The following is a 70,833-nucleotide window of genomic DNA, read 5'->3' as shown; positions in this document are numbered from 1 at the left end:
TGGAATGTGTTTAACTTAAAGAAGTATTATGCATAATAGATGTAATTGTTTGATGGAAGAAATCAATAAAAAATATATTTTCTCAGAGTATTGCGTTTGTTATCATATCTCGGGAGCTGCTATGACCTTGGTTCTTAAAAAGCCCAGGGCACTACACCCTGGCTCGGGGCACCACACCTCGACCATTCCCAAGTCCCGGGACATGATCTCCGGCCCAAGGCTCCGTACCTTGGTTCTTAAAAAGCCCAGGGCACTACACCCTGGCTCGGGGCACCACACCTTGACCATTCCCAAGTCCCGGGACATGATCCCCGGCCCAAGGCTCCGTACCTTGGTTCTTAAAAAGCCCAGGGCACTACACCCTGGCTCGGGGCACCACACCTCGACCATTCCCAAGTCCCGGGACATGATCCCCGGCCCAAGGCTCCGTACCTTGGTTCTTAAAAAGCCCAGGGCACTACACCCTGGCTCGGGGCATCACACCTCGACCATTCCCAAGTCCCGGGACATGATCTCCGGCCCAAGGCTCCGTACCTTGGTTCTTAAAAAGCCCAGGGCACTACACCCTGGCTCAGGGCATCACACCTCGACCATTCCCAAGTCCCGGGACATGATCCCCGGCCCAAGGCTCCGTACCTTGGTTCTTAAAAAACCCAGGACACTACACCCTGGCTCGGGACATCACACCTCGACCATGCCCAAGTCCCGGGACATGATCCCCGGCCCAAGGCTCTGAACCTCGTTTCTTAAAAGCTCAGGGCACTACACCCTGGTTTGTGGAATCCAAGAAATACTCCTTTTGAGTTCAGGTTTAAATATCTACATCTGGAGTATTAGTTAAGCTACTTATTTAACGTATGGACCGGGATCCCGGGTATTTGATTGAAATTACCGTTTTCTCATACTAAGAAATATTCATAAGTTATTGCATTACCCGGGTTGCGGAAAAATTGTCAAAAACCATATTGAAAAAGGCACAGCGATGGAAAGAAATCAACATTTCCTTACAAAGTTCAAAGGCAAGAAATACAAAGGAAAAAATACAGAATAAATTACAAGCCTATTCTAAAGTCTGCTGCCCTGATGGTTCTCTGGATTCCCCGGGAGTCTTCTCAGCCTCTTTCTCGATAGCATCATCTTTGGGAAGGGAAGCAATGGCCTTATCAATATCGGGAAAGCCCTCCTTATCTGTTGGAATCAGACCTATCTCCTCAAATTGCTCCTGGCATTTCTCAAAGCCAATCGTAAAGTATTTGTATGCCCTATCTTCAACAGCTGCTTGGAATTCCGCTGATTAAAGGAAAATAGTCCTCCATTCTTCATGGGTCAGCTGAAGAAGTCTAAGCTTATCCTCAGCAATTTCGGCTCGATGTTGCTGGGCACTGGCCTAATCCTCGAGATAGCTAATCCGAGATGCCAGGAACGCAGTTTGCCTCTGAGAAGCCTCCTCCCGGGATATGCTCTCATCACGAGAAAGTTGAGCCGCGGCCAGCTCTTGATTAGCTGCTTCCAAGGAAGCTTGGAGACTGGCAGTTGTCTCCTTGTGAAGCTTCTGAGCCCGGGCCATCTCTCCTTGGAGATGGTCATGGATATCCTGAGCCGCCCGGGCTTGCTTACCCTTCTTGGTTGCCACCGCTGCAACCTCTTCAAAGGCCGAAACTAGCATCTGGGCAGCCTGGACAAGAAGGAACCTTAAAAAAGAAAAAAGGGGGAGGGAGAGAGAGGGAAAAGAAATAAAAGAATAAAGCTTACAGACAAAAGACGGTTGGACCCCTCCAAAAACCTCACACTAGAAGGAGTGCTTTTCAGGATAGCTATCTCAGCAAGGCTGAGCACCTTCTTGAAGCGCTTAACACCAACGGCGGAAGCTCCCTCGAAGAAGATGTTAGCCAGAGAAAGCTGGTCGGTTGGAGGGAGCTCTTGACAAGGTTCTTCATTGGACTGGGGGGGGGGGGGGGGAGGAGGTGGAGCAGATCGGAAGGCGCCTTGGTCACCCTCGGGAGGGTCTTCGAGAATAACCAGCTCGGGTTCTGCAGTAGCTTTTCGTTTTCTCTGACTGAGGGGAATGAGATCTTCAGATTCCTCCGAGTTCTCAGTCATCGCCCGGGAAGCGCCATCCTGGGGAGGTTCTTCCCGGGACACCTCAGCTCTCAAGGCTGCCGCTTCTGCATCCCATTGTTTCTTTTCTTCCGCAGCTGCCCGGCGAGCCGCCATTTCCTTCTCTCGGGCTACCTTCTCAGCTGCACGCCTTTTAGCAAAAGCTGCTTGCATCTCAAAGTTGTCTGCGTAGAGGAGTGACAGGGTTATGATACATTAAATAAACAGGATAAAGGAATAAGGAAGCACGGAAGATAAAGTATGTACCGGGTTGAGAACCCGAGCCAGCCACCTCATCAATTACCCGGTCTATGGGGTCCTCAGCCCGGGAACTCAACCCGTAGGCCACTAAGTTCTCTTCTGAGATAAGGATGGAAGAGGAGTACTTGTGTCCCTCCACGAGGGTTTGACTCATGAGGAAAGGCTCCTCAAATTTGTAGGATGGAGGAATGGAAGGTTGTTGGGGAAAGGAAGGGAGAAACCGGGTTAGACAAGGTAGAGGACCCGGGAGTTGGATGTAAAAAAATCTTCCTTTCCATCCCTTTTGAGAGGAAGGGATGTCATCAAGGAATCGGGTGTTTAGCCGAGATTTAAGGGAAAATGCATTATCCCCGAAATGGCAAGAAAAATAATAGTGAAGGATGAGGGGGGTGATGAGAAGATTATTCATTTTAAAAAGGACATAGGCCGAGGCCATAATCCTGAAAGAATTGGGATGAAATTGATTGACAGGTACACCAAAAAATTTGGCAACATCAATATAAAAGGGATGAACAGGAAAACGAAGACCATTCCTAACCTGGTCCGGATAGAAAGTTGTGTACCTGGGAGGAGGGTTATCGGCCCTATCAGAAGGCCCAGGTATCAAGATAGAAATGGAAGAAGGAATATTGCCCAGCGCTCGGAGTTCTTCATCTGCCCCCGAGCGTAAGGCGCTTCGCATAGAGGAGAACCAGGGAGTTCCCGGGATCTCGATCGCCCGAGGACTCGAGACCTTGGCTTTACCCTTACCCTTGTTCTTCGCAAGAGCTCGGGCCCGGGAGGGGCCAGAAGATGAAGGTTTAGAAAAGAGAGTTTGATTGGAAGTGCCGCTGGTTTTTTAGAAGGTTGGGTGATGGAGCAACGTGGGGGAGAGGGGGGAGAATCGGAACGAAGTGCGGAAGACTCAGCGCTAGGAGAGCCTCGCGCATTCGCTCCTGAGGTGGAAGAAGTGGAGTGAGACATTTTAAGAAAAGAAAACTTACGACGGTATATGCGGTGGAAGATTGCCAGAAATGATTTCGCACAAATAGAGTCTCGAGAAGAGAATTCGCAAGAGCTTCGCTGCAATTTCGAATTTGAGAGTAATTTTTGGAAAACCTGTTAGTTAGTATATATAGGCGGTGGGGGAAGATCTCAGCCGTTTATCTAAAAAGCATGCGTGGACGACCACGATTTGCCTAGAAAATTGTACCAGGCTTACGATGGGACACACGCAATAATTAAAAATGTCAGACTTATCGGCTCCTTGAAATACGAAACGTTCCTGATCGTTTTAAGAAAGGGCACGCATTATCATGGCACCCCGTGGGTTACCCAAGGTCTCATTATAGCCCGGGAGGTTTGAGGCCCCGGCATCTTATCTTAAGCCCGGGAGGTTTGAGGCCCCGGCATCTTATCTTAAGCCCGAGAGGTTTGAGGCCCTGGCATCTTATCTTAATCCCGGGAGGCGTAAGGCCCCAGTACTTCATTTTGAGCATGGGGAATTTTAGGGCCCGGTTTTTTCAGTTGATCACTTATCAGTTCTGGATATTTATTCTGATTCATTTTATGGTACATATATCATGCGGTGTCAATGAAATACGGGCAATAAAAGTAACTAGATAAGCATTTTTTTATTATTATTATTATTCGGGGAATTCTTTACCCGTTACATTAAAAAATTCCTCTTCTACAGAGGCTATCCACTTAATCACAAAACTCTTTACAGAGCTACCAGTGAACGCCTTCATAAAGCTAGCGGAGTCGGCAATCTTCTGCAGCGTCCTCCTCTCTTTATGACGCAATAGTTGGAGGATGAAGTCGTCCCCAAAGAGGTCCTCCGTATCAGAAATCTGCAAGCGTTCCCGATACTTTGCAAGCTTGGCCACCAGCTCAGGAGTGATAGCCTCCTCCCACTCGTGAAGAAGCTGAAGTCCTTGCAGCTCCTCCCAGTAATGGAGGATCTTTTGGAAGACTTCATCTTCCAATTCAGATTTCCGTTTCTCAAAAGCTGCTTGCATGAACTCTGCTGCCATGTCGGGAGCTTTCGAACCACTGGAACCCGCCATTGCAGTTCTTGAGGACTGAATTGATGGAATGTAGGAGAATAGGTAAGCAGGTTACTGTATATATATATAGGAAGGAATCAGTCTCCACCATCGATCCGAATCCAATCGGACGATCAGAGGGAATCTAGGAAATTGAGCAGGCAGATGAAAAGACGTGTACGGATATCGAGGAAACAGGCTCATTATTACCTCGGAAAACGAACAATTTTCGACGGTATCACTGTTAACGCATGCAGCATAATGACATTCATTGGATTTCCCGAGAGTACTAAACGATGAAAGTTCAAAACCTGAGAGATATGGAAGCCTGACACCTCATCACTTCTGCAGGATATTTAGAGACCCAATGCTCTTATTCATTCTGTGATATGTTTTGGAGTAAACATGCATGACTGATCGGGACAGCGAGTCAAGCTCTTGCCCGACTATTTTTAGGATGTGTGGTGATACCCCTGTAAAGGTCCGGGTTAATGGTGACCCATTTTCGGGTTAATGATGACCCGGGTTATCGGTTGAATAGCCCGGATCAGAAGCCAACTGCCCGGGTACTTTTCCTCCACCCGGTTTCTCATATAGGTACCCAGGTAACCAACTACCCAGGCCACCTCGAGAATTGCACCACACTCGAGTGTGATCGATAAAGGCAGTCTAATCCGTCAGAACCACTTGAGTTTGGAGTGTCCGAGAAGTCATCAGAAGCTAGTATGATAAACCGACTTAGTAGGTGGTGTGATAATCGAGGTAACTACCCATTCTTCCACTATAAATAGCAGTTATTAAAGTCATTTAATGATTCTGAGATCTTTGAACTAAAAGAACTTACATATTTCCCCTCAAATATTGCTTGTGTTCATCTAAAAACCTGCTGACTTAAGCATCGGAGTGGCCACGTCGGACATCCCTCCGGCGCCCATTCACAAGTTACTTTCTTGTTTGCAGGTGTTGATCCAAGCCATTATCTTCACTCAAATTCCCAAACATTATAAATTATTGATTTGGTCCGTTGGAGCCCCGTACCCGGCTCACCCATTTTAACGAGATCACATCATCCCTCAAGAATAACATATATTTTTTCCTTAATTTAAATATCTTAATTAAATAATAAAATAATTATCATGCAGTGGACTTTTAAATTTTGAGGTGTTACAATTATACCTTTTAAATGAATTTCGTCTTCGAAATTTTCATAGTTTTCACTATTGAAAAGCATAGGCTCATTTAATCGCTCAATACTTGGTTGACTATAAAATTTTAGGTCGATCTATCATACATTCGCTACGTACTTTAATATGACATTTTTTCTATTTTTATACATCTATAAAAAATTTCTCGACTCAAAGTAATTTAAGGATCAATTTAACTAACTCTACTTACAAAACCATAAATCCAATATCACAACCAAGTGATTTTATCCTTACAAAATTTAAGTCATTGGCCAATTTTTCTTTTATTCCTCATTATCTAAATTTAAATTTACCTCTAAAAAATATTTTATAACCACTTCAGTTGCTAAAACTCATATTGATGCATCATATAATATCCATGATTATCAGTCATTATATCACTTTAACAAATTATGTCTAACTAACACTTGCTGCTATGCAATTAAAAATATTGTTCTTTACTCTTACATAAACAATTTCTGAAATCCAAAATACTAAAAATTAAATGATTCACTTCTATAGAGCAGTGTTCTAAAAAGCCCGCTTAACCTTGAAGCTCGACAAAAACGCTCCGTTTCGGAGAAAAACGGAAAAAAATGGTTAACTGTAGTTTGACCGAATTAAACGTAATTAAGACGTTTAATTAAGTGTGTTTAATCACAATTAATCGCATATATTTATTTTTAAATTTTTTTATCTTGAAGGTGCGTCTTTGTATTTTAAAATAATAAATTATGTTTATAATTTAGATGTTTATTTTTTAATTTTAATTATAAGCATGTCTGATAATGTTTGACAAATATTTAGCATTTTTTAATGTGATGTAGTTGCAAAAACAAATAAAGATTGCAATTTTGTATTTTTATGCTTTTATAAATATGATAATTAATGCATCAGACTTAAATTTATCATATTTATGTATTATTTTATCTATTTATTGGTTTTAGATAATTACAATTACACTAGAAATAAAAAACGATTTTTCACGCTTAAGCATGTGCTAATTTCGTTTAAGTTTGAAGAGCTTGGAGCTCGACATCCGCGCTTCGGGGCGCTTCACGCTTTTTACAACCTTGCTATATGGAGTCTAATTCAAGTCACAAATTCATATCATGATTTTATCATAAACTCCATCGTCTCGAAAATTGTATACCATAAAATTTACGCTCTTAAAATGTACATAGTTAAGTCAACTAAATATATTCTTGAAATTACAATATGTTCAATCCGCAATAGTCTCAATCACATAGATAGTCATGACTTTTTTTCTAAGTACTTTTAATCTTATGATTATACTTAATAACTACTATAACTCATTAAACTCAAGTAAATTTCACGAAAGTTATTTGTCGGAGGAAAAGGTACATTTCATTAGTTTTTTTTTCGTATGTCGTGGTACTATACTTGATATAAAACATTTTTTGTTTGGGATAAAAGTATATTTTGACATTTAATTGTTTGATTTTGTGTGATATTGTTATATTATCGTTAAAAATAATATTTCATTGACAATAAATTATTGTTAAGAAAATTAAAAAACAATTGTAGTAAGGTAATTGAAGACCATCGACAAAAAAATTATGCTGCTACGAGCTTCTTCCTTGTGTATTAGTGTCCTCCGATATTCAAGCCGATGATACGTGAGACGATCTCATAAAAATTTTTATCCTAACTTTCTATCTTCGGCATAATTTGTTGTCTATTCGAATATTATTAATTGAGAGTCTTTTTTAAAACTAAATTTGGAAGGGTTTTCATATATAATCTATGTTTGTTTGTGGGTTCCGTATATGTTTATTGGGCTGCGTCTCTTAGATTTTCGAGATTATATTTGAGACATATATGTAATGGATTTTGTTTTGAATAACGTTACTACTACGTCTATTTTGGGCAAATTCTCGGTTTAGTCCCAAATCTTAAGTGTGTTTCTCGGTTTAGTCCCAAATCAATTTTTCGAACCAATTTGGTCCCAAATCTTCCCATTATTTTACCTCATCAGTCTTTCCGTCAATTTGGAGTTAAATTAACGGAAGAGAACGTTTCTGCCTTCAACAAAAAACCCAAATCACTTCACCAGCCCTAATCGATCCTTTCTCTTCCAAGCAAGTCCATAGCTGCCTGCTGCAACAACCCACTATATTCCTCAACGTCGATTCGGTCGCCGCTGCACGTTCGAGGTTTTCATATATAATCTATGTTTGTTTGTGGGTTCCGTATATGTTTATTGGGCTGCGTCTCTTATCTTTTCGAGAATATATTTGAGACATATATGTAATGGATTTTGTGTTGAATAACGTTACTACTACATCTATTTTTAAGGCCAAAGAGTCGAATAATGAATTTAATAAGAGTATTTTAAAATAATATATGGATTTTTTTTTGGTATAAAAATTTGTATATATACATGTATCTATAGGTCAAGAAATAGTTTAGTGAGGAACTCGAAAATGTGAAAAGAAAAAAAAAATAGGTGTTGTAGATTTAATAAAGTCCTAGTTTCTTGAATACATGCATGCAAAAGCGTAGGTTGTGACTTTCGTCCGATCCAAAATAATAATAAAAATAAATAAATTTGCAAATAAAATGATTAATTATTTTTTCTCAAATGGACCCCAGTTTCTTGAATTCCAAATCATAGGTTATAAAAACAATGCTAATTGTTTAAATTATCGAAATATAGGGCCATGCTTTTCAAGGGACAATCAAGGCCTACAATAATTAAACAATCCAAGAATAAAACAATTCACACTACACCCAACATCCTTGAAATTAGGGATTTATGTTAGGTTTCTAATTTTTTTTAGGAGGTATCTTATGAAATGGTCTCACAAATCTTAATTTGTGAGATGAGTCGATCCTACCGATATTCACAATAAAAAATATTACTTTTAGCATAAAAAGTATTACTTTTTCATGGGTGACCCAAATAAGAGATCCGTCTCACAAAATACGATCCGTGAGACCGTCTCACATAAGTTTTTGTCATCTTTTTTTACTCATCGAGAAAATTTTTATAAAACAGTCTAACGACTCAATTTTATGATACAAATCTTCTATTTAGGTCACTTATGAAAAAATATTATTTTTTTACGAAAAATTTTACTTATTATTGTAAATATAGATATTGTTGACTCATCTCATTGATAAAGATATGTGAGATTGTCTCATAAAAAAACTACTGCTCATATCAATCAACAAAAAAATAATTCAATTATTTATTAATAATTTTATTAATTTGTCGTTATAAGCTTTTTTTCTATATTTAAGTGTTTGATAAAAATAAACCGGCTTGGTTTTTTAAAGGGAAGAATTGTTATTATTATTATTATTATTATTATTATTATTATTAGTAATCTATCCAATAAAGTTAGGTGTCTTTTTATGCCTAATGCGAACATTATTATAAAATGATGATTTAGCACTAATTATGTGACCATGCACGTGATGCGTCAAACTAATCATATTTTAATTTAAACTTGTAAATGTATTCCTTTTTTTGCGGGACTGTTTTTATGTGTTTTAGGGAGTTGTTTGTTTTAATTGACTCTAGAATTCGATATTTCATCTCAAACTTTGAACGTTGATATTAAATGAGTTATAAATCGATATTTTCCAACGATGCTAATAATTTTGTCAAGTTAAATATTTGTATCGAAATTTCAAATATAGTACCAATAATCCACTGCTATTTCCATATAGTAATATGACTTTGATCAATAAAATACAAATAAATGGATATTGTAGATTGATGATATTAAACTCTCGATTTTGTAGACGAAATTTAACAACATAGAAAACGAAGATGATAAAATCTTTTGATAAATTATTTGAAACTTTTAATAAATCATATCTAAAATTTTAAAACCCTATTATTAGATAGGAGTAGGTCTCTTATGAGACGGTCTTACGAATCTTTATTTGTGAGACGGGTCAACCTTATCAATATTCGCAATAAAAAGTAATGCTCTTAACGTAAAAGTAATATATTTTCATGGATAACCCAAATAAGATATCTGTCTCATAAAATACGACATTCGTGAGACCGTCTCACACAAGTTTTTGTCATTAGATAGATAGAGGGTGAATGGCGATTGATATAATATTTTTTTCTAAAAAATGATTAAATTGTGATAATAGAAAAATATATATTTCCCACTAATTTAGGATGCCTTGTCTCTTCACAATTTTCGTTTGATGACGAGTCCCAAAATTTGTCGAACTTAATGACAAAAAAAAAATCTTGAAAATGGAACACAATAAATTCTCTAAATTGATTTTAGTCCCTCGATTTTATAAAATAATAATCTGGACATTGGAATATTGAGACAAGATCATGGGAAAGTGGGGCCAAATCTCGCCGTTAATGAGGACCGCCGTTAAGACGCCGTTGGCTTGCTTCAGGGAATTAATTACGGTAACGTGACAGTTAAGGCAGGCAACGGCGGGACGTTAGCTGACTGACGGAAAACGTTCTAAATTGCATGGGAATTTGGGAAACAAAGTGCCGATTTTGACTTGACGTAATAACTTCTCGCAATTAAATCGGTAATTCTTAATATTTATAATTATTCGATCACAAAAAACTCATGTAAATATTTTTACGAATTAATTTTATAAGATAAATATTTTATTTAGATCATTCATAAAAATATTTTAATTTTTATGATAAAAAATTATTTTTTATTATAAATATAAATAAATTGACATGTATCATAAATATCATAAATATATATATATATATGAGATCGTTTCGCAAATGAATGTTAGCATAATATATATAAAACTTGATCTTGTAATGAAATGAATGATTCCGGATAAATAGCATATTTAATTTTATGTGTTTTTAAAACTCAGGCACATTTATCTCATCTGCACGACTGTTTATTTTTTTTTATAAAAAACTGTTTTTTAAAGAATAGGTCTCTGGTGAAACTGTCTCACGAATCTTCATCTGTGAGACGGACCAATCTTACCGATATTCACAATAAAAATTAATACTATTAGCATAAAAAATAATATTTTTTCATGGATTACCCAAATAAGAGACTCGTCTCACAAAATACGATCAGTGAGACTGTCTCACACAAGTTTTTACCTAAGTTTACTTTATTATACATATATAGATAGGTATTATTTATCTAATAATATTGAGAGCGATTTGCATTTAATGCGAAAAACTGGAGCATGTGGAGTGAGTCCACCAAACACATTAAATGCCATTTTCAAATTTTGAATTTCCTGTTGGGTGCATTTCGATCTCATCTTCCAAAATTTTGCAACGTGTTTAGATCGAAATATTTAAAATTTATAAATTAAAATTTATTTTTTTATTTGGATATCTTGAATTTATTTTATTATAGTTCATCTATTTTATTTTTAGCTGATATATGATCCAATATGATGAATTTAATTGAGATATTTGAAATTGACTTCCTAAATTATTTTCTCAATTCCAAATAAATGTATCCAAATGTAGCATTAAAGAATTGACTATTTGACTTTACTTTTTCATAAAAAAAATTAAATTAATTGATTTTGTGACTCAATTTTTAAATTCAATACTTTGTTTTAATTCTAATTGATATGGTTTCTCACTTTACAGAAGTAAAACTAGTAAATTATCGCTTTTAATCTAATAATATATCTAAAATATAATATTTTAAAAGAAAAACTTTTTATATAAGATTGGTGTGGAGTGGACAATAAAAAGGAAGTGTAGCGCAGGCAACTTTGATATTGGGAGAAAATTATTTTTGGTTTGGTCGCTTGCATATTTCAATTTTTGATTATTAGTCAATTCACAGTTTTAATACACGTGTATTTTGCTAAACTTTTAATTACTTTCCACCAAGAAACTGACATGGTGTGAATCATTGTTGACGTGACAGAAGAAAATACTAATATAGTGATCGATATTATTGTTGTACACGATGTAAGCACTCCAATGAAAATGATTAAAATCGAAAAAATATACATGTTAATGGACTAAAATAGTGAATCGCTACCAAAAATATTATTCTCCCTTTAATATTTTACCAAAAAAATTATTTTATTCAATTAATATTTCAAGACAAATTTTAAGTTGCCCTATGTCAGCAAATGTTTTGAGAAAAATTATCAAACTCATTTCTAATTACTTTCCTATCCAAAACATATAACCAATTAACACAAAAAAGTTTGTGAGACTATTTCATCGATCAATTTTATGATATGGATCTCCGACCTGACTTATCTCACGAAAAAAATAATATTTTTTATGCAAAAAATATTATTTTTCAAGATAAATATGGATCGAATCGGCCGGTCTCAGGGATATAAATCCGCGTGACCGTCTCGTAAGACACATATTCCCAATTAATAGTTTTATCTTAAAAACTCATTCTATGATTATATCCAAAAACTCAAAATTAACAATTATATGTTGTTAAACTATGTAAAACTACACGATTTCTACGAGGTCGTCTTATGAGTCAATTTTGTGATGAAGATTTTACAACCCGACCCGATTCATAAAAAAATATAACTTTTTATGGGAAAAGTATCAATTTTCTTTGTAATATGAATCGAGTTAGCCCGTATCATAAATATAGACACGTGAAACCATGTCATATAAGACTTATTTAACTATTAATTATATCAAACTAAATTCACGTTAAATGGTATTATTAAAATCAGTTTACCAATATTTAAATTGCTTCATATAATATAAATTTATTTAGGTATTAGTTTGGTTGATTTAATTTTTATATGGCTAAAATAAATTAATTTGTATACAATAATTTCTTAAATATTTTGTAAATTATGTATGCAATTTTTTTAAATATATATTACATATATAATAATCAGAGTCATGTTAAAAATTAATTTATGGTTAATAAAATTGGATATTCATATTACAAAATTGATTTATGACACCTGATTTATGAGACCGTCTCACAAAATTTTTTATGATTAATTACATAATATTAAGTTTATTCATGTTCCAAATACATCTCAGGAATCGATATGCTTCGACGTTAATAGCAAAAAAACATAATCTTAGAACTCTAATCCAGAATTTCAAACATGGTCGAGGCTTGATTATTGTAAAAACAATTCCCTCTCCCGTAAATTTCTGAAATTATATATTTTTTAGAAGGAAATTATTTAATTTTTAAAAGAAAAAATATCAAGAAATCTATCACACAATGTACAATCAATTTCATCCAATCCATCCACCATTCCACATTAATGCCACACTGACACTATTTAATTCACTTTCTTCCCTACACAAATACTATTATTATTCACCCCAACAGTGCTAAATTCATTTATTAATGTTAATATTAATGGTAAAAACTTGTGTGAGACGGTTTCACGTATCGTATTTTGTTATACAGATCTCTTATTTGGGTCATCCATGAAAAAATATTACTTTTTATGCTAAGAATATTAATTTTTATTGTGAATACCGTTAGGTTGACCCGTCTCACATATAAAGATTCGTGAGACCGTCTCACAAGAGACATACTCAATATTAATTTAAATATTTATACCAAACATTTATTTCTACCTATTTGTGATAATTCTTTAAACACTTGAAAAAATAAAGGTAATTAATTATATTTGATTTGGACGATTCAGGCAAATTCAATTAAATAAAAGCTTGAATCTTGAAATAAGTGAGGGGAGAAAATGATGGTAATCAATAACGTAGAAGTTTTAAACATGTATAATTATATTAAAATTTATATATATAATTAATAATCAACGTGTAATTAAGATATTTAAAATCATATAACATTTTAAATAAAATGATTTCAATCATTTAACCATTTACATAATTTTAAAAAAAATTAAATTGGAATTATCACATAAACTCGGCTTTCAAAAGTTTTTGTCAATTCCGCTATATCAAAATATAAAATTTTTTGTAGAACACAAAAACTCTTGTGACCCGTATCATGAATAAATATAAATTAAGTCGTCTCACAAGAAATCTACCGTTCCTAAAATTGTGAGCGAAATATTTTAAATTATACAAATATTCAAATCTACAATTTTTCCCCCAAAGATTTATTTGAGCAAGTGAATATGTGAAATTGTCTTTATTTGGGAGTAACTGTCTTTTTCGCAATTGAATTTCATACAAACAGAAACATACTGAAATTCATTATTACATTTCTTTTTTTTTTTTTTGGGGGGGGGGGGGGGGGGGGGGGGGGGGGGGGGTGGGGGTGTGGTAAGTGGGGACAATAATTAAATGCCAAAATACTCTTCTCTCATTTAATTTCATATAACTCAAATAGCTTAAAAATTGAGATTTAATTCACAATCGATATATATTAACTTTATATTATTTTTATATACTATGTTTTCTATAATTTATAAGTTATTTCAACATTTCAAAAAAATATGATCATATAATATCATTTAAAACATTTGTGGGATAATTGACTAGATTATTTATCACTACACTCAAAAAATCGATGGAATTGATTGATTGATCACATAAAATTGTAATATTAAAAATAAAATAATGGGAGAAGTTCATATATGGTAGGTTTTTTTATTTAAGAAAATATAAAGTAGTTTTCATTAACTTGATAATCCAAGAAAGGAAGATGTGTCAGGTTGAAGAAATGTTAATAATCATGATTTGATTGTAATAAAACTTGTTAATGTGTTGTTAATATATTTCATTGATTGTGTAGTTGAAAAAACTCAAAATTTGGAGGTTTTGGGAAACTAAAACTCGAATTTAGCACAACAGGCCTCTGCTTGTTTCAACATACCTTCCCTTGATTAAGCTTAGCAGACAGAACGAGCTGTTTTTCCTGTTGATCGAGCTGATTTGACCTACTTGATCTACTGATATGTAGGAGAGTCTTAATAGATATATCAGCTGATTGAGAGTTATTCCCTTTGTAGGAGGTTATAATTTATAGAATTGCATTGTATTGAATTAATCCTCACACACAAAAAATCACTCAAAAAAAAAGAGGGATGAGTTTCATGGAATAGTTGATTGAGTGATAGTATTTATACAAAGACATTAAAGAACATGTATTTGATTGTGAGAGTTATTGTCCCAACTAGATTTGAGAATGTGCCAAGAGTTTTTCTAGGTAGTTGATAGTTTGTAAAGAAAATTTTTCTAATGGAATACTTCGAAAATTAAAAAATGAGATACATAAAAAGATTTGGCATTCGAACATTCCTGAAAAATTATGTGCATCTTTGAAGCATGTATTGTTGTTTTGGTAATTATTTTTGAATTCTATAAAATACCAAAATGTTATATACAAAATGTTTGATTAAATGTTTCTATCAAATTGTTTTAATACATTCAACTTACATATATTTTAAATATTTTAAATAATATTTATTCATTGTTTAGAGAGATTATTTTGAGTGTTTTCCGCTTGATTTGAAAACTAAGAGTTCAATATCAAAGAACCGGGCTATTATAGGTCAATAGTCAAGTGATATCAGATCATGTTATTCTTGAAAGAACAGTTAAGATGATTTTTTTATATTCGGTGTTCTAAATTAGTGATCATAACATTCTTTTACGAATTAGATTTTGAGATATATTCTAACACTTTTTGTATAGTAAGAAAATTCTGTTAGCTGACAATAAAATTGAGAAAAATGACATAACTTCTTGCTCGATTGTCCAAATAATGAACCATTTTTTGCATTGAAAAATACTCACATATAATCACATTGGTAAAAAAAATTTAGCTTGTTCATGCATGAAGAAAATAGTCTATTTGTCGAATTCGGACTATGTATGATGCGGTATGAAAGAGGCTATGGAGAAAGTTGGAGACTTGCCATAAGAACCGATGATGTTGCGTTCATCCATAGGAGGGGGCAAATATATTCAAATTTGAGTCACCTATCATCAAGAAAAGTCGGGACACTCATTCTAAAAAATTTATATTCATTTACAAGAAGTACTTGAGCTTGTGCCAATACGATATTCTACTTTGTGCTAGCATTGCTTTGAGTGTTAGCATGATTAGAATTATGTTACAATTGTGATTATGTTTAGTGATTAATAATGGAATGTCTTAAATTTTTAATGAATATTTGGTTGAAAAACATATATTAATTATGTGTTGGTAGAAATTTTGGGTTTAAGTTGTCTATTTTTAATTACTCAATTTAGATATCTATGTTTTGCATATATTTCATTAATGACATATATTTAGATTGAGTTAAAAAATTTAATGTATGTGCTATTATTTTGCATTACTTTGATTATCTCTATTTTTGTAATTTCCAAACTTTTAGAAATATAGATGAAAACTAATTATAATTTTTAGAAGGAGTTTTAATTAAATCTTGAATGGATGTAAATTGCGTGCATAATTTGTTTTAAAATTTATTCTTTTTTATTTTCACAAAAGTGAGAGAAATATGTTTAATAAAAATCATTCTTGTTATTATACACTTTTTTTATCATAAAAAAAGGATAATGTTAATTGTTGAAATGCTAACAATATTGATTTTGATGATAACACAAATTGTTATTGTGTTGTTACTATATTTAATTAAGTGTGTAGTTGATAAATATGAATTAACAGTTTTGAGAAGCTAAAACTCGAACTCAGCATAGAAGATTCATCACATCATACCTTTGCTTGATTCATCTTAACAATCATCATCAAAACCAGCATATCAGCATACCAAACAACAGATCAACATGTCAAACCAGTTGACCAATGTAGCAGACCAAATCAGCAGGTCAAACTAGTATGTTTAACAGAAATATCAGCTCACTTTCAGAAAAAAGACAATAACTCGAATATTTCGATGTAAAAAATTATACAGAAACCTTTTCAAACGACCATATTCTTGTTTCTAACATTCATATCGTTTTCGGAAGTCATAATTACAACTATTTGAAGATCATATCAGAAGAAGAAGAAAAAAAGAAAGACAAAAAAAAATACCTAGAAGAATTTATTGAAGGATTTAAATATGCAAGGGAGTCTTAATATATATATCAGCTGATTGAGATTATCCCTTTGTCTTAGGTTATAATTGAGAAAATTTTATTGTAATAGATTAAATCTTCACACATAAATCACTCACACAAAAGATATATGGGCTTGATAAAATAGTTAAGTGATAGTCTTTGAATAAAGACATTAAAAAATGTATATTTAGTTGTGAGACTCGTTCTCCAAACTAGAGCTGAGAGTGCACTAGTAGTTAACTAGCAACTGATAAGTCCAATTAAATTAAGTGTTTATAAGTTTTGTAATGCCAAAGACTTCTAGTCATAATGCCAATGTCTTAATAGATGTCAGCTGATTGAGAGCTATCCCTTAATGTTCGAACTTCCATTAAAAAAATTGTGCATATTTAGTTTGTCGCGTTTATTTATTATTGATGTTTTGGTAGGCATTGTAGAAGCATTTTATATGTTCTATAAAATACCAAAATGTTGCATACACAGTGTTGGATAAAATACTTCAATCAAATTGTTTTAATAAATTCAAACTTACATATTTTTTAAATATTTTACAAAATATTTAGTTAGTTTTAAATAGATTATTTTGAGTGTCTTTTGTTTGGTTTAAAAATTTATTTTGATATAATTTCTCGATGTTCAATATTTATAAAAATAGAGCTATTGTAAGTTGGTAACCCAATGCTTGCCCCATCTATCCTAACAATGTGAAGCTTGCACATTGGCTTAATCAAAATTTGAATTATTCGAGCTCATTAATAAATCTTTCCATAAAATTACATAAATTATTTTTAAAAAGTACTGATGGCTCGCATTAATTAATTTATAGTAAATGTTACATTACAATATCTCCCACAGGTTGTGATACTACTCGGATTCAAGTGTTTGTAAATTCATATATATTTTTATATACCAAACTATTCTTAATCGTTTCCTAAACTATGGCCTGTATTTTTACATATATATATTTTTTGTATATTATGGATGAAATGATAATGAAATATAATAAAAGGATGAACTTGAGTCTAAATTTGACAAAACAACTAATATAATCTATTAATGTTTTATCATTCGTACCAAGTGAAAGGCATTGTAGTTGTTTGCTATGTCAAACTCGTTCTATTTTGAAAAAATATGAAATTTTTTTGAATCAGAAATGACCATGGTGCGCTTTTGTTAATATATTTGAATGAATTCATTGTTTGATAAATTTCAAATTGAGTCGTTGGTTTTATATACGAATAGGTCTCTTGTGAGACGGTTTCACGAATCTTTATCTGTAAGACGGGTCAATCTTATCGATATTCACAATAAAAAGTGTGAGACGGTTTCACGAATCTTTATCTGTAAGACGGGTCAATCTTATCGATATTCACAATAAAAAGTAATACTCTTAGTATAAAAAGTAATATTTTTTTATGGATGACCCATATAAGATATCTGTATCACAAAATACGATTAATGAGACCGTCTCACACAAATTTTTGGCTTTATATACATGCAAATTGAAAAAGTAACTCGATGACAGATCCATTCCTTATATCTTGTCCTCCAAATCAATTTTTTCGATCCAAATACAAACTCAAAGTTGGTCAATTTGTTTTTCAGTCAAAGTTAACACCAAAATTTATGAAACATTATTGTAGGTAATATTTCTCGAATCTCTAATTTTATAAGTTTTGTTTCTTGTTTTTGTTTTTATTTACTAGTTTGAAAACACCAAATGTTAAGTTGAGGGCGACGTTTTCTGGAGACTGAAAATCAGCAGAAAGAGAGACAGTGCTGAAAGAAACTTCAGACCCTCATTTACATGTGCACAGATTTTTTGGGAGTATCGTCTCTTTCGATGTAAAAACGTAAACATTTCACTGTTACAAATTTGAGCGTATAATTGCTCTTTACCAAGCTGTCACCACCTCTGTATGCGCTATGCGGATGTCTGCCCTTTTCTTTTCTTTCTTTTTTGTTTTTCAAAGAATTATTATGGCGTAAAAAAACGATCTTTTCGTATTTTCTGATCTGGGTTTTGTGTATTTGATGTTATTAGGATCATATTACATCAACATGGATGTAGTTGTTGAGATTGTTCAAACATTGAAAGCTCTGTCCATGTTATATCTCAATTTCATCCACTCTCTCTTTCACACACACATTGTGAGTCATGACTTGGAAAAATGTTGTTTTGTTGAGATGTCATGTGCTTGTTATTTTGGTGTATCTTTAAATAAGTGGCAAGAAAAGAAAAAAGATGACATTGATTGATTCAAAGATAGCTAAATCACAGTATTCTCCTTTATGAATCTTGATCGCATCTGCTATACATCATGCATGTCTTATATTGTTGTCTGGGCGTTCTTCTGTTTTGTTTTGTTTTTCGTTTCTCCTTTTTTTTTGTTAATCACGCTGATTGGTTTGTGGGTTTTTGCAGGAGTGAAAATGTTGGAGATCTGGACTTTGTGAGAGAAGATTGAGAAGTTACGTCTGAAACAAAGATACTTAACTCTCCTGTCATTCAATGACTATTTTGATTCCCTTTTGTTTGTGACGTTGGATTGATGTTTTTAGCGTGAAAAGCCAAAAGTAAGAAATAAAAGCATTATCCGAGTTTGGAGTAAAAGACTTGGTTTTTGAAGGGAATCAATAGTTCCACGTTTTCCAAGCTTCCAATTATTAACATATATAATAGAGAGTCAGTGGGTTCGTTTTGGATCCATAGAACAGCCAATCTAATTAACCCAAGCCCTTCACAATTCTACCCCCGTCTTTTTACTTCTCTGCAGCCTATTGTTTGCTTGCTGGCATTTTAATGGTGCTGGTGGAGCATGGAGTTGGAAGTGTTTCTGTGTCTCGTGTGGTACTGGTACCTAATCATGTGTCCAACAGTGACTTCTCGTTCTTGAAATGAAATCTCTCTGCAGAGATCTGTGCGAATAAGCCATCTTGATACCATTTTTGGAACCTGAATTTGTAGTCGTCTCTGGTTAAATTCATCACCCTTTCTTTGATTTCAGCGCTTTGACTAAAAACTCTTTACAAATTAAATTGCAAAAGAAATTCTTGATTTTCCTCGTAAAAAATATGTTTCTTGGTTAAAAGCGTCATCTTGTTTCCGTTAAATATCCCATTCCCTTTATTTGAAAAGCTCGAGCTTGTTCTCGGTTCGTCTCTAGAGTGTCAGTAAAGTCGTAGGTGCAAGGAAAACTTTAGTAGTTGTGTGGGTGGCAAAAGGCAAAATAATGCACCTAATGTTTCTTGTTTTATCGTTGTTGCGAACAGACAGTAACATAGAGTTAGAATAAGCAGTAGACCTGTGGCATTTCGTGAAAGGAGAAACTAGTGCTGTCTTCACTTGAAATATTTTTAAAACGAAGCGTGGCATAATTTTCAAGTGGGAAAATGAGTAAAGACTTGAAAAAGGGGGGAAACCTAGAGAAGAGTTGCGATGTGGCTGAGAAAGTAGTGGTGGCTGTTAAAGCATCGAAGGAGATTCCCAAGACTGCTCTTGTTTGGGCTCTGACTCATGTTGTGCAGCCTGGGGATTGCATTACTCTTGTGGTGGTGGTCTCTTCGCATCACGCTGGTAACATTTTTGTGATCATCTTTTTGAAATCATGCCCTTTTCATGAGAATTTAGCCTTCTTTTCAATTGAAGTTTTCTGAGAAAATACAATTTGTAAATTTCTTTGTGGTGCAAGGAGATTTGATAAAGCTTTTTGATTCCATAAAGCTTGAGTATGTTTCTGAATCAAGATTAGCAGTTCAGAAGAAATAATGGTTTCAAATTTGTGGAAATTTCTTGAATTTGAATACATTGCAAATTGCAACATGTTAGCATAATCTTCTGGTTGGCATTGCTCCTTCGTGCCAGTACAGTGCCTCTTTTTGGCTGGACTACCATGGATTTTAGTCAACTAGACTGCTTAATCGATTTTGGAGCGTCGGAAGTAAATATATATAGAAAAATCTAAGCGGACACCAAGTTCATTTTCTGCTTTGCTTCTAGTGTTTTTATGTGAATCTCTTTATTTGTCAAGCTTGGTGTTTTTTGCAGCTATTCTGAAGAATAGAGCTGTCTTGTTTTTTGAGTTCATTGCTGTTTCTTTTAATTCGTGACATGAGTCAAAAGCAAATGTCATTGATGAAATTTTATATCACCAAAATCAGGTAGAAAATTATGGGGCTTCCCAAGGTTTGCTGGAGACTGTGCTAATGGTCATAGGAGGTCACACACCGGTACAAGTGCAGAACAGAAGTCTGACTTAACAGATTATTGCTCTCAAATGATTCTTCAGCTTCATGATGTTTATGACCCTAACAAAGTGAGAAAAACGTTTTTTGCTTATTTGACTAAAGGGATGGATCTGGGAATTTTGTCGAGCAGGGGCGACCTAAATATTTTACATATTTAATGCATTTTAACGTGATCTGATGTATACATTGGCATTTCAGATCAACGTGAAGATTAAAATTGTATCCGGGACACCTTGTGGAGCTGTGGCCGGCGAGGCAAAGAAGAATCAAGCTAATTGGGTTGTATTGGACAAGTAATGTCTACGGTCCCCTTAGTTAAAGTATCTAAAGTTAGTTATGAAACCTCCCTAAATTAAATTCCTGTTTTTGAATCTCTTTTAGACACCTCAAACACGAGGAAAAACGCTGCATGGAAGAGCTGCATTGCAATATTGTAGTAATGAAGCGTTCCCAAGCGAAGGTTCTTCGTCTGAACCTAGTTGGATCACCTAAAAAGAAACTCGAAGTGAATTCTGACAAAGATCAATCGTCTAAGAAACAAGAAAACAAGACCGATTCTTTGAATACAAATGATTCTTCTTCTTCGGCTCGTGGCCCAGCAGTTACACCTTCGAGTAGTCCCGAGACTTTTACTGCCACTGAAGCTGGAACTTCATCGGTTTCAAGTTCTGATCCTGGAACGTCACCTTTCTTCGTTGCTGAAATGAAGGATGGCCTGAAAAAAGCCGAGATATTAGTCACAGTAACACAAAGGGGCCATGATGAGTCCAGTTCAGATACCGAGAGTGAAAATTGGTCTGCCTCCTCGAGTTTAAGATTTCAACCATGGATGGCAGACATTGTTAGTGCACGTTGCCAGTCTTTTGAACACATTGGAGAGAGCTCCAGACGATCCAATAACTCGATTAATGCTTCGGTAGAAAAGCTCTCGAAATTAGACATTGAAGCTGGGTTCGAATCACCAAGCTATCGATCTAACCTTGATTTTGGTGGCAGTTTGAGGGAAGTGATTGCACTTAGGACTGCCCCTTCTGCTCCCCCTCCTTTGTGTTCTATATGCCAACACAAGGCTCCTGTATTTGGGAAGCCTCCAAGGTGGTTCACATATGCCGAGCTAGAGCTTGCCACTGGAGGGTTTTCACAGGCTAACTTCTTAGCTGAAGGTGGATTTGGAACTGTCCACCGAGGGATCCTTCCCGATGGCCAGGCGATTGCTGTCAAGCAACACAAATTTGCGAGCTCTCAAGGGGATCACGAGTTTTGCTCGGAAGTTGAAGTGCTGAGCTGTGCTCAGCAACGTAATGTTGTTATGCTGATTGGTTTTTGCATAGAAGATGGCAGAAGATTGCTAGTGTATGAATATATCTGCAATGGATCATTGGATTCTCATCTTAACGGTATTATATAAGCTATTTTAAGTCTCTCTTCATTAAAGGATAAACGTCAATTTATGACATTTTGCAAATGTTGGAATTTTCAGGGCGTCATCAGGACACGCTAGCATGGAATTCACGTAAAAAGATAGCGGTTGGAGCTGCACGAGGGTTACGATATCTTCATGAAGAATGCAGAGTCGGTTGCATCGTACATCGAGATATGCGACTGAATAACATTCTGATTACCCATGATTTTGAACCCTTGGTACAAACTTTGCCCACATAATTTACCTTCTTTCTTGTTGAGAGATGTTTCTGAGAAATTGGATGTGATTCTTGGTTGATCTTACTTTTATCTGCCAGGTGGGAGACTTTGGTCTTGCGAGATGGCAACCAGATGGTGAGACAGGAGTTGAAACTCGAGTCATTGGAACATTGGGGTAATTTTCAAATTTTGCACTGCCTTTGTTATGTAAAGGTATAGATCCAAGAATTCAGGAAAGGGGGCGATACAAAATGAGGGTGGGGGCAATTCTCCTTGGGGGAAGGCAAACAAAGGTGGTCTGCCACCCACCTCATTTCGACATAGTACATTATGGCGCCCCCTCATCCAAAATTGTCTGGTTGAACAATGTGAGTTTGATAAACTATCTTGATCATAAGGTACTTGGCACCTGAGTATGCCCAAAGTGGTCAGATCACAGAAAAGGCGGACGTTTACTCATTTGGAGTGGTGCTTTTGGAGCTTGTCACTGGGCGTAAATCGCTGGACCTTAACAGGCCTAAAGGACAGCAATGCCTTACTGAATGGGTATAGCTCTTTCCACAGTGCATTGGTATTTGTACTTGAGCTTGGTCTCTCCGCCGCTATATTCACAGGTAATTTTACGCTGATAAAATTCTTGACAGGCACGTCCCTTACTGGAAGCATATGCCATTGATGAACTGGTTGATCCACGAATGGGAGGCAAATATGTGGAGAATGAGGTTCACTGTATGTTGCACGCCGCATCTCTATGTATATGCCAGGATCCTCAGGCAAGGCCTCGCATGTCACAGGTAACTTTTTTTTTTTTGGCTTAAATATATACTTGTGCTCAAATGATTCTGTAGGCACATATATATCCAGCCCGTGCTAATGTAAAAATATTCCTTTAAAGAAGGTCGGGGCACGCAATTTATTAGAGCTCGAAACAAAAATCCAATCTTCAAGCTCGAGATCAAGTTCGGCCATTTTTGTCACAAAAATGACCTGTGAATTTTTTTAAAATTAGTTGTTACATGTGATCTATATGAAAATTAAGTTCTTAGGATCACTTGCATCATCCTTCGGTGAGCTTCAAATGCTGAGATATTCACACTTATTTGCCTATATTTTCCGATAATAGGTACTTCGTATACTTGAAGGCGATGTCATTAATTCAAGTCAAATATCCAGTACACGATATGAAGTAGGCAACCGGAGTGGTAGGATTTGTTCATCAGATCACCAACATGAACATTGTGTTGGCCCTATTAGGGACGAGGAATCCACTAGTTTTAGCTCGAGGCTTTCTGTTAACTCGAGAACGAGTTTTAGAGATGGAGAGGGAGTCAAGATCGTTGGCGAAAACAAATAGCGGAATCTGCTCATAACTATGTTTACCATCCTTTCATGTTCTTCGTTTTTAAGATTTCGCTGCTTGTATAGAACTAGCTGTATTGCGCTGTAATCCAATGAGAAATGAATTTCATTGTAATTTTGCGTGACAAGGTTTAGTGAACTCGCTTCTGCTTGAATTAAGCCAATAAAGGCCTAGCAATTGTAGTCCTTGTCTTGTTTTGGAAGGTACTGGTTCAGGCTAGCATTGTATGATTGGGATACAATTCGAGTAGTCGGATGTCAATGGGGAGTCAATAATGAGAATATTATCACGGGAACTAGACTAGCTCCAATGAACAAGAAAAAAATTGGACTAGGTGTCAATATTCATGGTGGTTAAGCACAGCAACTGGCAAGCTGCCTGGCGAACCATAGCTTCGTTAATACAAGGAAAACTAAAGGTTGTCAAAGATTTTACACAGAACCTTGAGCTATTGCAACATGAGACCTAGGCAGCGCCGCTGAGCATCGATAACGTTCTTCCCATTGTCTTCAACGATTTAAGACATGCATGTTTATTGTAGAACCAGTGATTTATGCTTCTACACTAGTGTTTTCAAGGCTTCCTCATTTTCGACCTAGCATATCTGGAAACAATGATGAAGATAAAAGTTCAATATTAAATTATGAATCGTGAAACGAACATGAATGCAATGGACATTATTGAGTAGCGTAGATTACTCTATATGCATGCCACCCCGGTCCGAGGAAGGTAACGAGCTGCCTTGAATCGCATTCATTGCCTCGGTTGCTTGTTCAACTTTCTGCGAATACATGAAATTTTTTTGACAAAAGTAACTCCAATGTTTTAAGCGCAGTTTTCTTATAAAAATGGGAGGATCAAATGATCTCATTTTGTCAAATGAAACAAGCTCGTACCTCAAAATCAGCAAATGCAACTGGCATTCCACCTCGAGTGCGAACCTTAAGGCCGTTGAACCCCGGGTATCTGAAATGCAAAGGAATGAACTATCAATCCTTGTCAAATCCATTTTTATATTTTAAGAAAGAGTTGTTGGAAAATCTGAATATGCTGAGTCCTCAACTAATTCTTGGGGTCCCTTGTTTTGGCTACACAAACATGGTTCATCGTTCAGGGGCAACTTACTGAGAAAGAACTTGCTTCAGTTCCGCATCAGTACTGTTGGGACCCAGATTAGCAATAAACAGAGTAGAGCATGCGCCATCTGGTGTCTTTTCTTGATCCTATGACAACCATTTGCACAGAAGCTAATGACAATAGGCCAACCAAAAATAATATGGACAGTAAACATCTTTGTTCAATGTATGTATTGAAATTAGGTCTGTAAATGAATCAAGTCGGTTCACGAGCTTTTCAAACTGACTCGATAAATATTTGATTCGTATTCTAAGTTATGGAACTCGAACATGGTCAATTTTTTTTCGATCTAAACCAAAATTATTTTGTTCGATAGTTCGCAAAATTTAATATTTTACTAAATATTTATACATTTCAAGCTTTCATACGTTCATTCCCGAAAATTCGAGCAATAACTCAAATAGCTCGCGAATTGGTTATACCTAATTGGAATGCCAACAAAGTATTAATTTTTCCTTCAAACATTATAAAGAAGTATTCTCAGTCAGATAAAGTGGGTGTAGCGCAGTCTATCATTACAGCTCAAGAAGTTCCAAGAGTTGAGTAAACAAGATAAATGTAGGAAGAGTCAGCTTACATTCCGTGGAGCAAAGGAATCATTATCCTCAGCTGCTTTTTCAGTGCTGTAAAATGCAAGATGGTGTTTTATTAGATCCACGGTGGTCAATCCACAATAATTGGGCAAAAAAGGAACGTTGTCATGATATACATCATTTCTGCGTTACGTATGTATAACCTATTTTCCACTGCTGAACCATGTAGGTTACCAGAGTCATTGGTAGTTGGATCATCGGAATCACTCTCTCCTGAAAGTCAACAATGTGAATTTGTGTCACGTCAAAGAGACAAATCAGAAATGTTATCAGGAACTATTCATACCACAATACAGAGACTGATAACAGTTAATAGACCGGCATACAAATTGAAATCAAGAATTTTCTCTGTTAATCCTTTCACTTATTTCCATGTTCTTCCAGATTATACTTCCTCGGGAAGAACCACAACCCCTTCTTGGGACAGCGCACAGGACCCATGTTCAAGGTCGAGTTCTAGGTAAGGCGTGGACCAAGGCCAAAAAAGAAGGAAGGGTGTTTTTGCAGTGTTTCTAATAATTTGCACACCATATTACCATAGTCATTTGATGATTCCCTAGCATGGGTACCAGAAGTTTTCCTTCTGTCGATAACCACGTATGGACCACTTCCTGCGACAATGAATTTTCAGCCACTGTCAAGGGTCTAATCGAGCCAAATAGCAACTAATCAATCCATCATATGATGGCCAGATGTTATAAGACCTCAGAATTGATCATAAGAAAAAGAAACAAAACATTATTACCTGGTTTAATTTTTCTAGTGGAATTTGATCTTGCCAATTCGATGTGCAAAGTTGAACCAGTTTGAGGATCAAATTTTACACCCTATGATAGACCATGCACAAATACAAAGTGAGGAAACACATAATAATACCTAAGTATAATATTCCAAAACATGATTATCCTCAACGAAAGGACAAACATAAGATCATGCATGCATGTCTGACTGATGCACGAAAAGGGAAATCAGAATAACCTAGAGATTTGGAAATGTTATTCCCAGAAAATGGCAGAAATTTCTCCTTCATTCAAACATTTCCCCTTTTTTGGTTCTGTTTCTCATTTTCATGTTTCATCCACCATAATAAAAACAAACATCATCGTCCATTTTTATTCTCTTTAACCAACCAAATTTTCACTCCTTTTTACACCTTCCAACATTTTCATTACTTTTAATGCAATTTTTTTTTATCAATTCCCAGAAAAAATAAAATTTATTATCATATATTCTAACCGAAAAAAATTAATATTTCAATTTATATAATTATCTTCTTATGTAACATTACCACCAGATAGATGCGTGACTTGGAGTCTACAATGACAAATATGGTCAAATACATCTTTGCATGCAAATTATTTACCCAAAACATTTCCACAAAATATTACATCATATCTCCTAAAAGAAAACCAAACAAAATGTTCCCTGATCTGTTCCCGTTGGCAGAGTAGCTATAAATTTCATATGAGAAAACTTAGTCGAAGTTCTAAGCTCGAGCCAAATGTACATTATGTAAATCAAAATTGGGAAGGGTCATATAGCTAATATTATTGCCTTTCTCTTCCTTTCCCCCTTCTATTCCCTACAAGGCAAGGAAAATATTTTGCATTCCTGCACTACTCTATTTGATACTCAAGATTTACATATATACTCTTGTGAAATAACACTGAGAAACCAATAAAAATCCATTAACTAATCAACAAAAGTATGTCTAGGCGAAATATATTTCAATTTGGTGAAGCATGAACTTCTGTAACCAGCACATTTTCTTAACAAACTCTCAGTAATCTTACTTAATATTATATTTTTAGCAAATGACTAAGAAATAACAAAGCTCAAATAACCACAAAAAAATGACCATCTTGGATTCTGTAAGCTACTCCAACCACTTTATAATACATTTACTAGATGCAATATAAAAAATATTCTAGCCAGGTGGGATAACTTCCAAAATGTTTAGCATATTGTTATATGTGCGCGACCGGGATCTAGTTACAAGTTGACTTGTGCCGGCGTTCTCTATGATTGTTCAATTGTTTTTCTGAGATTTTCTTCCGTTTCAGCCTATATTTGATTAAGTTTGTCAAGGCTCGTTTAATGAGAGAACCTCGCGATCTCGGACTCACAAGTGAGGATAAATTCTTAAGCTTGAATTTTATAAATCAAGAAACCAAGTACTTTTGCAGAAAATAAAGAGACTCACTAACAAACCAAAACTCAAAAGACCAATACTAATAAACTTCAAATTTTAAAAGACCAATTCTATGAAAAAACCGAATCCTAAAGAAAGAAAAAAGAAACAAAAGCTAGACTCCAGTCCACAACTCTATGGCTTCATGCTGTCACTCTTGAACTTCCAAATCAATTTCTTTTCCTCCCATCGAATAATTTATTATTATTCATTCATCCCCCTAGATTAGAACAGCACAGGCAACAATCAAAGAAAAATAATAATACAAGAGACACACAGAAACTTGGCAAATGCATCAATCCATATAAATCGAAGGAAGAAAAAACACCAGAAAGTAACTAAAGATCAGTTTCAAAACCGACTAACATTTAGAGAATGCAAAGCTGCCATTGCTGATTGATGATTCACAAAGGTGGCAAAAGCCACAGCCTGCAATTGCAAACCAGAGTTACAATAACCTGAATTCCCATAATATGGTCATATCTAACTTTCCCTTTCATGACCAGTGAAACTGCAGATAAAAAACATTTTCCTGGAGAATTCAACAAAGCTCGCCAAGATATTCATACTTGAATAAAAGAATTCAGATTTCATGTATTTTTTAGAAATTAATTGCAATCCATAGTTTCAATCAAAGAAACAAACATTTCACTGAGACGGAACATGGATGACAAGTGACTCGAAATCCATGGCAAGATCGTCAATCAAAAAGCATCTCTAATCATCGTAAATATTCCTCAAACAGCAAATGGACTCTTTAGACTTCTAAAAATGCAATTGCAACAAATTAACCTTTTAATCCAACCCACTGAGCTGAGATCATAACTGAAAATGCATTCAAAATTAGAACGAATAATCAATTCTAGTTTTAAAACACCATGTTAGCTAACAGCTTTAGTACTTTACTTGAGATAAAATGGAGTAAATAAAAAAACTAAATTGGAAGGCGAAAAGAACTGGAGAAGTAAAAACCTGATTACCGCGGCCAGTGTATTTGAGCTGGCAATAATCAAACCCAGGACGTCGACGGAAGAGATTGTGAATCTCACGGGCCTTCACGTCCTCGGGAAGACCGGAGACAAAAAGCGTGCTGATTCCATCTCTGTCCTTGGATACATATCCATATTCCTGCGGAGGAGGTGCCAAGTAGTACGGTTCATATGGCGGCGGAAGTGCCATGTCGGAAAAGGTGGCGACGGCGATGGAAGCGTTGCTGGAGTGGACGTGAGTGACCGAGTCAGTAAATCAATGAGCTTTGGACTTTGGTACTGTGGGCCGGCTCAGCTCGATTCTCTCACAAGTTGGCCCATTAATGGCCTAATTTACCCGATCCAAATATTAATACAACAATATTCATATTCCAATTTAAATTTTATTCAACTTAACCCACATATTATTTTTTCGAAAACTAGTAATTTTTTTATCATAAATATTATTAAGTGAATTTTTAATAAATTATTATATATTTATTATTTGACTTCAATTAAATTATTTATGAGTGGGTCTCATGTGAGACCGTCTCACGAATCTTAATCTGTGAGACGGGTCAATCCTACCGATATTCACAATAAAAACTAATACTTTTAGTATAAAAAGTTATACTTTTTCATGGATGACCCAAATAAAAGATCCGTCTCATAAATACGACCCGTGAAACAGTCTCACACAAGTTTTTGCCATTATTTTAAGTGCATAGTTGCCTTCATGTTTAAAGAACTTGATCTGTTTCATCAAGATTAAAAAAAAATTGAAAATGGCACCCAAAAACGAGGTTGGTGGTGTAACATAAACATCAATTTTTTTATTCATAAATATAATAATGGTCACCACAACTTTAAGAAAAATAATAATTCTCCCTATATTTAATTTATTCCACACGCCACTTATTATTTTATAAATCCTCGAAAGGACTAGTTGCCTCCAAGTCTTTGAATTTCTACCATAATTTGATCAAAGCAAGGAAAAAGTCTTGAGCATAATTAACACAAGTTTTACATGTACACATATGACAATATACATTTAAACATTCATCAGTTTTAACTCATTTTCCATTGAAAATGCACCAAAAGTATTTTTTTTATGAACGGTCATTATTTTTAGGGTGTATGCTAGATATGTACAGTATTCTTTAAAACAACACGACACCATATAAACTTGTAGAAAACTGTATATCAGTTCAAGAAAGTAAGATCTTTGTAAAATTCAAACTTGATATTTTGGCGTCCACGCTCACACCATCAGGTGCTATAATGTAAATCGAGCATATTACTTAAACATAATTACCTTACACTTGAATTGGTCAAATAAGTTCTCATGATATGATAATTCCATAACCTATTTCAAATTAGAACATAAAAAACAAACCATTATAAATGTTAGATCTTTTAAAACTTGGGCTTAAAGGAAAAACAAGAAGCCATACTATTGATTTCCCTCTTAAGATTTAAAATCTATGCTTCACACGTTTTCTTCGATTTCTTGAATTACAATAACAGCTCAAACTGAATTTATTTATCATACAATATATACGCACACAATATGGACTGGCAATGCTCATTTCATTGCATTTCAAGGAACTCCTCTCACTCATTTTAGAGGGTCTTTTCACCCCCTCAAATTTTTTGGCCATCCTAAGAATTTATATTCTAGAAATTGATTTTAAGAAGTTAGAGTCGAGCTACGTCGATGGAACACAAGCACGCATTCTTTCATGGAACGCTTGAAGTAACAATCTTTCGCGCCACCGTGAACAAACCATCCCTCCCATTCAAGGTACATAATTTAGTTACATTTTGAGAAATTTTAGACAGGAAACATTTTTTCTTCTGGTTATTTTAAGAATGATACAAGTTTTTAAGGAAAAAACTTTATTTCAAGAAGATGCTAAGCCAGCATACCGTGTACATCTCGGAATATGCATGTATGAGAAACACTAAGGCGGACATTGAAGATTTGTAATTCAACTAAAGCTCCTTGAGTAAGAAAATGCAACTCATTTTGAAGTAATAAGCTAGAAATTTAGAAGATTTACGAACCATCCCAAGATTTTGCAAGGAGCAGTCATCCCACTCGAAGAAAACTTTGCTAATGACTTGTGGAAATTTATCGAAATGGAAGTTTCTTTAATTTATAAAGTTTTTTGCAGTGCATATCTGCGAGTGGAAAGCCTACCTATGTGTCAATCAAAGTAGACAATCAAACAATGGCGAAAACTACGCAAGAACGAGACCGTGTTTGGAACCAAACCTTTCAAATCCTTTGCGCCCATCAACTAAATACAACCATTACAATTACCATGAAAAGAAAACGTTCCGTCTTGGGAAAAATCGACATCCAAGCTAACAAGCTTTTACATGAACAAAGTTCAATCAATGGCTATTTCCCACTCTCCAAAGCAAGTGGAAAACCAAACAAGAAGCTCAAGTTACAGTTTATTGTACGGTTTAAACAAGCAGAAAGTGCAAAAAATTGGGACACAGTGTTGTACAAAGGGATTAAGAATGCTGCATTTCCCTTGAGGTCGAACTGCAGTGTCAAATTGTATCAAGATGCTCATCATCGTCCCACGTTTCAACCGCCGTTTAATCTTTGTGAGAAGCCAAGAAATTTGTGGGAAGATATTTATATTTCTATTGATGGTGCAAAGCATTTGATTTATATTGCAGGATGGTCATTAAATCCTAAAATGACCCTAGTACGTGCAAAAACTCTGTTCATAACCTCATACTTGGCATTCACCATTTCCTTTTCTTGATTTCTGACACATCATGTACGTATTACTTAGGTGCGAGACCCTCAAACAGACATCCCTCATGCACGAGGGGTGAAGCTCGGTGAATTATTGAAGCGAAAAGCAGAAGAAGGCGTGGCGGTGAGAATCATGCTTTGGGATGATGAAACGTCCCTGCCAGTCATTAAGAATAAAGGGATCATGGGAACTCAAGATGAAGATGCATTAGCCTATTTCAAGCACACTAAAGTGATATGCAAACTGTGCCCTAGACTGCACAACAAATTCCCAACAGCCTTTGCCCATCATCAGAAGACGATAACAGTGGATATTCGGGTTCTTCCCTCTTCAAGAAATCGAGAAATCACAAGCTTTCTTGGTGGTTTCGATCTCTGTGATGGAAGGTATGACACAGAAGAACATTCACTTTTTCGAACACTTAACACAGAATCCCATAGCTACGATTTCTACCAAACCAGTCTACCAGGGGCGAATCTGCATAAAGGAGGGCCAAGAGAGCCATGGCATGATACGCATGCCTGCGTCACTGGCCAAGCTGCACGAGACATTTTAACCAATTTCGAGCAAAGATGGACTAAACAATGTGATCACAACTTACTAGTTCAACTCAGTTCCGTTCCAGAATTATCTCAGCAGCCTAATTCCATAACCAGTTCTCCTCAAAGAAATTGGAATGTCCAAGTTTTTCGGTCAATTGACCATCTTTCCGCTTACCCTTCGACTGAAAACGTTACCACTGAACGAAGCATCCACGAAGCTTATGTCGAGGCAATCAGGTGTGCGGAAAGGTTTATATACGTCGAGAATCAGTATTTCATGGGAGGTTGTCATCTTTGGGATACGAACAAGCATTGCGGATGTAGGAACTTGATTCCTGTTGAGATTGCACTAAAAGTAGCAAGCAAAATCAAGGCAAGGGAACGGTTTGCGGTGTATGTGGTGATACCAATGTGGCCTGAAGGAGCAGCAGATAGTGAAACGGTGCAAGACATACTGCACTGGACGAGGGAAACAATGAAAATGATGTATGGAATTCTAGGAGAAGCGATTCAAAAATTTGGTGGGCAAGAACATCCAAGGGATTACTTGAATTTCTTCTGCCTGGCTAATAAGGAAAAGGAGGTAAAAGGAGAGTTCGTTCCTCCATACTCACCTCATCAAGGAACACAGTACTGGAATGCACAGAAACATAGAAGGTTCATGGTTTATGTGCACTCCAAGATCATGATAGGTAAGAAGTAATCATAGAACTTGTGAATTGTGAATTCAAAAACCCACTTTCACAAGCACCCATTCAAAATCAAAATGATTCAAGTTTCAATACCCAAGGAGTAATTGCTCCTCACTTGGTTAAGTTAGTAGGCTGGCATGCATTTTTAACATGGTTGAATTAAGATGAATTTTGTTCGCTAAATGGTGTTTCACTAGTGATTTGTTGGTTTTCAGTGGACGATACTTACTTGCTAATTGGTTCTGCAAACATCAACCAAAGATCGATGGATGGACAACGAGATACCGAGATTGCGATAGGATGCTATCATTCAAGAAGTGAGGAAAGCAATTCAGACAACAAGAACATTCTTTCATTTCGTATGTCACTATGGTATGAACATACCGGAAAAGCTCATGAAGTTTTCCGAGAGCCTCAAAGTTTGAAGTGTGTGCAAAGTATTCGACTGGTGGGAGATGATATGTGGGAAAGTTACAGTCGGGACGAGATACAAGATATGGGAGGTGTCCATTTAGTGAGTTATCCTGTCAATGTAACCAAAGAAGGTCGCGTTGAGGACTTAGCAGAGGGTGAGGGCTGTTTTCCAGACACCAAAACACCGGTGAGAGGGAAGAGATCCAGGGTTTTGTCATCCATATTTACTACATAGCAAGGGCTATGGCTTCGGTTTTATCACATCTGCTTGATTTATCATCATTCATTGGTTCTGACAAGGCTCTGTAGGATATCTGTAAACCATCGTGATCAGTATATAACGTGCAGATAGTTTCCTTTGGTTTTTAACATACGTAACAAACACATCAATCTGCTTCGAATTTTCAAGAAATACCGAAGAGTAAGTTCAAATGGAGTTTTGATTGGAAAATAATCTTCTTTTCTTCGCGGAAGTCGCAAAATATTGGCATGGAAAAAGCTGAGGTTCAAAAATTACAATAAGAATGCAATTTACCGCATCCGACGAAGAAACTTGAAACTAAAAAAAATATCAAGCTTCTTCTCGCGGAGAGCATCTACATGAGCCGTCTGCCCATCAGCTCCTGGTAGGTGACACGGGTTTTATCCCATAGATTTCATCAGCAAATTCCATGTTACACTGGAAGAAGTTCGGGGAACTACTCCGCGTGTATTGCCAACCATTGGATTGTGGTAATAAGCGGATTTCATCATTTCTCAGCACCAGTTTCACAAATTGAAAGTAGAATTTGTAGTTCAACGGTAGGTGCCAGGCGAAATCTGCATAAAGAAATCAATTAGAAATTTAGAATTGCCAACAACAAAACAATAATAACAGGGCCAATTTATTCAAAAAAAAATGTTTATGCATTTGTAATTTTTCCACACAAAAATCAGTTTGAGACCCCTCTGCTCAAAATGCACTAAAGCAACCCTGCCCGTGCACCGCAACTAAAATTTGAAGTTTGCCCCTGACCAATACCACTGGTGGATAATGGCACATATACCACCCTTTATAAAACCTAAAAAATAGAATACCCTGTATTAAATTAATGATTTTTCACACCCTGTGTTTTGAAAAATGAGCACAAAACCCCTGGCATATTCAGTCGTGCTTGTGTATGCACTTTGTAAGTAAATATTAATATGCCAGCAATTTTAAATCTCATTTTTCAAAACAAGGGTTGGGGGGGGGGGGGGGGGGGGGGGGGTAAAAGACTATTATTTTAATATAGGGGGTGTTGTGCCTGGTGGTATATCAAATTACCCCGCTAGTGTCCATAATAAACAAATAAGGCAGGCTTTTTACAAGGTAAAGAAAAGAAGTTTCGTGCTAGTGCTACGCCGCAACAAAGTTAACTAAAGATGCCCGATATTGGAAAAAAAAAAAGTACTTTGGGTTGAAAACCCCAACAGATCAAAACACTCATATTCAGTTTGTATTGGCAGTCAAAAACCTAACGTCCCAGGTATAAACATTTTTCTACAGGCAAAAAAGAAGAGGAACCTCATGGTCGTCCTTCCTGAATTCAGAACATGTAATACAAAATCATCAAAATTTCTATGGCTTTCTTCTATTCAATTATTCATTCAGCACATAATGACGGCATCTCGAATTATGAGAATTTAACCAAATTATGCCATTTTGGTTAATTCAGGGTGTCCTTAACTAGTAATGTAAACGAACCAAACAGCTCGCAAGCTATTCGGAGTTTAGCTCGATGAAAAGCTCGTTCTTTTAATCTTATCAAGCCGACCCGAGCTCGAACATAAGGATATTGGGCTCGTGAGCTCGGGAGCCTGTTCGTCGAAAACATGTTAGTGTATATGTGTCGCAAGCTCAAGCTTGAGTTTGGCACGTTTATCTGTTTCGAGCTTGGCTCGTCTACATAATCGTGAATATGCTTGTCTACCATGACTCGTGAGCTCGAGCTCAGCTCATTCGTTGAGTTCACAAATAAAATTATTAGTATTAATGCATTTGTAAGGATTTGATTATTTGAAAACAAGACCTTGTTGAAAGAAGATGTGATTTACACTACTTAACCACAATTGTTTTTTAAATTTAATTTGCAGATCACTATACTAAAATATTCATTAAACACATAAAATAACATAACAGAACATAAAACAAATGCACCAAGTTATCCTCTTTTCTCCCTCCAAAATTTAAACCACTAGGCAGGTTTAGTAAATCTATAAATTATTATACTAAAATATTATTTTTAAAAAAACATAATTATACATAAAACTCAACAAAACATATCAACGACTTCATTTAAAAACACTGAACCATTAAAATAATATGAACTTGCACTACTAAGCCGATTGCAAATTTGAATAAACTTGTATATATTATGCCGAAACATTCTTTTAAAAACTAGCATAATAAATAAAAAAATATAATCTAAATCTTATAACGACATTGCCGTCAGCTGGCGCACAAATCCTAAGAACTCGTGGACTTATCAGTATCACTCAACTATAGTGATTAGTCTTTCCTCTCGTTATACCTTCTTTTTAATCCACACATCCGCGGGGGAAACTAGAAGAGAAGAGTCTGTCGACGCACCTGTCTTGAGGAATCCCTAACGGGTGACGTCGAACAAAGACATAGATCACATGTCATTCGTGCAAGGAGGAAAGCTTCTTATCGGGTTGCACATTGGCATATCTAAAAATATTAATTAAATAATTATATATAATCAAGAAAATTCATAGTATAATAACATAATTTTATAGGTTTATAGTAATAAAAATAAACTTATCATTAATCAAATAAATTGTAAAATCAAATTTTAGTATGGTATGAACCATTTCCAGTAAATTACATGAGATTGATAAATTTGCTACAACTAAGAAATGTTCATTGATGTACCGAGTTTTCGTTTTTTTTAGTTGTTAGATTGGTTGTTTTGGCTATATATTAATAAATTTACCCTTTTCTGTCTTAATTTAAAATTAGTTTATAGATATACAATAAATAATATACATTTTATTGTATCTCGAGCTCGATTCTATCTTTAACGAGCTAGAATTAAGCTCAAACGTTAGCTCAATTGTATATTTGACGAGCTCGAAAACGAACTCGCTTAACGAGCTTAGCTCGAGTCAAACTCGTTAAACATAATAAATGAGCTATTAACAAACCAATCTCGAGCTATTCAAGAGCTTTGTAATTTCAAACGATTCGAGCTCGAACCTCTGATAAAAGCTCGATTCGAGTCATAGTTGTCAAAAGGCGAGCGCCTCCGCCTATGGCGAGGACCTTGCACCTGGGACCCCAGGCGCAATGATTCATTAAGGCAAGCCTAGGCACTCACCTGGACTAGCCTTGGAAGTTGTGATTTTTCTTTTTTACTTGTTTAAGGCAAAAAGCCCAAACCCTAGCAACCCAACGTCGGAATCAGAAGAAGAGAGCTCTGAACAGAAGGACGAGGTGAGGGCATCTACATCCAAAACAACTAGAAAAGAATGATTTCACATCTTTAGGATGAAGAGGACGAAAAAATTGATGTTGATCAAGAAAATGATGAAGACTAAGAAAAATACAAGTCCGAAAGTTCTGGGGTCTCTGATGATTCGATGGAAGAAGATGAATTTTATTTGGATGATTGAATAATTTTAATCATGTTACAAATTACTATGAACTTATTAATTATTTTTTTTGTTGTGTGAAACCGTGACTTAATTATCTCATATATTAATATATTTATTCTAAGATAAATACATTTTTAAAAAATTTAAAAATGTGAGCCTCACTTCAATAAGGTGCGTGACTTGCCTTGCGCCTCAGGCTCCATGGCCCTTGTGCGCCTTGGCGCGTCTTGCGCTCTTGACAACTATGATTCGAGCTCAAGCTTATATATATCTTAAACGAGCCGAACAAGAGCTCGAGCCTAATATTGTTCGGCTCGATTTGGTTCGTTTACATCCTTATCCTAACAGAATTTTAGTGTGTCAAATTAGAATAACAAAATATTTGACAAGTATTCATGTGCCCACAGTGGGTAACTGAAGGAGTTTGGAGAATTCTCAATGCAGACACATCTGAATCACATGCATAGACCCACATAAATTTGTACTTCCTAAGTATCAAGACATTATTTTATTTCCATTATTTTTATTGACTTTCCAGATCAAACAAAACATCGCGAGACTGATTTTTTTGGAATAGAAACATTCATAAAGCCAGATAAAATAAATCACCAATCAACGATCAAAGAAACTCAGTTTGCAACCGTTATTTTGGAACCTATGGTCAAAACATGTACCTGGTCCAATTACCATATCTTTCAGGAGAATTTCGATAAAAGCAATTTCCCAATCTGCAAGAAGAGCAAACAGAAACAGTAAATATGTGTTAGAGAAAACGATGACAGTAATAAAACTAAAGGTGAGACTTCTAAAAACATAACAAGAAAAATTATAGCCAAAACAACCATTTGATATCCTTGAACAACACTATTAATTCGATAAAGTAATCAAAAGAGAAAGCAAGAGCCAACTCGATAATCCTAAACAAAATCATCGAAGTATTCACAACAGAAACAGACATGGCTGGACGCAATAAAATGTTACCCTTGATTCGCCTAGGGAATTTGGAATTCAAACACTAACTTTGGTAATACCTCCAAGAAAATATATTCCTCCTTGACCAACTTTCTAATAGATTATAATCCAATCACCACAGATGATTATGTCGCAAGTCATCCCAAAACAAGTAACAACAATGGAAATGTGTGGATTGCTTAACCTGGTATTGTGGCCTGCTCACTTGTCTCCGCTAAAAATGTTAAGAGAAACAACATTACACCACCAAGATTGCTTTGACATAATATTCCTATGGATAATTAACTCCCGAAATTCATTAGATCACTGCATATAAAGACTTCTCCAAAGCCCAAACTCTAATCAATCTGTCCCCCTCCAATGGTGGCTGGAACAAGCATGTAATAGAAGACCAACTTAAAGGCCACTTGCACCAAATTATAAATTCAACATGTGATAATAATAAAAATAGGGTCTCGTCACCTACAATAACTTCATGCACGGTGTCTTATTGCATCATTGAGAACATCATTCGATTCAATCCATATTAATCTCCTTTCTATCGACTATGAGATAAGAGTTTTCATTGTCTCAAAGGATACTTCCCAGGAGATAATCGGTTCTATAATTTCTTTTAAACTGTACAAGCAGAAACCTCTGAATAACCAGATTGGTGAAAATCACACAGATGGTAAACCAATAACATATCTGCCGATAATATAGATGATGAGGCCAATCGATTACATGATGAATGTTGCATGGGGAAGTTCTAATTCAGTTCACCTATCCAAACATATCACAACTTCGTGGAATAGATCCCATGTTAACACACCAAACCAGCTCAGATATTTTCTCATATTTCCTAGCTCCAAAAACCTAAGATCGCATTTCCTGGAGAACCACGGCAAAGCCGCTTACTATCTCCTTGCCTTTCTGTTTTTTTGTGAATCTTGGAATTGAAAATAACAAGAGGGAAAGGGAGCCAGAGCGAAAAAACCATATAATTTGGAAAAACGGTAATACTATACCTGCACTCAACTATCAAACTTCTCAATTACATTCAGCATGATGAAAATGTTAAGCATTATATTAAACCAGATCAGGACAAATAATTCAAGAAGTCCTTACGCAGTCTTGATTAAGAGAAGGCAACTGTATGAGCCAGTGACGGGAAGGGGAAGGGGAAGGGGAAGGGGAAGCACCCGAGCATAATCATATAGATATAAATTACAAACTAGTCATGACACATTACCTATTTAACAGGAGGATACTTGCCTATGTAGTGAAGCCAGCTTCATCATACAGCAGCCATCACCACTTCTTCTTTCCGTTGTTCCACGATCATGGTGACTTATAGGGCACCTTGTTTACCACAGAGATAGCAAAAGCTACTCGACTACATAGAAAGCATCCAGGGAAACACAAAAATGGCAACTAAATGGGAACTTCTTGCTCATTTGCAAGGTGCTACTATTGCTAAAGTCTGGACAGGCCGAAAGATGAAACGACGAGTCAAATAAATAAGAACAGATTCGACACTTGCAGCAGTAAGCCTATATAGGCAGTTCCTAGGTGCTCCTTCAAAGAAAATGAAGTGAACTTTCCAACTTCCAGTGACCAAAATTATGACTAAACCATGAAAATATTTCATTTCCCAGCTTCTCAGATGTCACTAAACAAGCTCTCTGGATGAGCCCTATAAAAATTCTAATAGCAGCACCATATCAATACAACAGTCGCACAGGTAACTCCAGCGCAAGATATTCGACCTAAACTAGTATTGCACAACCTTCCAGAGATTTCTTTGCAGCATATCGGCGATTCAATGGAATAATCATTCCTAAACACGGTTTTTACCGACATATAACAGAAACTCATTCTCATTCACAGCAAATATCTTACTATAACACGCCCAAAACAAAATTAAGACACGATCTTGGTGGTCAAAGTTCAGTTGTGGATCGAGATCACAAAGGCAGCGGCAATTTTCCAGTGGTAACTGGAGTCTTTAATCCATGACAAAAAATATCACAAACCTCAATATTTGCATAAGTTTACTCTATCGGATATGCTGCTATAAAGATCAGATCTGTCGACATGCATCTCTGTCTTAACAAAGACCAAATCCAAGCTCCTATGCCAATGAAAAGTAGCACACATCACATTCTAACTGGTTAGATACAGAAATATGATTTCCATTAGATCCTCTCGGGGCATTCAAATGAAAATTTTTATTATTATATATTTGGTTTCACGGCAACCTTCTAGGTGAACTATCTATCCACTACAACTTGAAAAGATACCGCATATCAAATTAACTCTTACGAAGCATCTAAGGACATTCTAATTCAACAAATTTCCCCGAGAAGCCAAACAAGCAAGTGACTCCTTATGTCAAGATCACGCCATGGCCGCATCTTTCGTGTGATTCAAAACGGATTAAATATGGAGAAAAGTCATCAATAGCTCGAAAGGAACCTCCACCAACATTACAATGTTTGGCTTTTTCACATAACCAAATTCACTACAAAAAGCATAAAGTACATCGTCTGCAGTACATTTTCACCACCAAACCATTTCAACTCCATTCGAGCGACCTCTGGATGGAAAACTCTCCCTCAACCATAAAATCACACCTCTTCTCTCAAAACTGCTTAACTTCGACGAGAAATCCACCCTGCAACTTCATCAATCGTACATCTAATCTAGAAACCAACCAACAAGATGCAGAGATGATTTTTTTTTTAAAGAGGATGTATATATGATTTAATGACGTAATGATTTGATAAAACAGAAACTGCGAAACCACAAATTTAAGGCAAAAACCAGCCAAGGCAGCATGAAAATGCTATTGAGCGGAATTAGAGTCATATAAAGACAGATGATAGCATAAGATAAAAGATAGAAGTGTTAATCTCCTATAAAGGTAAGTAAAGGCATAAATTTATATATAATTAGGCTACTGGTCTTAGTACGCACAAATTCATGAAATCACACTCTCTTTCACTTCACTATTGAGCTTCAGAAAACAAGACTCTTGATTTAAGCTCACAAGAGGTTTCCTTCACATCCATCCACATCTCAACGTCGAGTCATCCGCGGTTTTTCAAGGCCACCCCAGGAAGCAGAACCTGATCCATATGGACCAACCTTATTTATAGCACCCTGTAACAAAACAGTAAAGGTCAAAAAACAAAATAGCTCCTCACACAAAATGTCTCAAGTGAAAAAGAATGAAAATCTGGTGTATTTGATTATTAAATCTAAACCTGATGAATCCCATATTCATTTTCGTAAGGAGCAGGAAAGCTAGAACTGGGATTGCCGAACTCCATCATTCCAAACGGTCCACCTTAACAGCCAGATAGGCAAAATCAAGATGATGAATATAACAACATAAGCACGATAATAAGTTAAATTTAGCGTCAAACAGACTAATTGAATAAATCGTAGAGGATGGATTGATAAAAGGAGAGGATGATTTTCAAGAATACAAATATATATATATATATATGGTTGCTGTCAAAAGGAATTTAAGCCCTTTCCAAGTCAATAACAGTCATGCTAGAAAATTTCATTTAGCCTAGTTGATGTAATAGAGGTCTGCCACCGCTAATAACAAACAAAACAATTAGCTGAATAGGGAACAAATGACAAAAATTTCAGTCCAAAGGTGGTGGTAGGCAATCATTTACACCGTTCACCTTTTATTATAAGGCTTATATTACACCATAGAACATTCAAAGCTTGCAGACACACGACCAAAAGTAACTTTTGGAATAAACCATCTGCATGTTATTGGCATATTTATTGCTGTCCTACTATCATATAAATGAACTTAAGAATGAGGAACATGCAAGTAAACAATAATCTATTAACCACAAATTCTGGGCCAAATTAAGCAAAAGTAATTAGTACCAAAAGCCACATTAGCAACCCAAATTAAGCAATTCGTTAAAAATCATGAACCTCCAGCAAACGGAAGACTTTTCGGTATTACTAAGTTGCAGTTTAGAGGTTAACAAGACCAAATAACTTGAAAATTTTGATCAACAACATGGTGAAGTTTGCATTTTTAAATTCAGAAAGGAAAATAATAAGGAAAAGCACCAAGTAACATTGGAATATATGTACTAGATAGCAAATGACAAACAAACAGAAAAGTCTCATTTCTCCTAAAGAAGTCTAAAGTATATGACTTGTTCCAAAACCATTACAACAATCTACATAGTAAATGAAGAAAATATATGAAAAAAATATATGTTGAATTCTGAACCAACAGATACTATACAACTATGTAACAGAAAATGTACTCACTATCCAGTAATAGAATAACATAAACTGTGAACTGGAAAGGAGATGGGCATTTCTATGTAGCAAGTTAGCAATGGACCACAAATAGTATCAAAAAGCATTATCAAATCTCAATATATTCATTTCACAAGAGGAAAACAAGAAGAGAGACTGGAAAGTTTTCACAATTTTCATTTAAAATAAGTGTCATGCGAAGTTTGAAAAAGCCTTGCAAAAACATGACATGAAAAAGTATCCACCTGAACTCCAAGATCTAGCACCAGAATTTGCCAGCTCAGAACGAAGCTTTTCAACATCACGTGCCATTGTGACCATGTTCTTTTCCATTGCCTGTCTCTGTTCTCTCAGCTCAATGTTTGCATTCTTTTCGTAATCAATGGCATTTCTAAACATCAATGGCACTTGATTAAGGTTCGAAAATATCATGAAAACATAAAAAAAATTCCTAACAAAAAGAGGTGAAAAAACTTTCATAGAAATATGAAAAATTGCGAGACGAAACTTAGCGCGCAACAGTTCCTGATGCAGTCCATCGATCTCAGTCCTCAAAACAGGAATGTGACGGTTATCACGTTGCAGCTTTGCGAGTTCTTGAGAGAGAGAATGAACCTTCGCAGACAAATCTTGCTTAATGGTGCTCAGTCTCTGAACTTCAGCTCGAAGTTGTGCTGCTTCACTTTTTAGAGGCTCGGTTGCACGAAGATCGGCCTTCAGCTTCATACTCCTTTCCGTAAGCTCCCTAGATTGCAGGTCTTGTTCAGTGTGAATATCAGCAATGGCAAGATTCATGCGGCGGACCTCTTCCTTAGCAGCAGTTAACTCTCGTTCTAAAGAAATTCGATCCTCAAAAAGTCTACGGTTTTCACCCAGAAGTCTGCGAAGCTCAACATGTTGGATTTCAAGTTCTTCCTCTAACAGAGCAGGATGAGGAGGAACTGGACGGGCCAAAGGTACTCGAACAATAGGTCCTTCTGGGGGATATCCACGCCTGTGATCGAATGATTCACGAGCACGATTTCTTCCTGCCATCTCAACTTAGACTGCAAAGAGACATGTATTCGTGAGATTGGAACAAAAAGAAATCACACAGATAACAAGTTCCAAAGGCAAAGCTAAAACTTAGTTCAGCAACATGGTAGCAACACTACAAGATCATGCTGCACTCCACAGTAAGTTTAAGAGTGTTGGTGCTTCGGTCAAATAACGAGAGGTAAAAACAACTTTTTGAAGGGAGGCAGTCCCCTTATCAAAGATCCTTCAGGACCCACGATCATGCCATTAAATAAAATAAAACAACTTGTCAATAGGAATCAGTTGATAATTGATTTAATCAAAACTTTTGTGTATATTAAGATGGATGTGTGGCAAAACGGGCAAGGATAGATTAGGAATGAAAAGAGTATGAACTATTTAGGTGTAGTCCCAAAATTAGGGACATAAGTCTAACATGATTTGGTCATATGAAGAAGAGACTAAACAAGGCCCCAATCTAACATCTCTTAGATTGACAAGTTAATGGAAGGAGTTGATGGAATAATAGGTCATTGAAAACTTAGATAAATGTGGTTAAGTAGGGTATCTTGGTTTAAGAGATGGCACGTGGGAAAATTTAAAAAACTAATATCTATGATGAACGGGAAGGCAAAATCATATCGTTTCATTTCAACCACATCGCACATTGCAACAAAGCAACGAGCAGATCCATAATTTCACATAATTACATTTCCACATCTTATAGGAGAAAGTATAGACCTCAACAGTTTGACTCATTATCTGACTAAACTCAATTGAAGCACAAGGTTGATACTCATGGGTATGTTTGGAAGTTACAGTGATTTTCAGTTTCTTGTCTGTGCTCGAGGAACAACGTTTTTTGTTTTCGAGAAACAACTAAATAGGTGTCTCTTAGGAAGTAAAAAGTTTTTCACTCAAAGATAGAAACAATTTACGTTCTGGAGTACTCCCACACACTTTTCGATGTCAAAACACTAAAAAGGTAATAGACCAACGGGAGATCACTTTTATGTGTGTGATTATATTAATTAACATTCTAATAAATAAATCAAAAGTAACACCCATAAAACATTTTTTAGGTAATGCAATAATATAAAGAAAAACAATCAATGTACATTAAATAACAAAAACAAAAATGACTAAAAAAAAGTTATCATGTAGGATACACAACATAGTTATTACCATTTAATTAAAATAACAGTCAAAATATTTGTGATATTACAACTACAAATTATATTGAAATAACTCTTATCTTTACCAGAATGATTTCTAACTATAGCTATTCACATTGTTTCAAATTTATGTCTAAATTGTTTTTGCTTTGTATCATTCACAATATTCTATTAATTATAAACTTAGTAATGTATGAGTGAGCTTAAGAAAATATTATTCTGTTTACAATGATGATGAAAAAACGTTAATTATATCATTGAAACAAACGAAAAACACCAACAGAACACAAACAAAAACAGTTGACTATTTAAGGTTATGCTAATACATACTGTGAATCCAGAAACAGGTAACACAACTGATATTAAACCTAGAAATTAACATCAGTTTGCCTGAACAAATTGTAAGCATGATGGTAAAGGAAGCTAATAAGTGTTATATCTGCTTGTCATTACACATTGTAAGCATATGACAGTGAGGACAGCTGTTAAAAAAAATTCATGCAACGTGCCACACTCTAAACAAGTTGAAACACCCAATCATCTTGAAGAATCTGCACAATGCAGAACGGTGGTAAATACACATGGTTTTTATCTTTAAAGAGAACGATCAACCTCAACCTCAGGTATAATGCGCAGCGCGCTGGGAATGTTGACTATCTCATAGAGAGTCAGTGGTGATAACTGCGATTTGTTTAGACACAAATGCCAAGACAAAGCATACGATCAGTATATAAGACAGCATTCGTCTTCTTCGGAACTGAATTTATAGACCTACATTGATTCAAACAGAGAACCAAACCAACCATTTATAGCTTTCCCAATTTATTATTTTTGGTATTCAAGGACCGGAGGATGGATTGGTTTTCATGTAAGTACAATACACATGGACCAAACAATATTATGCCATAAATATCAGTATTACTTGCACTGCTAACAATTTAACCGTAAAAAAAATGGTTCACTAATTTCCCCAAATAGATCCAACAAATGACAATTTTGTTCAAACTTCAGCCTAATAGAACAAATGTTGAAAACAAAGATGAAGCGATTCCGAGGAACATATAAAAAACCCGTAAATTCATCGACCCACAATTGACAACTCTAATTTTCAAAGTTAGCGCGACCCATCTAAGCTGTTTTACCTCAATTTAAGAAAAAAAACAACTAACTCCAATTTAAAGTATAAAAAACGAGTCCATGCACTTCTTTCCAATTTTGCTATCTCCGATAAAAGTGAGAGCCAATTAATAACCACCCCTTTCGAGAAATATCACTTGTGAGGTATTGAATGTTACGAAAACAAACATAGAAGCGGCAACCATCACAACAACACTGAGAATCATGAATAGTAATAAACTCTGACAAAGTTCTAATATCAACACCACAAATACGAAATGGAATGAGATCCCAATCAAATTATTAGTGCTCCGTCTACCACTAACAACACGGTACAGCATATCCTAGATGGGGTAGCCACTAACAGCTGATGGAAAAAAGTAACAACATTAAGTTTACATAGAAAACAGAATGCAGAATCAACAACCTAAAATCCAAACAAAAACATAAAAAGCCATGCAATATGTGGAAGTATCAACAGTCAAATACATACCCGTGATAAAATAAATGTCACTTTCATTAGTTACGAAACCATAGACCAATCACCAACACAAAACCCAGTTAAATTATCAGAAGAACAATAATCAATCCGCGTAATTTAGCATGGTTGATCAAAACAAAAAAACAAATAAATAATGCATATAGAGCATAAACCATAACCTAAGAAAACCAAAATCACCAGATACTAAATCTAAGAATAATAAACAACAAACGGATATAAAGATGTTCAGAGTACATGATCTTGATGATCTCATTCAACAGTTCACCCAAATTTAGAGCCTCGGACATATGATTCGCCTACAAATAACTATTTTAGGGAAAAACAAGAACAAAACAGTCGAACAATCATCTCGGTCTTTACATAACCATTGAACCTAACATCACCCATGAGCCTCCTCCAAATAATTGAAAATCGAGCGAAAAATACGATTGGTTTGAATTTCACACCTTACACGTGAGAAGCAGTACCTCTCTCTCGGTGGAGAGAAAAATAACTTGAGGGTTATTTATCTAGGGTTTGAAGACAAAAATTAATGCCTTGGACAAACGTTCTACGCTGCCTCAGAAACGACACCGTCTTCTGTTGAAAGTTGGAGTAACTACGATTACAGGTAGGATTAGGGGACTTATGGGCCATCGAGCAAGGCCACAGCTTTGGGCCGACCCAACTTCGAAATTTTCTTTTTGTTATGTTTTTATTTTAATTTAAAAAATTTAACGATTATGTTACAGATGAAGTGTTGCAAATAATTATTGAGATAAAATGATTTGAGATAAAATTTTCATTTATCATGTTATCAATTATTCGAACTCTGTAAATGTACTCTATAAATAGAAGTCTATAATACTCTCGAAGAAACACAATATTTAGATTGATGTTGATGCTCCTGAATTGACACAAATTTTAATATTTATAATTTATATTAATACCGAGAAGTAGCAGAATATTGAAATTTAATATTGAAGCTCTTGAAATATTTATGTTGATATATTGACAAATCTACGAATAAAATATAAAGATCTAAGATTTATCAATATATAATAAAAATATTGAGCTTCCAAGGTTTGTCAAAATTCTTGAAAATTTTTTATCGGTCTGGTCTGTCAACAATATTTATCTAAGATATAAAATTTGTCAATATTCAAGAAGAATATTGATTGAATGCAAATTAAAAAGGTAAAAATTTGTGTGAGACGATGTCACAGGTCGTATTTTGTGAGACATGTCTCTTATTTGGGTCATCTATGAAAAATTATTATTTTTTATACTAAGAGTATTAATTTTTATTGTGAATATCGGTAGGGTTGATGTAAGGCCCGAGATTTTATTACCGTAATCCGAGATTAATCTGAAATGGTTTATTTATTAATTGAGATGATTATGGATGAAACGGATCAGACCAGGAGAGCCGAAAGAAGATTTGACATTTTGTGTAAGAAGAGAGTTCGGCGCACATGCGCGGCGGAATGCGCGCACATGCGCGGAACGTCCAGAGAGTTCGGCGCACATGCGCGGTGGAAGGCGCGCATATGCGCGAGTATTGAAATGCCGAGACAGTAGGTCTCGCGCATATGCGCGACTTATGTGCGCGCATATGCGCGAGCAGTCCAGTAGCCAACGTTTTGAAACAGAAGCTTTGGCACATATGCACCGGATTGAGGCGCGCATATGCGCCAGTAGTTGCGAAGCCGAGCATTGAGACCAGTAGGTCTCGCGCATATGCGCCATTTGGAGTCGCGCTATATATATATATATATATATATTATATATATATATATATATGTAACAAACGTTAATTCTCATAAAAGAAGAAAGAAAAATCGAAACTTCAGAGAATTTTCAAGATTGTGATATTAGATTTTGAGTTGCGAGAAATCCGTCCGTCTGTTTTTGAATCCGACTTCAGTACCGAGTTTCTATCAACGCAGGCTACAACTGGACGTAAGTTTTGTTACGTTTAGATACGATTTGAAATTATGATGTTGTCAGAATTGTATATGAATCATATATGGTGTTTCTGATACAGTGGACATCGTATAATCGAAGTCAAATTAAAGAACGGACTGATTATGTAATTGTTATGATTTTTGGAATTGATTAATTAAGATTCGATATCAGATTTGTATTATCATTGAAATTATGAGTTATACCGGTATTGATTATGAGTTCTGGTATTATTTCTGAGATGTTGGGATTTACGGGGTTATCGAGACTGTATTGGTATGCCGTCGAAACATCTGTGGGTGGATATTGATCAGATTCAGTAGTGACTTCGATTATACCGGGATGTCATCGATATGGATTAGATTGTGTCTTGATTCGATATTGATCAGATTATGTTTGATTTGTGTATTGATCAGAACAGGCTTTGAAGTAAGCGGTATATTGACACGGTCTATTTGATACTGTTATTTCAGATTTGATATGGACAGAGTTGAATTCAGGACTTCTTCTTCGTCAGAGCGAGAAGATAAAGGTATAAATTAATGTTGAGTTGGGATTGCACAACTCGAGTAAGGTTTGGCTCGAGTTTCCCTAAATCACATACTTTACCTTATTGTATTGCTTTGATTGATGTACTTGTTCTCTTGATTTATAGACAACAGGTATTAGATGAGTAATCTTGTGACAGAAGTACCTGATAGTGGTGGGATCGTCACGGGCACATTGCACGATGTCACAAGATAGTGTATTGGCGATAGTGCCAAAGTCTGTCACCGGATGTTTGGCTATCGATGTGGATAGAAATGTAGCTTCTTCTATTACTGGTGATCGGTACCGTATCGATGTGGATAGAATTATAACTTCTTCTATTACTGATGATCGATATTATATCGATGTGGATAGAATCGGAGTTTCTTCTATTACTGGTGATCGATACTATACCGATGTGGATAGAATCCGAGCTTCTTCTATTACTGGTGATCGATACCCTATCGACGTGGATAGAACTGGAGTCTTTTCTATTACTGTTGGTCGATATGGGAATGCCAACTTCTGGAAACCGGGATCCCTAGACTATGATTGAGTCTAGTCTTAAATGTGGAGTCATGAGTCTAATTGACAGTAATATTGATTTATGTTGATTATGTTCCTGAATATGGTACATGATGAATTATGTTCCTGATGATGGTACATGTTTAGAATAGGATTTATTCTTGATATGGATTTATATTCTGATCTGAATACATGTTAGACATAACTGTTATATGATTTTATATTGTTTTTATGATTGCATGTATACATGATTTATACTGAGAATGTAATTCTCACCGGAGTTATCCGGCTGTTGTCTTGTTTGTATGTGTGCATGGCAACAGGTGGGATAGGATCATGGTCAAGAAGAGAAAGAGGCTGGACTAGATAGCGTGGAGATCCGGGCTTCGAAGCAACTTAGGATTCAGCACTGATATATAGTTGAACCTAGTTGAATGCTTGTAGAGAATACAAGATTTGTATGTTATATTTAATATGTAATTTGAATTGAATTACATTACGTTTCCGCTATGTATTTTAAAAAAAATTTAGACCCTGTTTATTATAATTGTTTGAATTATTCCTAAAGACGATTAAGAAATGAATTAGCGTCCGGGTCCCCACAGTTGACCCGTCTCACAGATAAATATTCGTGAGACGGTCTCACAAGAGATCTACTCAATTAAAAATATATTGCTTTTATGTACACTAGTAAAAAGCACGTGCGTTGCACGTGATATCCCGATGATTATTGTCGAAATTTTGTGTGTGCAAACTATAAGTTAAATTATATAATTAAAAATTATCTATAAAAGAACATGATGATATATAATCAGTTAATGAAAATAATAATTATTTAAAAATGCAAACACAAATATTTATTAATAAGAAAAATTTAATATAAGACAAAAATTGAAAAAACATTAAAAAAGCATAGCGCAATAAGTTACGATGGAATCAAATTTTTTCTTGCTTGATCTTCACAAATGCCACATTTTGTGTGTTATTTTTTGTTTTGACTTGTCTCTTTCTCTTCATGGAGGAAGAAAGCTTGTCATCATCTTCAATCAGGATGTGGGTACTTCTTTTCGCATCATCAGATAATTTTTTGTTGTTTTGTTGGCTTCGTGTCTTGGACATAGAACTCTGTTTGATGTTTTTTCTCTTTATAAAAGTAGCAATTTTTTCATCATCTTCCATATGAATTTGAGCATTTGCATTGACATCTTCGATTTTTTCTGATTTGTGCTTTTGCAGGGGCTTTTGGAATCCTTCAACTACAATAGAAGAGGTTGCATTATTGGTCGGAGTCTTTTCAGTAAATTTGAAAAGAAAGTTGTATTCTTCCTTTTCTGGCATTTCAAGGGCCATATAATATGGCGAAGCACTTGCATCCTACACAAAACCAAACACAAGTTAGTGATAGAGTTTTAAAGTTTGGGTGTTATTTGGAGTAATGTGGTTTAAACTAACCTCAGCGACAGACTTGATATAGTCTTTCACTGGACAACCAATAAAAGCAGCAGCTACGTCTTCAAACATTGTAATTTTTATATTGTTATTGTCTTTTTTGACATTGATCGTAACTCGATACCTGTACATGTGACAATATGATAAAAATATAAATGTATGCTATTATTTCATGTATAAAAAACAAATATGATGGATTTATACCTCGGCACTACTTCCGCAAGTATATGAACGCATTTGGTACAAGTTGTCGCATCTTTTGTTTTAATAATAGCCCTCGAACAATTGTTACAAGCTTCATACCAAGGGTTAAATCTGTTTTCAACTTCAAGTACATATCCTTTGAAAGAGTAGTATGTGTTCTAGTTCATTAGAACATAAGATCGATACAATCGATAAACCAAATAAAATTAGTGTTTTGGAAAAATGGGAGGAAAAATTAGCGTAATAAAAGGAAAAAATTGTGGAATTTTTCTCTTACCTCGGTTAAACTTTTGCGTTCATTGAGCAATTGATTGATGGTGATTTCTTTAGAACATTTCAGTTTAGTAGCCAGCCACAAATTATCGAGATTGTGGTCTTTGAAACCCGAGTTCAGCCTGTTTGTCAAAAACAACAAGAAGTATTAGTAAAAAAAAAATGTTACTATAAGATATTTCAACAAAAGTGAATTTTCGACTTGTTACGACGCAATCAATATGTTTTTTTTCATAGATTAAATTATACAACACTTTTATCAACTTGGCTCATTCTAAATTTCAATTATTATAGGCATGCGTACAAATTAAAATATTAATGCTTGGGGAAATAATAGAATTCAATTTGCTCACCATAAATTTAAGTTCTCTGATTCGGTGCATGGTGGGTTTAGATATATTGTAGTAGTATAAGTGGATTTCAATTGAACCGTGTCTGTGGAAAAAAACTGAGAAGTGAGTATTTTAAGTATTGATCAATACATTTATAATATAATCGACAATACCTTGGTAAGGTTGTCTTTTCATATTTGAGAAAGCAATTATTGGCTTCTCATTCACCATTTCCTCTAACCATTGGCCTTCATTGAAGGCGAGATCGTCCCACAAATTTATTGTAACAGTATCATGTCTGAGAAAAATTACGACAATATAACATATTTTCTAAAAGAATCGAAATGTAATAAAATGGTTGTACGCACAGAAGGTTCATCAATATGACTTCTCTCCTACAGCCTGTGCTATTGTCATTCCTACGAAACTGGATCGATTGCTTGACTTTCATGATGACACCTATGACATCTAGTAAAGAACGGATGTTAATTAGTTATAGTAATAAAATAAATGATATATTTACAAATCAAATAATTGTTGAGAACTACCGAGTGGTTGAGCATCTTGTGAAGATTGCTTAATGTCCCCAAACTCACAAAAACTGAAAGTGTAGTTAGAGAAAATGATAATATTATCTGTTTCTGTGATTGTTGTATTGTTTTGTAGGACCAGCTCAATTTTCGGATTGATGTTCGGGAAATTATTGTTAATTTCCCTTATGTCTGGATTAGATATGAGGTAACTTATGTTGAACTTGAGTTGTTCATGGAAATATTGCATGGCATTGGCAAAAACAATCCCATATATCATAGTACCCTGCAACAAATAAGGGAATAGAAAAACGGGAAAAAAAACCAAAAAATGCGATATCAATCAATTTAGAAGACAAAATATACACCTCCAATTTTTTTAGAACTTTAAATTGTAACGAATATTCTGACAATGTTTATATAGTATAATCTATATAGTGATGAGGACTCGTGATTAGTATAGCTCGTGCAATATATGAATAACGATAAGAACCAAAAAAATTTAAACCAATGAACTGTTTATGAAGTGGAAAACCACGTAAATATACTTCACATAGTGCTAGTATCACATAATTTAGAAGTTTTCATAAAAAAATATTAATAATACCTCTTCATCCAAAAATATTATCTTCCGGATTGGTTTCGAATTTGCCTTTGAAAATAGGCTGCTTCCTTGTCGAAGAACCTTAAGCACGAGCATAGTAGCCTTTTGATTTGGCTGCAGAGAAGTAATAGAAGATAATTCTGAAGCAGCCATTGAAACAAAGTTGTTTAATTTTAAGACAAAGAAGAAGAAAAGTTTTAAGCGTTTGAATTCGTAGAATAACCTTTCTTTATATATAGGTAGTCTCACTTAAAACACATTAATTACATATAATTTTTTCCAAAATACAATTAAGTCAGGTATAACCAGCTATAACAAAATGAAGATTCGGCCGTTTTAAATTTGAAAATTTGAAATGTGACCAATAGTATTTCTTATTGTTGGGGAAAAAATAAATAAAATATTTATACTTATCTTCTCTTTTGAACCAAGCGGTGGATGAGTATCGATATTGTGGAAACATCTGTCCCAATTTTCTCAAACATCCTATGAGAATAAATGATGAAATGTAATATGAAATTGATTATCTACGTGGGAATGCATAATTAGATCAATTATGTTTAAATGAATGTATAATTTAAAAAAAAAGAAGATGCTATTTTTTATTTTAAAATGCATATATATATATATATATATATATAATTGTTGTAATTGATTTATATTATTTTATATTCTAAATAGGAGAAAAAAACCACGTTACAAAAAAATCTATTACATTAACTAAATAAATTCATATTTGGTCGGGTGAAAACAATGCTTGATATCTAAATATGAGCGTACAATGAAAAATATATATTTGAACATTTAAAATAAATAACGTATCGTTGGTTCCATAAAAAAATAAAAAAATATATTAAATACAGATAAATTATTTTTATGTATTGCCTAGACTTTGGAGTCTGCCCTCATAAACCAAATTAAAAGCAATGAAAAATAGCATTTAAAAAAATTAGGCAATAAATTAATGATTGAAATATAATGAATAACCAATGAATGCAAACTAAATAAATAGTTTCGCAGAATAATAAGACTCCAATCCAGTAGAAGTAAACAGAATGAATTCAAGCACACATTATAATCATTATTTACCCTGCATAAAATAATTTTTCAGCAAAAATAAAAGTAAAACTTAAACTTGAAAATAACTTACAATTTTAGAGCTTTTACAATGAATTTTTGAGCATATGGGAAATAATATTTTTTGAAAGTTAAGTGAAATAATATCATTTGTAGTTGGGGAAGATATTATATATTTAAAATTTTAAATCAATTTGTTGATCAGTCATGATGGAAACGAAATAAATATTCCTTTTGTATATGTGAAATGAAATAAGAACAAAATAAGTTCATATTTTACCATCTTGGGTTTGTTGAAGTTCACGATGACACATGATCTTGATAGATGTCCTTTGTTTCTGCACATCAAAAGCAAAAACATTTGGGTATTCAGTTAAGTTGTAAGCAAATAAATTGTTATAAATGACTACAATGTTCCCTATATTAGAAATCATCACGGGAAAAAGGAAATGTAGATTTGCATATTTTATTGAAAAAAACATAAAGTAAATACCTCAAGCAAGAACTTGATGGTACACCACATTTCTTGTCCATGTGTCACCAATGCTTGTGTTTGTGCTTGGTTTAATTAAGACTTTTGTATTTGCCATTGAAGTACCTCGAGATAGTGCAACATACAATTGTCCATGTGAAAATACAGGTTGGGGTAAATATACGCCAACGAATGGTATAGTTTGTCCTTGCGCTTTATTAATTGTCATTGTGAAACACAATCGAATTGGAAATTGCTTTCTTCTGAATTGGAAAGGGTAGCCTTCATTTTCTGCAGGAGATAAAGGTATTCTCGGAATGAAAACATGTTTTCCGGTATGATGGCCAACTGTGATTTCTGCGTGGATGACATTATCTTGGAATCCTCGACATACCATTCTCGTCCCATTGCACAATCCATCTGATGGATCGAGATTCCTCAACAACATAATAGTACAATTCTTTTTCAAAACCAAACGATGAGGAGGCATGCCATTTGGAGTTAATGAGTTAAGAAATTCCGACGGATAAAAATTTTGAGTGTCATCAACTGCTTCATCAAAACTTGTGAAAGTTCTGGTCTCACCAGGGAATGATTGAATTATTTTATCATTCAACTTGTCAACATACTCATTCTTTGATGCAAGTATAGCTCTATTTGTCATGTAATCAGCCGACTGGAAATTTTTCTCTATATTTGGGACAATATGATCAATAAGCTTTTGTTCAGAGGAATCATCATCATCATAATCATCATCATATTTTATAATCATATCATCTGGAATTTTGATATTGCCATCCGCATCTGAACATTCAGTACCGTTGCCCACACGTAGCAAGAAATCACTAAACAAAGGATCTGATCTTGCTCGCATGTTTTCTGAAAGAGTTAGATGAGAAATTTGTTCGTATAAATACGATTTCACCAAACTTGCATTAATAGTTTCTTGAATAGATGCTTTAGGAACAACCGGTAGAACTTGCATAAAATCACCCCCAAGAACAACCACTTTTCCACCGAACGGTTTCTGGATTCCTGTTAAGTCTCGTAAACTTCTGTCAACTGCTTCAATTGCTAACCGTTTTGCCATCGGTGCCTCATCCCATATGATTAAATGTGTTCTTCTACATAACTCTGCAAGTCCGCTTTGTTTCGATTTTGTACAATAACTTTTATCATGCAAGTCAATGGGAATTTTAAATCGTGAATGGGCTGTCCGACCACCCGGCAATATCGATGCTGCAACTCCTGAAGTTGCTGTAGCAAGTGCTATCATTTTTCTTGATCTTACATTGGCCAATAAAGCACGGTATAAATAAGTTTTCCCTGTTCCTCCAGGTCCATCGACAAAGAATAATCTATTTTTGTTTGCATCTAAACAATCAATTATTGTAAAGAATGCCTTTCGTTGTGCTGTATTCAGGTTGGATTGAGCTAAGTAATCTTCATCTGGAATGTTAACGGCCAACTCATCGAGAATTTCTCGAGGGATTACTTCACTTGGTCCATCTATTGGAGTTGTTACTTTTGGCAGGTCATATAGTCCAATATCTTTGCCCATGCTTTCTAGAAGCATACTGAGACTTTGTAATGTTTTTGCCGTCAATAATCCCCTGCATATAGAATTGTTTTTTTGAAGTCTTCGGACATTGCTTCAAAGTAAGTCTCCCATAGTTTTCTGACATCTGTTGGCTCACAATATACCAAAATCGTTGCAAACAATCTTCGTAATGCGTGTGGCATTTGGAAGCTAACGGCCTCATTTAAAAACTCAAAAATACTTTTATCTGATTCAAGCAGACCTCTTCTTTGTGCAGCCTCTTTGAAAGTAAAACAAATATTTCCGTCGACTGTTAACAGATTGTCAAATGAAGTTGGACCTCTAACATGATTAAGTAACAATCTTAAATAATATCTTTCACCTTCCACGGGATTAGCTCCATTTACACGACCAATGACTTTCCCTTTTTTCCTTTGTTGCCAAAACTTGTTCTTTTTATCCCACACATAATATTCTGGAAATTCACTATATAAAAGAGCTTTCGTTCTATCATTTGTTGCGCACATCTGAAAAAATTCTGTTAGCATTGTTTTTGAGACATGCTCCCACTGTAGTACATTTCTCAGACTTTGATTCTTCCAAAAGGTGACACATTGTTTATTTGGCAAGTGCAGTGGCAAATTAATCACTGCTGGGGATATCTCATTGAGGTCAAACTCAAATATCCTCCAAACAGCTTCTTGTGCTGACACCCATCTTGCATCTTGGAAGTTTTTAATCTCATCTATCACGTTTTCTCCATCTTCATGAGCAATATGAACTGCCACTTTATCATGTCCTTTATAAATATATTTGTATAGGTATTTCACAGCTGTCAATCCAGAGCAAACTTCCACATTAATGTGACAATCATACCTTAACAGGAGATAAGAATTATGAGGAACCACCCATTGGGTATTAAGCTTTGCTCTTCTCACATCTATTATTTGGCCATTGTTTCTTCTTCTATATATTGGATATTCATCTTTTCCTTGTGTTGTAGTTTGACAAAATAGCCTTGGATAATGACTTTTGCATTGTCCATTAACCATGCAAGAATTTTTTTTGTTCATATCTCCACAAGGACCATGTATCATATGTTTTACAACCAAATCATGTAGCCGAGGATGTGTATCTTTGTTAGGAAGTTCCGCAGATACATAATAATCAAACTGATCAGGAGTATTTATTTTGTAGGCAGGTTTTAGTATGACCAACATGTGAACATGAGGCAATCCCCTTTTTTGAAACTCAATTACATAGACATATGCAGCGACTTTTCCAAATATTTCTTTTTTGATTATCTGAGTTTTCAAATCATGTAATTTTGCTCGAAAAACCCTTGACGTTAAGTCTGGCCGGTCCTGAGCTTTTTGTCCTTCTTTAAGATTATCCTTTATCTCTTTCCATTCTGGATTACAAGTCATTGTAATTAAGAGATCCGGTTTACCAAATGTTCTCACTAATGCCATCGCATCAAGATATCTACGTCGCATATCTCTTGGGCCTCCGATAAAAGATGCTGGTAGTACAATTCTTTGGCCAACTTCACTGCCTCTAGTTTCTCCTCTAATAATGCTGTCTACTATACCTTGATAAAACTCAGCTCTCATCTCAGCCTGATTTCTTCGATAATAGTCCAACCTAGTCGTTTCAAGCTTTATATACATATCTACTATGTACTGTTGGAACAATCTACCCGCATATAGAAGAACTGATGTCAAATGATCTCTCATTTGTAACTTATAACAATAATATTCTCAACATGATACCATTTTATTGCTTTCTTTACTGATACCTATGATAATATGAAGGAAAAAATAAAACATCAGTAGAATAAAAAAGCTATTAAATTTTTAATATCAAATGGTTATTAGCGCAAGAAACACATGCAATGTTGGTGTAAACATTTTAATTCAAATTCAACGTCAATACTTTGTAATTTATATTAATAAATGTGAAAATGATTAATTGCACAAATAACATATTAGTATTTTGTTTGGTTTAATTAGTTTTAATTATAGATTGGTGCACAAACATATATCAATGGTATCAATAAGCATAGAAAATATAGATTACACATAGTAACGCAAAAAAAATTAATAAAAGTACCTTGTTGTTCCTGGTTAAGTATATCTTCAATGGACGAAAATGTAGTTTCTCCTGTGGAAGTTTGTTTGTTGCCACATACACTTGAACCGGTCGTGTATTTCGGAATATTTTGGTGCCAACCATTTTCTCCAAGTGGAAAAAGAAGTGGATATTGTAATGGATCATAACATCCGAAATAGTGTTTAATTCTATGATAATCATCATTATGTCCATGGATAATAATATCTCTATCATATGGTATATTAGGATTGTTTCCTTCAATCCAAATTGCTGCAACTTGGTCAGCTGTTGGCGAATTGTAACAACGTTGATCGAGCCCCGCATTTTGACGAATATGTAGATTTATTTTGTCAATACAAGGAATATCATTTATCCTCCGCAACAATTCCGCATAAGGGTTATTTCCCATAACTTTCATTAAGGCTTTCATAGTATCTTCATTAATCTGGGAGTTGTCCATTATATTCATTCTACTGTGTAGTTCATTGTCAATATCCCAGAAATATAATTGAAAATGAGAAGGTCCACCTTCATTAGGCACTAAAGACGGAAGGTTGTGAAATATTTGGCCTAAGGCTCTAAAAGTGTAAACCCCACGGCTCGAAGATGCTAGTTCTTTATCAATCTTAACACCCAATGAAGTGAATGAGAATATACTATTGTAAGCTCGCACATTTTTCCGAAATTGCATAGCTTCTGTTGATTCATAGTCAATGAATAAATTGAGCAAATCAGGTGGCACTTCTGTTGCTGCGAGCTTTATCTTGCCATTATCGCAACAAAAAGTTGGAGGCTCGAATTGAAATTTCTTAGCATCACAATAACAACATATATGCATCGGATGTAGCTCATGTGGCTGAAGCATTGTCGATTCATGTGTTGATCCATCTAACCACAATAATAAATAAATATAAAATATAAGTGTTAAATAACAAATATATCTTTAATATATTATTGATAACAATTTTACATTTGACGTTGATAGATACCTAGACTTCGTATAGCCTTGAGCAACCCATCACATTTTTGTTTGTGCGCTTTTTGAGATGTGGCAGGATGGAAATCAACAGCTTTTCTTTTCTTCCGATTATCCAAAACTTTATCAATATATTGTCGACGCTCCTGAACTGAGAATGTCTTATATTTTTTTCGTGAACTCTCTGAGCTATTCTTTTTCACCTCATCTTTAAATTGTATGAAGTTAGGCAATTATCATAGGATATAAGCATAAATTGTACCGATAAACCAAATAAACTTTTTAAAGACGTTTCACCTTCATATTGCACTTTATGGTGAAGAAGTTGTTGTGTTTCTAATCCAGCCGTCACGCCAAACAACATACTGTTTGGAAAATATGGATGGAGATTCAAGGTAAGAACTTTCAATAATATACTCTATCATATTAAGTATAAATTATTTAAACAGAATAATACATATAGAATGACGTAAGGATTTGAACTAAGTAGTCAAGAGATAAGAAATACCTCTTGGAGTAAGATGTTGATGTTTTTCTACCCATTACATCAACAAACTGATAAGTATGATCCTGCAATTGAAAATAAGTCATATTCAAGATCATCCAAAATTGTAGGACTCTTTATTATTATTTTGCTACACATATATTTATGCAGGTATGGATGGATGTCAGCGAAAAATTAATTTGAAATTTAAGTCTCATAAAGAAGTCATGAACATACAATATATTAAGAATTTAAGAGCACACACTCACACACACATTTATATAAAATAAACAACGGCAAGGAATATAATGATGATAGTAATCAACAGTGTGGTGACATCTCATTTCAATATTTCCAAATATTACACCTAAAACAACCCTAGCTCTATATTTTAAGCAATAGATGAGTCGTAATTTTTTCTGTTTTATCTGAAAGTTTTAATTTCCTGTAATTTATTTCAATTTTTGAAAGATTTTATTTCCTTTATTTGATTTCAATTTTTCCAATTATTCTTTATGTAATAATTTAATTTCTTTCACTTTAATTTGTATTTTATCCATTATTGTGCAAGGTGCATGAATTGATAGTACGAGAAAGAGGAGTGCAACATAGTCAGATTGCCATGAAGTAGAAGATTTCAAGGAACCAAAAAGTTTTTGTAGTTGGGTAAAAAATGTGGACCATACCTAATCTGTAAGGACACACACGCAAGTGGACCGTATTACTTCTATACCCCTTAACTGCAACTTCTCTTTCCCTTGAGCATTTTCTATTTTACTGGACATCAATAACCAAATATTAATAATTTACAAAATACCAAGTACGAACTCATATGAATTATATCAAATAGATATTTCATAAAACAACATCCGAGATCTAGCATTCCAACATATGAATATTTTCATGAAAATAACTTTGAACAACGTAAAAATGATATGACATCTTCGACATTCATGTTAGCCAGATTTTACCCGATAAGTAGAGAACCAAGTGGAGAACTTTTTGTAGATAGCCCTGATTCTTTCTAGTTCAAACCAATCTGGTGAGAAAACGAGGAAGGTAATTGTATAAGAAAATAAATCCCATATTAGACATATTTATAGTGGTACGTCTTAAGAGGGAGGGGAAAGGTTGACCATAAAAGTTTTTGTTAGCGTGTTGCATTTACCATCATGACTGAAATACCAATTATTCTTACTTTATTTTAACTTATTATTGCGTTATCTGAGAAATTTCACTACGTGCGTTACATGCATATTTTTTCGAAGAATTCCTTCAAATTTTATGCGGTAATATGTATGTGGACAAAAACATTATAAATATATATACTTGAAAATCTGATTTTTTTTTCTTGATGTAGTATGATGGTAATAAATGGTAGGTTATGTGTTGTTCACTGCCAGGGTGGGCAAGTAACTACAATTTTCCTGTATATATATAAAGTGTTTTACACTGAAATGAATATTAAAAATATGTGTAAAATGTTATATGGATAAATATAATAATAATATTATATACAGGTGTTCCGAGTTTACCATGCGCGTTGGATTGTGGACTTGGGACCTCCTATTTCTACCGCCATTCTTGAGATAAAGTTGAGAGAGCAATCAATGTTTGTTTCAACTAAAACACAGAAATTTATTTCTGACCCATTTTGATTTTTTTACTTGTAGTTTTAAAGGAAAATCGTTTGACAACACATAAGAAATCACTGCTGAAATTAATTATTTAATTAACAATCCCAGCAACTGTGCAACGCTGACCTTTTTTATTTGAGTTTAAATTCTATTTTTTTAATTAAAAAATAGGCTTGATATTCTTTATAAAAACGTGAAGTTAATATATCTCCGAAATATATTATTTTTTATTTTATGATAGTTAAAATTTAAATTTGCACGTTATTGACAATTATTAGTTTAAGAGCAGAGAAGGATTCTCAATTCTCCTACAAATGGCTTATTTCAAGGAAGAGACAATTAGGGAGTTGTTAATTAGAATGCCAAAGACAAAATTTTGATTTTACCAAGAATTTTTAACACTTAATTACTTTGCAAATAACCAATGCATGTATTGATTTGAGCCAATTAATTCAAAATGCATGCCAATAAATTTCGCTTTCATTTCTATGTCATATGAATTATATCAAATAGATATTTCATAAAACAACATCCGAGATCTAGCATTCCAACATATGAATATTTTCATGACAATAACTTTGAACTACGTAAAAATGATATGACATCTTCCACACTCATGTTAGCCGGATTTTACCTTATAAGTGGAGAACCAAGTGGAGAACTTCTTATAGATAACCCCGATTCTTTCCCTTCCAAACCAATCTGGTGAGAAAATGAGGAAGGGAATTGTATAAGAAAATAAAAATGGATGCATTGCTAAAAGAATATTTAAAGTGTGCAAAGCTTTAATCCAAGGGTCACACAAAGGCTCTAAATGACAATTATGAAAGGTCAACAACAATTTTTGAATGAAAGCATAACGTAATTTTTTGAATATTATTCACATACAACCGTTTTAGTTATTAGTAATAATGATGAGGAAAATAAAAATCTGATGCTCTTTAACACCTTCTAAACTAATATGGCCCCGATTGTATAATTCACAATCTGCCTCAGTCTCCCTCACTTTCTCAATAGAATTATCCAAGTCTTGGATGGTGCACTCAGCTTTTCTTTTGTTGCATTGCTTCAGTTCCTTAAACTCTTTATTCTCGGATAATTTTACTACTTCGGAGCTTTCATTGGTGCAGTCAAAGAAAGGACATAACGTCATTTTTTGAATATTATTCACATACAACCGTTTTAGTTATTAGTAATAATGATGAGGAAAATGTGTGAGCAATTTATGTCATTTATATAGATTGAAGTTTGCATGAAGGATATTATAGAAAATGCATAATTGGAAAACATTGTAGATAGACCACAAGGGTATTATAGACATTGCACAATTGGAAAACATTGTAGAAGATCCACACTTTTATAGGATCCACACTTTTATAGGTATATCACATACAACCGTTTTAGTTATTAGTAATAATGATGAGGAAAATGTGTGAGCAATTTATGTCATTTATATAGATTGAAGTTTGCACGAAGGATATTATAGAAAATGCATAATTGGAAAACATTGTAGATAGACCACAAGGGTATTATAGACATTGCACAATTGGAAAACATTGTAGAAGATCCACACTTTTATAGGTATATAGATATAAATTTATAGTTGAGTATCATTTTCATAATTAGTATTGAATACATTTATTTGTTTTATATCGTAACCTTCAGATATTGTTGATATAAAATTAAATATATATCAATATTCTTGAAAAATATTGATCTAAGATCACAGCGATCTATCGATATCTATGAAGAATATTGATATAAAAGCTAACATTATTATATATGTTGGATTTCAGAATGTTAACAATATTGAATTTGATGATAACAAAACTTGTTATTGTATTTATAATATATTTACTCAAGTGTGTAGTTGCTTGTTCAAGTTTGAAGTTTTGGACGCTCAAATCCGAAATCAGCAAAGCTGAAAATCTGGCAAATAGAAGTTTGTTAATGATATCTCATAGCTCGGTGATTCAAATGACCAACCGTAAAAACTGTTAAACATCCAACTCAAAATGCTACAAATCATATTCAAAAGTCAAGGTCTGAATCAGAGTCCAAGATGACGAAAAGTTGCATTGGGAGTTACTGGTTTTGCACTCAAATTCAGTAGTGAATAATCTCTGGCTCATCTTAGTTTTTCAAGCATAACGCTCTTGTATAAGCTCTAAATTGAGTGATTTTTAACTTTATGGAAAGATAGGAAAAAAGGTTACAACTTCCATGTTCATCACTTTGATCAGAAAGCAATCAATCAAGAGTTATAAGCAATAAACATGGCTACTGAAATCTTGAGTGCTAAAATGCAATAGACCACGAAATACAGCAGAGCTCAAACCAATAGAGATGGCTACTGGAAAACAATAACAGTTGTAACCAGTAGCTACTGCAACCAGTAATTATTGTTCAGTAGAACCCAGAATTTAGCAGCAGTCGGAATTCAGCAACGGTCAAATTCAGCAAATAGCCAGCAACACGAATATGACAGTTTCAATATCAGAAACAGTATAGAAACTTTCTCAACACTCATATTCTTGTCTCAAATGTTCACATCATTTTTGGACGCTATAAATAAAAATTCTTGAAGATTAAATATAAGTTTTTGAATGGGATTCAAAGCAAGCAGCCTACATGAAGAAATTAGTTAGAATGAGAGCAAACACAAGTGTGAGGATACATTTGAGATATAAATACTCTTTAAATGATTAAATCCTCACAAACATATATATAAGAGTTGAGATTCAAAGTTTAGATGAGTGAGACTTCACACAAAGATATTGAAGATTGTGTTTGTAGTCTTGGCATAAGTGACATAAAATTATGCGTATTGTGGATTGTAGTTTACAATTGAGTGTACTAGGAGTTTCAATTAGCTAAGAGATAAGTACTAAGTTGAAATGAATTTGTACAAGAGTTGTATAAATCAATAAGCATGCCTTGTGCTATAAGACATGTAGTTGATGGATTTTGTATAAAAGTAGACATGAGAGCCACTTTTTTTATTTTTTTAAAAAAAATGCAAATATATAATTTACTTCAAAGGTGGCTAATTTAACTACTTTTACATGTGAATGGTATGATGACCAAATTATGGCCTTAAATCTCGTGGTACATGTGATTTGTTCTCAAATTTATTGTCTCTAATTTTGGTTTTGATGGATTGAGTGAATTATAGTGTTTGAATTTTTGTTTGACTGTGACGAGTTGCAATTTATGATATCTTGACTTTTTGAGATAAAAAATTGGAGGTATATATTGTATAAAATAGTTCATGTGGCTATTTTGCAAAATTTCGGCAGTGTTTCCCCTATTATTACTACATAGCCACTATCTCAAGAACATTAGAAAACAGAAAGAATGCATAGTAGCAACACAACAAGTCACAAAACAAAGATTTCCTAATAAAGCAGTATGAATCCATTCATTCATCTATAAGCCAAGATATAACGTTTTAGCAAATATCAAACAAAATCCCACATTTTCAACCATAGATAGTCAACTAGTTTGCTGGTCGGCAAAAACGTATTTACTATCCAAAACCATCAAACCACATGGTACAAGTTCGAAGCAAATTTAGTATCAACCAAGCATTACATCGATTTTAACTAACTCATCTTCAATTGTTGACACTAGAACTACAAATCTCCACTTTTTCATCAATTTAAGCTTTCAATGAGAGCATCTCCAATTTCCTCTTGTCCTTAGGTGATGTAGCCCTTGGAAACATTCACCAGTTGCATACAATGTTGAAACTTGCATGTGGATATGACTTTAGTACACATATCTGATCGATTATGATCAATGCTTATCTTATGAATTTTCACCTCTCCAAATACAATTATGTTTCTTACAAAATGGAGTCTTACATATATATATTTTGTTTTTTCGTGAAATACCTGGTGTTTGGATATATGTATAGAACTTTGATTTTCAAAATAGAGTGATAGATTCTTATCCAAATCCAAGTTCTTTCATGAATCTCTTCATTCTTTTTTTCCTAATTGAAAGCTTCGGTGAATGTCATGTACTCACATTATTGGATGATAATACAATTATGGGTTGAAGAGTTGCTTTGAAACTTACAGAAGTGTCATTCATAGAGAATATATATCATGCCATAGATTTCTTGGTATCTATGCTTCCAGCATAATCGGAATCTACATATATTTTAACCAATATTCCATTCCCTCCACTTTCTCTGAATGTTATTCTAGTGTTCAAGTCGCCTCTTATATATCTTAGTATCCATTTTTATAGCTAACCAATGTTCTTCACCTGGATTTGTCACATAGTGCTTTCTTAGGTAGATTTTCTTTCAACTATGTGAAACTTTAAAGGGAAACATATCGTCCTTTAAAGTTACATCTCTGCTGACTATAATCTTTTGGTTTCTTGGTTATATGCACCAAAGTTTATAACCTTTGATCACATCAGGATAACCCAAGAAAACGTATTTTATTGCCCTATCAACCAAATTGTCATGTTTAACATGTGTATATTTTGCACATCCAAAGACATTTAGACCATTCAAGTGTGAAGGTGGTGCTGCCCATCTGTCCATCAGTGTCATAAATCCCAGTGAAACCAAGTGACTTCGATTTATCAAGAAATATACTGTGTTGGCAGCCTCAACCCAAAATGATTTAGGTATTCTAGAGTGATTTAGTAGACATCTTTACTATTTCCAAAATTGTTCTTTCATCCTCTCAGCTAGTTCATTTTTTGGGGAGTATAATGTACTGTAAAATTCTTTGACATTCCCTTATTCTTACAAAACTCATGGAATTCATTCGAGCAACATTCCAGTCCACTATATGTCCCGAGCTTCTTTAACTTTTTAGCATTTTGATTCTCTGAAAGTGTGAGCCATCTTTCGAATTTATCCAAGGTCTCACTCTTGCCTCTCAATGTATAGATCCACTTTTCTTGGAATAACCATCAATAACAGTCATGAAATACTTTGTTTCCCCATTTGATGGTACTCTTGAAGGACCCAAAGGTCTAAGTGAACATAATCCTTCGATGCAATAAAAGTGTGATTTCTCGTATTGAGCTTAACCCTGTTAGACTTCTATGTTATCCAGTTTTCAAAAAATTCCTTTTGCTTCAATGGCTTCTCACCAAGTAACCCTTGTTTATGTAATTCAAATAAACCTTTTTCACTTATATGTACTAATTTGAGATTCCAAGTTCCGAAATCTTTTTGTTGTTTTTCAGTTGCACTTGCTGAGCCTAACAAGGTTTTCCCTGATAAAATGTACAGACCACTTGATCTATCTCTCTTCATTATGCTTAGTATACCTTTGTAGACTGATAATGTCCTTTTCTCGGCCTTGACTGTATATCCCATATGATCGAGGCCACCTAAGTAAATTAAGTTCATTTTTAAATCTGGAATTAATCTCACTTCTTTTATGATCATCTCAGTGTCATTGTTCATCATAAGTTTTATAGATCTTAACCCTTTGATTTTTCTTGTTGTTCCTAAGGATGAATTCCGCACTATCGATTTCATCTACTGATTCAAACCAATTTTTGTTTGGAGTCATGTTGAATGAAAATCCACTATCAAGATCCCAATGCTGATAAGTTTTTAAATATGTAACACATAATACCAGAACTCCATCTTGTGGATTCTTATCCTTGATCTTTGGTCATATCTCCTAGTCTATGTCGATCAGGGCTGTTCCTTCTGAAGTGTCTTTTTTTGTGACATAAAAAACACTTTAGTTTCCTTGTCTTTGACCTAGCTCTGCTACGATTCTTGGTTTGTGCTCCTCTCTTTTTTTATCTTTCTCTTACATGTAGGTTGTCTCCAATTTACTTTGTGTTTTTTTCTATCATGTTATGTGATTCATTAGCCTTCCGTGCTTTCTGAATTTTATCGAAGACTCATGATACTTCGCATATTTCATTGTGTGACCAAATACTGAGAATGATTCAAAAAGAGAATTCAGTACCAATATTGCCTCATGTTCATCCTCAATTTATATCCCAATATTTTCCAAGTTTATAATGATTCTATTAAACTCATCTAGATCTTATCCAATCGTCTTTGACTCAATAATCTTGAAACCAAACAGTTTTTCTTTAAGGTAGATTCGATCTTGAAGGGATTTCGTCATATACATGTGCTTCTGTCATACACAGGGACTCAAGTTTTGCCCAGATACCTGCGGCTGTTTTTTCTGATGATATTTCCTGGAGAACTTTGTCACTCATATGCAATTTCAATGTGTTGAACGCCATTTTTATTGTCTCAGTTGTCTTTTATTTTGTGAGAGATTTGGAGTGCAAAATTTCATTTACCATCGAATTAATCTAATCCGATCTTCCTAGCCATCATAATGAGTGTTTAACCAAAAATAATATGGCTTTGATGCCAATTGTAAAGACTGAATCCCTTAGCGTGTCAACTAAAAAGATTATTCCAAGAACTTGAGAATGAAGGGCACGTAATATTGCACACAGACTCAGTAATCACCGCAACACAATGATAAGCATATGAATATGAATGTGAAGAATAGAATGCAAACGACACACAAGATTTACGTGGTTCGGTCAATGAATTGATCTGCGGTCATGTGGGGTGATCTAATTAGAATTTGATTTTATCATATTACAACAGACTTTAAATAAAAGAACACAAATGTTCTCAAATCCCTAGCTCATTCTCGTTCTTCTCCTATTGATTACAAAAAGAATACTATTGGCTATCTTGAGATAATATAATTATGGGTTTTGTACATAATGATCACTTTTATTGTGTATGTCAATTGACTTGATCAACCAGAATATAAATATGCTTTGATCTTCCTTTGAGTATTATGATTCAACGGTCCTCGCTCAACTGAATAAGGGCCCTTGATCTTTTCCATTTTCAACCAACTACCTGTCATTTCTTGATCCAATCTCTTCCAACTAATATTTAACTAACCGTTATTCAATTGTTGACACAGTAACTACATAAGTGTTTTACATTCAGATTTTATTACAATTCTAATTAATTTAGAAGTGTTATATTGACTGGAAATTAATCGATCAATGATAGGAGTAAGAGGCAACTAAAGGTGGAAAAAACAGCTAAAGACTCGGCAGTAATAAGTTGGAGACTCAAGTTGTCGGCATGCATTGTTTACACGTATGTGTGTGTATAAACAATGGCTCAAGAGAAATCAGATTATCTTTTTTTGGCAGGCTCTTTGATGCAACCTTGTGAATCAATTGCTCTTAAATTGAGAGGAAGAACTTCATCATTTCTTAGAGATTAGAGGGAACATATGGGCTCTGATTTCCTGGAGAATTCTCAGGTATCGGGTGTGTGAAAAGAAAATAATTCAGAAATAAAATAGTGAATTGTTATCTGCATTGATGTACTCTGATGGAATCTCAAATAAAGAGGTTTTCCTTCCCATGGATGTAGACCATTTGATCGAACCACGTAAATTGTTGTTGTTGTTCTTATTGTACATATTTTCATTGTGTTTCTTCACATGTACACTACCTTATATACAACTTTCAAACGCTCGGGATTGAGAGCTTAAAGATCATAAATGTTGTGAACAATAGTGCTAGATGTTTGCATATTGTATGAGATAATTAACTCATATATCCAGGTTTATAGAGCTAAAATCATGGATGTTATATTTGTTCTTGATCGAGGATCATTTTCTTTTATTGTTTCTGTTTTTTTTATAGTTGTGATCAAAGCGTTCTTGAAGCTCATATGTGATCAAATGAATACACTTCATAACAAGTGGCGACATTCGTTGGAATAGATCACGACAATGGGGTCTACAAGATTCAATATTGAAAGATTTATAATAGTTAATGATTTTGGGTTGTGGATGGTAAAGATGAGAGACATGATTGTCCAACAAGAGGTTGTCGAAGCACGGAAAGGAGAAGAATATTTTCCCAAAACTTTGAATGAGAAAGAGGATGCAAAGATTCTTCACAAACCACACATCTCGATTATATTGAGCCTAGGTGACAAAGTTCTCAGAGAAATGGAAAAGGAAGAATCTACAAGTGCTATCTTGTAGAAACTCGAAGCCCTTTACATCACAAATCTTTGTCCAATAGACTTTACTTAAAACAGAGGCTATATTCTTCCAAGATGATATAAGACAAGACAATTTCAGGGCAGATCGATGAATTCAACAAGACCATTCTTGATCTTGTAAGCATAGATGTGAAATTGGAAGATGGGGACAAAACCTTGTTGCTGCTAAACTCTATCCAAACAGTTGTGGTCATTTCAAGGATGACATGCTTTACGAAAAGATCAAACCATTTCCTTTGAAGAATTCTAGTCAGAGGTGAGAGCCAAAGAATTACAAGAGAAAATGGAGAGTAAAGAATCCAACAATTCATATGAGCTATTTGTCAGAGGTAGACCAGAAAAAGGTGAAAACAAAAAGTACAAGAATTCTATATCAATGTCCACATCTAATTCTTATAAAATAAACAACAACAAATCTACAAAGAAACCTTATACACTTTATCATTTGAGACGATACTTTGATTTCAGAAGGCTATGATTCAGCCGATGCCCTAGCCGTTGCTCGGACTTAAATAAATAAATATTGGATTCTTGATTCAAGATGTATTTTCTACATATGCTCAAATAAAGATTGGTTCGAGTCATTAGAACCAACAGACGGTGGATTGTGCTACTAGGCAATAACAAAGGCTGAAAATTGATTGGAATTGGCTCCATTCGACTTAAGATGAATGATGGGATAGAAAAGATGTTACAACAAGTAAGTTATGTCCCTGAATTCAAGAGAAATTTGATTTAACTTGGTATACTTGAAATGAATGGACATTCTTTCAAAGCTGAAAATGGTTTGTTAAAGGTGATTAAAGGTTCACTCACTATCATGAAATAAACTAGGGAAAATGGATTATACTCACTTCAAGGAAGTGCAATAGTTGAAAACTCAGCCACAATAATTAAGGCAGATACTGACGTGACTAAAATCTAGCATGTGAGGCTTGGTCATGTCAGTGAAATAGGGTTGATAAAGTTGTCCAGATAGAATCTATTGTGTGGTGATAAGGTGAACAACTTGGAGTTTTGTGAACATTATGTACTAGGAAAAGCTAAAATTGTCAATTTCAATATAAAAATTCACGAAACTTCAAGGCCATTTGACTATGTTCATGATGATCTGTGGCGGCCTTCTCGAACACAAACTCTTGGATGAGGCATATATTTTATGTCTATTATAGATGATTTCTCGATAATAATTTGGTCTTCATTTGAAAACGAGGCAGAAGCTTTCAAGAAATTCAAGGATAGGCACCAAGTGATTGCAAACAAGTTAGGAACCTAGCTGAAACACTTAAGGATAGACAATGGTCTAGAATTTGTTTCTCAACACTTCGATGAATTCTGCAGAAATGAAGGGATCACTAGACACAAGACAGTACCACACACTACTCAAAAAAATGGACTAGCTGAGAAGATGAATTTAAATTTACTAGAAAGGGTGAGATGCATGCCATTGGATGATGTATTACCCAAGATTTTTTGGGGTTAAGCTGTTACAACAACTAGCTACTTGATTAATAGGTGTCTATCATCTTCAAATGATTTCAAGACATATATGAAACTTTGGTATAGACATCCAGTAGATTACATCAACTTGAAGGTGTTTAAATGCATGGACTGTGCACACTCAAACAAATGGAAACTAGATGGAAGGGCAAAAAGGTTTTTTTTCCATTGGTTATCCATATGGTGTGAAAGGATACAAGCTTTGGTGCTTGGAACCATATGAACAAAAGTTCCTTACATGCAGAGATGTGGTGTTTGATGAAACAAAGATAGATTATTATCTACACAAACTGAATGGAACTAATACCAGCAATAATACTTCTTATATGTTTCAAGTCGAGGTAGGGTTTCGAGGATTAAATCTGCAAAAAAACAATAAAGACAAAGGACAGAAACTGAGACTCAAAAGGAGGAATCAATGGATAAAGATGATGATGATAAAAAAAAATGAAATGACACATCTTCTAGTTAGAGACGGAAAAAAAGAGCTATAAATACACCACTAAGGCGTGGTCATGCTGATCTTATATCTTATGCATTTAATATGACAGAAGACATTGCATACGAGGAGCCAAAGACATTCGCTTTAGGCAGTAAAGAAAGAATGACTTCGACAAAATCAATGGAAAGTGTGCCATATGCAAGTAGTGTTGGGAATATAATATATGGTGTGGTGTGTAGCAGGCCGAATTTGGATCATGTTGTAAGCGTTATTATCATATTTATGTCAAATCCTGGTATAAACCATTAGGAAGCTTTGAAGTTGATT

At 34.6% G+C, this 70,833-nt stretch overlaps 7 protein-coding genes and 1 long non-coding RNA gene across 16 annotated transcripts; 2 read left to right on the top strand and 6 right to left on the bottom strand.

Moving 5' to 3' along the window:
- The first annotated feature begins 18,252 nt into the window (after positions 1-18,252).
- Positions 18,253-23,972, top strand: LOC142532028 (inactive protein kinase SELMODRAFT_444075). 5 transcript variants are annotated; one of them, XM_075638331.1, is made up of 10 exons: positions 18,253-18,391; positions 18,964-20,115; positions 20,700-20,854; positions 20,985-21,079; positions 21,168-22,183; positions 22,267-22,427; positions 22,526-22,602; positions 22,826-22,973; positions 23,072-23,221; positions 23,551-23,972. In XM_075638331.1, exons 2-10 carry the CDS (start codon positions 19,932-19,934, stop codon positions 23,779-23,781), a joined length of 2,217 nt encoding a protein of 738 aa, XP_075494446.1. In that variant the 5' UTR covers positions 18,253-18,391; positions 18,964-19,931; the 3' UTR covers positions 23,782-23,972. The 5 variants fall into 5 exon arrangements, with proteins under 5 accessions (XP_075494446.1, XP_075494447.1, XP_075494445.1 ...); XM_075638332.1 differs by lacking the exon at positions 18,253-18,391 and adding an exon at positions 18,437-18,455; XM_075638330.1 differs by lacking the exon at positions 18,253-18,391 and adding an exon at positions 18,504-18,689.
- A 289-nt stretch (positions 23,973-24,261) lies between these two features.
- Positions 24,262-28,996, bottom strand: LOC142532029 (polyadenylate-binding protein 2). Of its 2 annotated transcripts, none has more exons than XM_075638334.1 (10): positions 28,681-28,996; positions 28,075-28,137; positions 26,263-26,344; positions 26,054-26,128; positions 25,634-25,730; positions 25,502-25,547; positions 24,913-25,010; positions 24,684-24,753; positions 24,486-24,568; positions 24,262-24,391 (listed from the first exon to the last, which is right to left on the bottom strand). In XM_075638334.1, the coding sequence occupies exons 1-10, from the start codon at positions 28,885-28,887 to the stop codon at positions 24,361-24,363; spliced, it is 852 nt and encodes a 283-aa protein (XP_075494449.1). In that variant the 5' UTR covers positions 28,888-28,996; the 3' UTR covers positions 24,262-24,360. The 2 variants fall into 2 exon arrangements, with proteins under 2 accessions (XP_075494449.1, XP_075494450.1); XM_075638335.1 differs by having other exon boundaries at positions 25,661-25,730; positions 28,681-28,993.
- A 1,268-nt stretch (positions 28,997-30,264) lies between these two features.
- On the top strand, positions 30,265-33,413 carry LOC142531772 (phospholipase D alpha 4). The gene is made up of 4 exons (XM_075638026.1): positions 30,265-30,480; positions 30,854-31,402; positions 31,493-32,690; positions 32,906-33,413. The coding sequence occupies exons 1-4, from the start codon at positions 30,394-30,396 to the stop codon at positions 33,337-33,339; spliced, it is 2,268 nt and encodes a 755-aa protein (XP_075494141.1). The 5' UTR covers positions 30,265-30,393; the 3' UTR covers positions 33,340-33,413.
- Positions 33,414-33,560: 147 nt separating this feature from the next.
- Positions 33,561-46,395, bottom strand: LOC142531773 (protein FLX-like 3). 4 transcript variants are annotated; one of them, XR_012816363.1, is made up of 8 exons: positions 46,259-46,368; positions 46,047-46,108; positions 42,511-43,048; positions 42,248-42,393; positions 40,964-41,046; positions 40,674-40,859; positions 37,418-37,471; positions 33,561-33,923 (listed from the first exon to the last, which is right to left on the bottom strand). XR_012816363.1 is itself a non-coding variant. In XM_075638027.1 (5 exons), exons 2-5 carry the CDS (start codon positions 43,035-43,037, stop codon positions 40,776-40,778), a joined length of 840 nt encoding a protein of 279 aa, XP_075494142.1. In that variant the 5' UTR covers positions 43,038-43,048; positions 46,259-46,395; the 3' UTR covers positions 40,431-40,775. The 4 variants fall into 4 exon arrangements, 1 of the variants encoding a protein (XP_075494142.1); XR_012816362.1 differs by lacking the exon at positions 46,047-46,108 and having other exon boundaries at positions 46,259-46,395; XR_012816364.1 differs by lacking the exons at positions 33,561-33,923; positions 46,047-46,108 and adding an exon at positions 36,935-37,084 and having other exon boundaries at positions 46,259-46,395.
- Positions 46,396-49,709: 3,314 nt separating this feature from the next.
- On the bottom strand, positions 49,710-52,596 carry LOC142531258 (replication protein A 70 kDa DNA-binding subunit B-like). The gene is made up of 9 exons (XM_075637353.1): positions 52,205-52,596; positions 51,616-51,883; positions 51,436-51,535; positions 51,241-51,365; positions 51,089-51,170; positions 50,740-50,857; positions 50,463-50,620; positions 50,262-50,382; positions 49,710-50,183 (listed from the first exon to the last, which is right to left on the bottom strand). Exons 1-9 carry the CDS (start codon positions 52,352-52,354, stop codon positions 49,746-49,748), a joined length of 1,560 nt encoding a protein of 519 aa, XP_075493468.1. The 5' UTR covers positions 52,355-52,596; the 3' UTR covers positions 49,710-49,745.
- Positions 52,597-53,772: 1,176 nt separating this feature from the next.
- Positions 53,773-55,311, bottom strand: LOC142530533 (uncharacterized). Its single transcript, XM_075636366.1, has one exon. It carries the CDS (start codon positions 55,309-55,311, stop codon positions 53,773-53,775), a length of 1,539 nt encoding a protein of 512 aa, XP_075492481.1.
- Positions 55,312-55,352: 41 nt separating this feature from the next.
- On the bottom strand, positions 55,353-58,240 carry LOC142530532 (uncharacterized). The gene is made up of 2 exons (XM_075636365.1): positions 57,403-58,240; positions 55,353-57,004 (listed from the first exon to the last, which is right to left on the bottom strand). The coding sequence occupies exons 1-2, from the start codon at positions 58,238-58,240 to the stop codon at positions 55,353-55,355; spliced, it is 2,490 nt and encodes an 829-aa protein (XP_075492480.1).
- A 5-nt stretch (positions 58,241-58,245) lies between these two features.
- Positions 58,246-58,951, bottom strand: LOC142530372 (uncharacterized). The gene is made up of 3 exons (XR_012816145.1): positions 58,887-58,951; positions 58,676-58,743; positions 58,246-58,586 (listed from the first exon to the last, which is right to left on the bottom strand). It is a non-coding gene; the product is annotated as an uncharacterized LOC142530372 (long non-coding RNA).
- Between the last annotated feature and the right edge of the window lie 11,882 nt (positions 58,952-70,833).

Source organism: Primulina tabacum, chromosome 17 (assembly GCF_025594145.1).
Source record: "Primulina tabacum isolate GXHZ01 chromosome 17, ASM2559414v2, whole genome shotgun sequence".
NCBI lineage: Eukaryota > Viridiplantae > Streptophyta > Magnoliopsida > Lamiales > Gesneriaceae > Primulina > Primulina tabacum.
Note: the sequence above shows the minus strand (reverse complement) of the source record. Positions and strands in the feature narration are given on the sequence as shown.

Excerpts from the sequence above, each read along its gene's own strand:
- LOC142532029 (XM_075638334.1), bottom strand. The coding sequence starts at position 28,887 with ATGGCACTTCCGCCGCCATATGAACCGTACTACTTGGCACCTCCTCCG. Across the intron at positions 28,138-28,680 it reads ACACTGGCCGCGGTAATCAG|GCTGTGGCTTTTGCCACCTT; the intron begins GTTTTTACTTCT and ends TTGCAATTGCAG. Across the intron at positions 25,731-26,053 it reads GGAATCATCAAATGACTATG|GAGAGAGTGATTCCGATGAT; the intron begins GTAATATGGTGT and ends GTTGACTTTCAG.
- LOC142531772 (XM_075638026.1), top strand. The coding sequence starts at position 30,394 with ATGGAACACAAGCACGCATTCTTTCATGGAACGCTTGAAGTAACAATC. Across the intron at positions 31,403-31,492 it reads TAAATCCTAAAATGACCCTA|GTGCGAGACCCTCAAACAGA; the intron begins GTACGTGCAAAA and ends CGTATTACTTAG. Across the intron at positions 32,691-32,905 it reads GCACTCCAAGATCATGATAG|TGGACGATACTTACTTGCTA; the intron begins GTAAGAAGTAAT and ends GTTGGTTTTCAG.
- LOC142532028 (XM_075638331.1), top strand. The coding sequence starts at position 19,932 with ATGAGTAAAGACTTGAAAAAGGGGGGAAACCTAGAGAAGAGTTGCGAT. Across the intron at positions 20,855-20,984 it reads ATGTTTATGACCCTAACAAA|ATCAACGTGAAGATTAAAAT; the intron begins GTGAGAAAAACG and ends TTGGCATTTCAG. Across the intron at positions 23,222-23,550 it reads CAAGGCCTCGCATGTCACAG|GTACTTCGTATACTTGAAGG; the intron begins GTAACTTTTTTT and ends TTCCGATAATAG.
- LOC142531773 (XM_075638027.1), bottom strand. The coding sequence starts at position 43,037 with ATGGCAGGAAGAAATCGTGCTCGTGAATCATTCGATCACAGGCGTGGA. Across the intron at positions 42,394-42,510 it reads CAGGAACTGTTGCGCGCTAA|AAATGCCATTGATTACGAAA; the intron begins GTTTCGTCTCGC and ends ATTGATGTTTAG. Across the intron at positions 41,047-42,247 it reads TGCTAGATCTTGGAGTTCAG|GTGGACCGTTTGGAATGATG; the intron begins GTGGATACTTTT and ends CTGGCTGTTAAG.
- LOC142530532 (XM_075636365.1), bottom strand. The coding sequence starts at position 58,240 with ATGCATATATGTTGTTATTGTGATGCTAAGAAATTTCAATTCGAGCCT. Across the intron at positions 57,005-57,402 it reads ACTTAACCAGGAACAACAAG|TTCTTCTATATGCGGGTAGA; the intron begins GTACTTTTATTA and ends ATTTGACATCAG.
- LOC142530533 (XM_075636366.1), bottom strand. The coding sequence starts at position 55,311 with ATGGGCAAAGATATTGGACTATATGACCTGCCAAAAGTAACAACTCCA.
- LOC142531258 (XM_075637353.1), bottom strand. The coding sequence starts at position 52,354 with ATGGCTGCTTCAGAATTATCTTCTATTACTTCTCTGCAGCCAAATCAA. Across the intron at positions 50,621-50,739 it reads AACGCAAAAGTTTAACCGAG|AACACATACTACTCTTTCAA; the intron begins GTAAGAGAAAAA and ends CTAATGAACTAG. Across the intron at positions 50,383-50,462 it reads CTTGCGGAAGTAGTGCCGAG|GTATCGAGTTACGATCAATG; the intron begins GTATAAATCCAT and ends TCACATGTACAG.